We start from the raw sequence: 72,089 nt of genomic DNA, 5'->3' as shown, positions 1-72,089 counted from the left end.
GCAGCAGGGCGCCGTCGGTTGGCACCGCTCGCAGCCCTTGTAGGTACTGACATCTTCAACACGGATTGTAACATCCCATATGCCCCCCCCCCCCTACCATTCCTCCACCCCCGCTCCTGAATCCAGACAACCGTTCTCACCAGAGCCTGAAATAAGACTGGGGCTCATACATACTGCGCTCTATCTCCTCTCAACATCTCATTATGCTCCCTGCTGCAGAGGAGAGGGCTTTTCACTGCTCCATATAAACCTTGGAAAATAATCAGGCAGCAGCTAAGGCACTTCTCAATCACACCAGTGCATAACAGCCACTCACTTGTGAATTAAATGTCACAGCAGAAGCACTTTTATTTTGCCTCCCCTCAGATTTCAAATCCCCCTTTCCTCCTCCTCTCCTTCTTCTGCATCGTCTTCATTATCAGTCGCTGTTGGGAGCGCTGCAGCTGCAGCAGCAGCAACAGCAGCAGCAGCTGCTGTGTTCATCATCGCCGCCATGAAGATCAGAAGCCTCCCAATCACTGTCTAGAACCTGTGCACAGATAAACATCAGGGTGTTATGAGCAACTTCACAGGAACTGACAGGTGAAATCCCTGTAAACCACAGCCGACGGTGTTCTCTGTGAGGTGATAACGTGGCACACTCCTCCTGACGTCAGGTGTTTTAGGAAATGGTCTCCTCCCTGCTCCTTCAAACAGTCTTTGTCTTAGTTGGTACATAAAATGTCTCCTGGGTTATTCACTCTTTCACAATAAAGAGGTCACCGAGTGTTTGCCGAGCGACTGCAAACACTGGAGTTGAATTGCAGTGACACTTTGTGAAGAGGAAGAGATGCAGATTGTGATGTGTTGTGAGGGTTTCATTTGACAGCCGCAAAAGCAGCAGCAACAGAGGTGTAGTTGCAAATGTACACTGGCAACACAGGATCCCCAGTCGGGGAAAAAAAGCGCTGAAAGTAATGCTTTCAGCACTTCATTATCTCATCTCTACGTCAAACACTGAATGGCAAAAGCTGTCAAACTGTGTTCTTTAGGGCTAAGTAATCTTGTTGATGTGACAGAGTACATTTCAGAGAAATGCTTCGACCTCGGAGTGGATTCCTTCTCCTCTGCTGCGGTATTTGGATTCTGGGGGGAAAGGGGGGGGGGGGGGGGGGGTTCTCCTGAAGCCCAGGGTCATCCAAGTGAATGAGTTCACGTTAGCCCACCTCCCCGTTTCCCTGGATCGCTCATTAGGAGCTTGGCTGAGCTCTCCAGGTTTTGTTTGGACGGCTTTCAAATGGAAACACACGTTTGGAGCCGTGCCAAGCTGTCAGCCTCGTGCATGATTTGCAGCGTGAATGATGGCCGGCTGCTTGGATGGAGCGATTCGTCCGGGGGCCTGTCAGTGGAACAAACTTTGCGTCCAAATGTGTAAAGCACTAATCACTCAGAGCAGCCAGCTCCTGCTCACATTCTCCCTGCTTGACACAAAACAACAGCGGAACACGAGGGTTTTCTGATACTTTGTTAAATATCTGCCTTCCCGCTTTCAAATACAAATGTATTCTACTAGTCTGACTCACAGGATGTAGGCTGCTGGGATAAGTCTGCCATTGGCCGAGTATTTCAGTCGGCACTCTCCTCCTCCTCCGCTATCTGTGTGTTACTGATTTGCAAGGGCCAGACCTTTCTGCGTGGAGATCTGGTCTGGCTATGCGAGACTAACGTTCAACAGGCTGGTTTCCCGTTTTTCAACTGAGGATGCACGCGCAGCGGGGGGTGGGGGTGGGGGGGTAGAAAACGACAATGTCATGATCAGTTATATATGTGTGTTTTTTGATAGACATCTGTTGGTTATTGCTAGCTAACATGACACATGGTGAGAGAGAAACCTTTTGGCCATTTCTATTGTTAACATGTGGACAAGGTCTGCGCTCCACCAAACGCCATCTGATTTTTCCATACTTTTATTTCAGTATTCAGAGTTTTGCATCGGAAAGTGCGTTGCTGCCTATCACATGTTAGAAGTCTACTTGGATCAGCTCCGGCTTTCCTTCCTTCATCCTGCCTCCACCCCCCCCCCCCTCTGACTTCACCGGGCTGCGCAACCGCAAGTTATTAGGAGCGTAGATTAAACGGGGGTGGCGCATCCCACGCAGTTAGGTCCTATTAATAATAAAGCAGGGAGAACATTATACAGTTCACATACTTAAAACATGGAGTTCAGTGAGTGGGTCAAGAATGATTACAAACTGCAGGCTGACAGGCAGCGAGAAACCATTTATTCTGCAGTAATTAGCCTAAATGATAAAGCAATGCACCCCCCATTAAGGGAGAGAAGACGGAGCATTCAGGAGGAGACTACAACTGCTGATTAGCCACAACAACACAGGCGGCAGCGCAGATCAAGGATTTATTTGCGCGAGGACAACATCATCTCCTCAGTTCTGTGTTTGCTCTCGAGGCTGAAAAACAACGCTGATTCGTATATATATGTAAGAAAAGAAAAAGCTGCACATAAAAACCTGCGGCCGTCATGTTTAATGCATCTATCATCTGAGCGTGATGTCTAAACGGTGTCAGAAAGCGGCGAGCGGGCCCTGAGGGCGAGCTGTGACAGAAATCACGGGCCGAGTCTCTGACCCCCAGGTGAAGCTGCTTTGCAAGCCCCTCAAGGCTCCCAGGTTCATCAATAATTTACTGCACCGCCGGTCATGTTAACACTATCCTTAAGCGCACTCATTATGCACCACACACACACACATTCAACATGCATGCACAGACTCCAACACGTGTTGGTTCACTCCCTCCTCCACACACACACACACACACACACACACACAGATTGTGGATTGAGGTTATAAAATGATCCTCATTATCTTGCATTATCTTGACCAGCTGCAGATGACAACAAAGAGGGCCATAGCTCTGGCAGCGCGGCCCATTCACAGCGAAGGGGATTTAATATCAAATATTCCGGGATGCACCGGATCGTTTGAAATGTTTCTTTTTCTGTACAGCTCTTGGCACGAAAATAGGAAGAAAATACGCAGCAGCTGTAAAAGAAAAAGAAAGTCCTCCCACAGACAGGCTGGAGAGAAAGAAAGAAAAAAAAATAAGAGGTTAAGTTCTTCAACAGAGATTTACTGTTCCACTTTATGAGCGGTGAGGTTGCTGCTCAATAAATCCTTTATCATTGTGCTTTTATTGGGAGATTTGATCTCAGCAGACAGATGGGCGGCAGCGTTAAAAATCCATCTGACTTCGCCCTGGTTGTGTGCTCGTGTGAGCGGACAGGGGCAGGAGTGCACGCAGAGAACTGGTTCACGAGGACCCCGCATTGATTGTTGTGGTGTGACACGGAGACTGATCGAGGCATCTTTGATATAATCGCGTCGATAGAAACACAGCACCGAGCTCTTCAGTCAGACGTGTGGCCATAAATACGCATACTCTGAAATAAGCTATCACCACCGTCCAGCCACAATTACACAGCACTGTTGGTAAAGAGAAATTCATTCCCTCAGAGCAGAGGTCGATGTCATATTGATTGATAGGCACCAAATAAGAGGCTCTCTCAATTCTTTACAGCTGTAAAGGTTAAATAAGGACTGCCGAGGTTCATGTTTGTTTATGTTTGCACAGTATGCTTTTCATGTGAAGTGTTCCCTGCTCTCCTGAGCCTGATAATAAGTTTGTACAGTTTGACCAGATGAATGTCAAATCTTGTTCAACTTCTGAGACAGCCTTGTAGCGGGTTATAATTAATTGTTAAATAATAGAATAATAACAATATAACAACAACAAAATAGAATGGGACTTGATCTCCATGACTTTTGAAAGGATTCTTGGGCGCGCTGGCTCATTAGATCACTGCTGGTTCATATTGGCTCTCAGGATGTGGACTTGGTTAGTGGTTCTCTGTTGCCAGTGTAGTCTGCAGAAGGTCTGATTTCCGAGGTGTAAACATACAGGAACAGAACACAATGTACAGTACAAGGCTTGGTTTTTACCATTTTGTAAAAAAAAAAAAAAAGAAGTAAAAAAAGAGTGTCTGTGGGCAGGTTTTGATGGGCCAACCTGTGTTAAATAACCAGGACCACCCACCACTGCCTGGAGCCAGTTGCACGAGCAGTTCTTTAAGTTCAAACGTTGGCTTGCTAATATATGACCATTGAAGAGTGAAGGGTAAAAGAGATACGGAATAAGGTCAACACATCTGACCTGACAATTAATAACATGCTGTTTGATTATGGTACGATTTTAAATTACATTTCACAAAAATAACAATCTGACGTTCTCCGATTCTCATTCTTAACTGCGTGAATGCTACAAACATATTTCTCTATGAACGTGTATAATATGTTAAAAAATCATACCTGTAATAGATTTGCGAAGAGCTGGCGCAGGCCAGACCAATCCTGTGAAGGAGCAATTGTGTTTCCTGGAAGAACACCAATCCCAATCCCTGCAAAGACAGACGTCGGGCATTTGGAAGAACAAATGTATTCTAATTAAATGAAGGTTCAATATCCTTCAAACTCATCCAAGACTGGCACCACCCAAAAGGGCCAGTCGTGGGGTCGGCCTCACCCATAGAGGCCGAAGGGTAGAACTGTCTTGTCCGCTCAACACAAATGTCACTGTTTAATGTTATTTTGAAACTTGTGAGGACTATGGCCACATGGTCTCATTAAGCTAAACTTAATTTGATCCAGGAAGAAATGATCCCCCACCTCGCCTTCACCAGCACGCAAGCTCTTTTTAGGACAGGAGTAGGCAACAGAAAAACACTAACAGCTTTGGCAACCGACATCACCACTATTGGGGAGTCTTGCTTCACTGATGGGGGGGGGGGTGTAAGATGCATTGCTGATGGAGACCCTCTTCGCCTTTGGAAAAATGACCCAGCCTTCCAGGCAGTCTGGAAGCTGGCGGCAGCAATCAGGGAAGCAGGGCCGAGTCTGGATGTGATGGCATGCTGAGTTGCTTTAGAAAGTGTTTGAGGAATCGGGGTCAGCGCTGCCCTTTCACAAGGTCACCCCCACCCCCCCGCACAGTTAAATGGGCTGACTCTGATTGGCTGAGCATGTGCATACAAATATTCAGCGTGCAGATCCACGGTGATGTGCCCACAGAGCCCCGTTAGAGAGCTGTTCGTGTGTGAAATAGAACATCATTTTTACCATCACTAGTTGCCAAGGTTTCCATAACCTCCATCTATAAATGTCACATCTTGGCCAATTCGCCAACAAACGCAGACTGGACCGCTATGAAGACTGTGTGATGTCTTCTGAAGCCTCGGAGTGAGTGAGCAAGTAGACCTGAAGCTGAGATTTTCAAGAACACAACGATCAAGCTAAACTTTTAAACCAACATAGAGACGAGAAGCGCCAGAGGTGCGGAAATGGAAAGCTTGGACGTGTGCAGCTCAAACTTTCCATGACAACAGAGCGCGCTCCGTCGGCTGATGATGTGTGATATGGTCGAAAGCTCTGGAACAATCGAGGGGCAGAGGAACTTGAGTGTTTTGTCAACTGTACCTCATATTTCATTCGTATGTATCCACATATTGCACATGTATTTGTTAAGTCAGCTTGGTTGGAGTTTAGGAACTACAGATTCATGAAGCCCCACATCATGTTCCTGGAAATGATGTATAATTGTGAGCGTGTGATTATTCACAGTTTTACGTCCTTTATTTCCTTTTACTAGTGAGATTTTCCTCTGTAAAGCACAAATATGAACATGTGAAACAAGATTTTTCTTTTTTTGTTTGCCATTTTCTGCAAGATCAGTTTGATACTGTACAGATGGGGGAGTGTAGTGACTAAGAGCTGGAGTTAATGACTCACTTGAATTTGCCTCTTGATGACTACATCTCAATGGTAAAAATAAATAAATAAATAAAAAAAGAAACACCAGGGAGCTGAAGTTGGTGATGATGATACAAGGCTATTTAAACCGCACATCTTCCTCAGTGCTTCCGGACCACGAGCTCAGGCTCCACTGTAAACATCACAGAGTTTGTGGTTTGAAAGGAAATATGGCTCGCTTCACCTTCTGTTTCACACATTGCCAGAGTTCTGCATCGTGCACTCTTGGCTTCCTTTTCACATAAAATGCGGTGGTTTCTTATCTGCAGATGTTCAACCCTTCCGCAACACATGGATCTGGTCATGGTATGGCGGTCTGGGCTGGCAGAGGGGTCGACTCTGATGGAAAGGCACTCATTTGGTTGGACCTTGACCTGAATGGAAATGATCCCAGAGAGGCTTTTGTCTGCCTCTCTCTTTGAATTGAGGCAGAGATAAACAGGAGGAGGGTTCAGTTGTGCTGTTTGATGAGCTATCAAAATTAAGGCCTACATCTCACCCTCCTCCTCCTCGTCGCTCTTCCAGGGCATTCCAAAGAACACACTAACGGATTACTAATATCCAGCCTGCTCTGTCTGGATTCACGTTCACAATATTTGAGGACGGACTTTGCGAAACCTTACGAACAAACATCATAACGGCACCTTCAAAGCAAACGCCAACTTGTTCAATTTTTACTCCATCACATCGAACTGCAATTATATTTTATGACTTGAAAGCCACCTTACGTGTTAGGTTTTTGCCCTCGCTACTTGGGTAGTGACCTGAAAGCACTTTTCTTTTTATGATATTCCTCATTCATCCCTCAAGGGGGAGATTGACTGCGCTCCCTCCTCAGCAGCTCTGGAGCAGGTACAGGTTAAGTATCAGGGCTCAAGGATACCTGGGGGTATATAGCCAGGGGTGGAAAGAATACCAAAACATCCTGCCTGGGCTGCGGAACTGCTACTTTGATGATATTTTACTCAAGTAAATGTATTGGCACGAAAGTTGAGTAAAATCAATGAGAAGCTTCTCCACACATGATCTTTATCTTGCAATGCAGAAAGGGCACAGCTGTACATAAAAGAGTGCATAAACAGTACAAGTACATCATCTTTGCTCGCTCGGTGGTAATGATTCCATGATTGTTGAATGTATTCCCCAGTTGCCCCCCTCTAAGCTCAGAGTGCATAATTAGCATTTAGCGGTCTGGTCACAGCCCTGGATGTTGATGAGGTGGTGAATAGCTTTGCACAGAAACTGGCGAGAAACAATCATCTGTTTGAGCACGCAAGTTCAGACACGCTAACACTACTTTTTTTCCCCCCTTTTCTTTTCTTTTAGTGTTAACGTTATTTGTGCAGGGGGGTGGGGGCTTCTGCTAGAGCTACCTTTGTCTTGGCTGGGTTAGCATAATTACTGCTACTAGCCGCTGCGTCTCACTGGAATTCCATGTCTCATGTGTCAAGTAATTTTACAGCACGCTTTCATTTCTCCTGCTGTGCGCGCATCCTCAAAATATTAATAGTGGGGCTCCATATTGCACTTCCATAAAATCGGGGGACTCATGCAGCACAAGTGTTAAGATGGTCAAAGTGAATGCAGTGGTGGCCGAGATATCCCGACTTTTAGTCCCTAATAAGAACAACAATAACAAGAGACTTTCCAATGCTAATGTATGCACGCACCAAGTTTGTATTGCAGGATATTTAGTTACTGCAAAGGTCAACATGTACAATTAACTACAAAACGAGCGTAAGACCTCTCATCTGATTCATTGTTTATTTAAAGGAAGATAAGATTTATTATTCATCAAGATCTCTTATTTTGAAATAACGATTGAGGAAATTCAAGAGGGAAAAAGAAATTGTAAACCTTTAAAAAATGTTAAGCCACGGAACAGCTTTTCAACACCAGAGTAAAAGGGATGTTTGCACAAAGCCAATCAATGAATGGACCAGAGGGAAGTGGAATAGCCACACTCCCTTTGAGAATAAACACAATTAAACCAAATGTGAGCATCCACTCTTCTCTTCTGTGGACTTGGATATCTGTATAGATCGGGCCAGTGGCGACAGAGGAATGCACTCATTGGTTGGAGCTTTTAGACGGCGCATTAGTGGGCTGCTAAGCAGCCTCTGGAGGGAGACGTGATTGAAAGCGGTTGTCAATATGAGGGCTCCGACATGTCATGTGTCCCTGCACTGTGGAGGCTGCCTCTGCTATGAACACGCACTCCCCAGGACATCTCAACCAATAGTCTGCCGTCTCAGATCCATACACACTTCCTTTAATCTGACCATCACATCTGCAACTGAAGATCTGAACTCCTCTGTACGTACATGTGTATATGGGAATAATAAATACCAGCAATAAAGGACACAAAGCAGCCAGAAAATAGATAACTTTAACAATTTTATTTGTGAAAAACTACAAGCAAAATTCATAAATAGACATTTCTATTTGAAGCGGAGGAAAATGATCAGGTTAGCCTATAAGCGCAAAGTCGTGCACATGCCAGAAACATGTATTATTTTAACATTATAAGCTAGACGAGGAGCCGTGATCCGCTGAAAATGCTGCGTACATTTCCACACCAGGAACATGTGACCATTTCACAAGGGGAAACAATGACACATCAGCTATAAGTTAAACAAAAAAAAAGAAAGAAAGAAAGAAAGAAAAGAAAAGAAAAACTAAAACTGGATTAAACAAAGAATGGATTATTGTACTGTCCCTAAAACGTTTTTTTTTTTCCATTTTCTTTTTAAACCGAGCAATAACTTTAAAAGCATTGTACAAGACATTGTTATAGGAAGAAATGAGTTTGTATAATACACTTAATTGGAAATTCACGGTTAAGGTTATACAGTCAGTAAACAAGCCTTCTATATTTGGGTCTCTGACAAACAAAGCTAAAAAATGTAACCATCTTTACACAGTAAATTAAGGTTACTGGTCGCACACAAGAACAGAACTGCTTGCGCGGAAAGGAAACAGGAAACAAAAGACTTCAGCTCCAATGCCATTATTCATAGTGTTTGCTTTTGCACCTTTTTAAAATTCTATATACAAGCAATAATTCATATACTCAGCAAATGGCCATTTGTCAATAATTTAACAATGAATCCTTTCTGTTGGAGTACTCAGTCAAGTGAATGTGGTTGCAGATAAGGCAGGTGAAAAGATGGCTTTTTTTTAGGCCCATTTCTAATAGATTGCATTACAAAGCAGGCTTTTATTTATTCTCAGTAAAAATTGGACAAAACATTTCCCCCCCCTCTGACCCAAGAGTCCAACTTTTTAGTTCTATTCACATTGCTTTTCCTCACTTCGAACACTGATTCCATATTTGTATGCAATAAAGTACATAATTACATATTAACCATAGCTTAAGAGCAGAAAACAACAACAAAAAAAACTTAGGAACACATATCTCTTGGGCTTCAAAACATTGCTTACGACACACATATGATTATCACACCGTACGTGTGAAAATGCAAAGCTTTTAGTCAACACAGATCAAATCCTGCCCCTCAGATCCTAGTAGGACATGGGTTTTTTTGGGGACTTGTTAACCTCACCTAAACTGGCTTTAGTTGCTCTGGGAGTGGCTCAATTGGTGAGTTGGGCCCGCTGTTGAGGGAGCTACATGCACTGTGGTAGTCCAGCAGAGTGAAGAGGGGGCTTACGAAGGCCTAAGGCCTCGACCCAGCGGACCCAGAGCTCTCCTCAGCCACCCACCCCACACCCAGTCTGCTTCTCGCCGCCTTGCACAATGAGGCGAGATCCGCCACTGGGCGCAGCACTGACAGTTCTCTGCCCCAGCTGAGCCGTGCACAGAGACAAGTGGACAATAAGAACACCATTTACATGGATTATATTAGTCTTTATTTAAACTGTTATTCATCTCACACATTAGATAATTGCATTTCAAATTGTTATTTATCTGTCTATTTATCATGTCATTATGAAATTCCTTTGGTCCTTCAATAAATAAAACTAAGATATCATATACACATTTATTCTTTATACAATTTCATACAGTTATAAGGAAATTATGTTGGTCTAGTATCAGCTAAGGTGAAAGTGAATTAAAACCCTTAAATAAGCCTTGCTGTTCTAAAAATTGAAAGAGCAATTGTGTTCTATTAACTACTGCAATAGTTTTTGCCTTCAATGACAGGAGTCTTAAATTAATTAAAAGAAAAAAAACTGAATTGTCGATTTTTGAAAATTGTTCATGTCTTTGCACTTGTTTTCTGGGACATCAGGTTGAGAGAATGACGATTCAAAGTTGTCTTCAGGACCACAACAAAATAAAAAGGAGATTGATTCACAACAGCTTGACACGACGAGTCTATTTCACAGTTCGATATGGTTTTACCAAGTGGAACTGCGTGTAACCATCCTTCAGTCACGAGAAAAAAAACCCCACTCTGGCTTGAGAGCTGCGAGGACAGCTCTGCCTTCAGCCAGAAAACTCAATATCTAAGTACGGAATGCAGAAAATATCAACAGCTTTTAGTGTTTTACACAACAGCCTACACTGTACAGTTAAGGACATAAGATACTGTATAAGAGATCTGCTATAGCATACTAAATCATAGACAATCTAGTTGAAAAAGTCAGGTGTCTGAACCTCCGGTGACCTTTCTTCTGATGCACATTGACCTGTACAGAACAAGCAGAGCGGACCTGATGGAGGTCCTGACAGTGTTCAGCGTGAAACAGTGTTGTTGAGAAAAGTGAATGAGAATTTGATTCATCAGCACTTTGTCACATTGAGTGAATGGGCAATCCCAGATCTGCAAAACTGCTTCACAGTGTATCTAGCACCAGTGTGTGTGTGTGTGTGTGTGTGTGTGTGTGTGAGTGTGAGTGTGAGTGTCTGTGTGACTCGAGTCTTGTCTGTTTTTCAAATTGTAATAAAAACACTGAAGGAATAATCGATCGGCAGAGCTACACAGCAAAGCTTCAACATAAAAAAGGAGAACATCAAAGTATACAGGTGCAACAGGTAATAAATAAGGGTAATAATAGTTTAACGTTATTGAAATTATGGTGGTTATTGTGCCCAGCGGAGAATTCTTCTTTACAAAAACAAACAAAAAAATGTAGACTTGGCCTCACATCCACATACGAATATAAAACAATACATACAAGTGTCTGGATGCTACCGCGGGGGAGTTTGGGGATGGGGGGGGGGGGGGGGGTGCGCGTAATTCCTTGTAGCCCAGCTCTCCTCGCCTGTGCCATGGGTGTAACCACGAGGGACGTTTCCCCCCAGCAGGGCGTTTGTTTCCCCCGGCAGGCGCACTGCACTGTTCCTCTCAGCCAGCCAGCTCCTCTCTGCATACAGGGGTGGTCATGGAATGGAGGCAGGGCAGCAATGGGAAACCTCTCCCCCTATGGGATCCATAGTGTCCAGAAACGTGGGGGGGAAGGGGGGGAGTGGAGCAGGGTGAAGACAGGGAGGGGCAGGGGGAGGGGCGGGACCTCAGAACGACTCGTCGTGCCCCACAGAGAGATCCCCTTTAGGTGTGGAGGCGCGCGACGAGCCCTTGTCCATGCTCTCGGAGCCGGAGCTCTGGTGCTGCTGTTCGGAGCCCGCGCTGGATGTGATGGTGGACGAGGACGTGGAGGAGGAGCGGGTCTTCTCCTTAAAGTCTGTTATGATCACTGTCACGTTCCCTACGGTGATGGCCAACTGCTGGGCGGTGCTCCGGTCAATGTTCTTCAGTTTGGGCCTGAGGGGCATAGACAGAGGGGGGGAACAAAAAAACTAAAACATTAATAACCAGAAATGGCAACCACAGTATGTATGTCTCAGCGACAACAAGGAGGAGGCTGCCAGCACTGCGTGGGCGGTTACACTAAATTGCTCAATTCGTCGGGTGACAAACGAAAACAGTCAGAACAAGTGTATATAAAGTGAGAGTGGGTGTTTAGTGTAAAAGATCATTTGTGAATCATTTGAGGTTTCCCTACTAGCCTTGTGCCGCATGAGTTTCTCTCAAACAGAAGTGCTATGTAGTCAGAGATGTGAAACCATGTGTTCTGCCGAAGAGAAGCAGAGTATGCGAGGGTGCTACACACCTGGAAATGTGAGAGTTCTTGTTGGTCTTGGTTGCTGATTTGCCGGACTGTATGCTGTGTTTGTCACTGGGTGGGCTCTGATGGGTGTCTGATTTGGGTCTGGAGGAAAACAGATACACACCAGTGAGGATTAATACCAGCACAGATGACATCCAGACACAAGTGAGGCCTCGATGTGTACACTGACCTGGTCTTTTTGCTGCTGGGCTTCTTCGTGACGGCTGGGCTGATCTCCTTCTCTGTGTCGGGTTTGTCTTTGATTGGCTGTTCCTTGTCGCTCTTTTCCTTCTCGGGAGTGTCTCCCTCTGGCCTCACTCTCTCTGGACGCTCACCCTCTGGGCGTCCCTCCCCGTTGGCACGCTCGCCCTCGCCATCCGGGCGCTCCTTGTCTGTGCGCTCGCTCCTCTCCCTCCGTTCCTTCTTGGGCGGGGGAGGCATGGGGTACTGCTGAGCCACCTGCTGGGCAACCAGCTGGGAGTTGATCCTGGGTTTCCTGTGGAGGAGATCCAAGGCACAAACATGGATTAGCTTCGTAGTGGAGCTGTGAGCTGACTCTGGCTACACACCAACACACAGTCACACTACGGCAGACGAAGAGAGGCGACTGAGGCCGGCGAGGGAGAGGGGGCCGCTGCAGAGGTGGGTTTTACGCAGCCGCTTCCTAGTGGAGCAGCTCTGTTTTGAGGACTAATCTCATTAGCTCGCGGCTGTAATAAAATGAATGCACAGGATCACAAGGTGGGACATTTGCAGCACGTCACTTAGGTCCTCTAATCTGATTACTGCAGGGTTGGCCCCATTTGTCACAGACTGAGATTCAGTTGGACATGGTGGAGCTGCTCCGCTCACTGAGCTCACCAGCAACCATAGAGCTACCCTGTCCCTCTTTTCACTCATTTTCAAACACACACATAAGTTTGAGTTTGATCACACTTATCTCAGCAAAAACAATAAAGGCAAGGAAGATAAATGTCACGTGCAACTTTCAAAGAATCCCACTGATTTCCCAAAGAGGGGGCGGTTCACATAAAACCACCCTATTCTGAAAACATATTTTCTACTGTGGTGTATCACCACTGAACTGTTACAAACACGCATGCAGCAAGAGCAGCATCTTGCTCGGTCAGCTGTGCAGATGAACAGGGCCCGAAGTTGCGAGGCAAAAAGCTAACCCAAAGTCAGACTGCCTGAGCCAACACACACACCTGCAGCATAATGGACACCAGCTGGCAGCATCTGGGGGGGGAGAGGACCTTTTGGGGGGGGGGGCTCCGACTCAGCCGAGACCAAACTGCAGCCAACAACATGGATAATCACAGGCCAGCACTGGGCAAGCATGGTGAGGAGTAAACCACAAGTACACTCACACACACACAAACATGCACTTGAAAAGCTTAGCGTGCAAACAAACAGCCTGGCATGGCTCGATGGAAGCTCAGGAGGCCTTTCAACAGGAACACAACAAGTTATACTAGCTAGCTGTGTACACCCAACCCTTCCAAACCCAATTCTACTCTTGGCAGGAAGTTTCTGCGATATCCCAGCAGTGGTGAGGAGGTCCCTTGATCCTCACGACTGCTTTAGGAGAGCTGTGGTCAAGTAGGGAGTCTCTCTTTCAGTCAAAGCGTCAGGCAAATGAAGCTCTTACAGCGAAAACAAATGCTTTTGGTTTTGCCATGAGAATGGGCTGCAGTGAAACGGATCTAAGAGCAAATACATGTGGCAAAAAAACATCTCAATAGTGTGACAACGCTGATTTTCAGTGGCTTGCTGTGGAGAGTGGTTTTCAGACAGCTGCTTAAGTGGTTAGCCTCAGTGTTTCAATTTGGCAGCATCATATTGCCAGTCCAGTTACTCTCGTTTCTGCACTTCCATCCTCGAACATCTTCCACAAATGTCACTCCACTCCCTCTGTACCTCTAGCTTTTAGAAGCTGAGTACTTTTAAACTCCAACAGTCCAATTCTTCTGCAACTTTTTCCCTCTACTACTCCATCAAGCTCATTTAGTCTCCTCCTGCTGCGGCCTATTACAGACAGAGAGGGTCTCTCCTTGATGAGGGGGGTGTGGGGCATGCAGGCAGAAGAAGGCAATCAATCGGGGTATAATAGAGCATCATGTCGTAATGCTCACACTATACTCCAATCAATACACCAACTGTTGATTCAGTATCCACTGGCTAGATGCCTTGGTTCTCTGGAGCTTGGGGATTTCTACCTGCTGCACTTGTGTAAGCCACCCTTCGGGGGCCTCCAGTGGGTGAGAATTAAAAAGGGTGGGAGTGGAATTTTCTTCCCATCCCATCCTAGCTTCATAATTGCCAACCCCTGTCCTGTTCCCATCAAATTGATCCTCATTCCATTTCAATCTAGAGTAATTACTTCCCATATTGAGTATTAGAGCTCCTATTCATAGTACTTGGGTAAGTCTAAGTACGCTCTGCAATGCTTTTAACTGCTTAGGTGATTAAGTTGATAAGTAATTAATTAGGAAGTGATGATGTTGAGTTTACAGCACTAAACCTCCTCGCCCGTACTGACACAACACCAATTTGTCAAAGCAGGCCTGTAGTGTATATGACTGATTTTCTAAATTTATATTGAGCAAATAATACATGCCATTACCACATGCTGAATTGGCCGTGACATTTAAAAAAAAATGCAACATAAATTCCTCCAGTCTCCCGTGCACTTCTGAGCCTTGCTTTTCCCTGGCCTGTTCCTATTCTGATGACACAATGCAGCCCACCCCATGGGAATCTCAGGGGTCCCTCGAGTACCATCGGATTCCTGGTCCGATGTCAACATCTGGTGGGAAATCACTGACACGCCACTGAGAAAGTGTGACAAAGAATTCAAGTTTTGGGGCGGCAGCTTGAGCTACATGAGAAAACAGCAGTGAGCAAAGCTACAATGATGTAACATGATAAAAATAAATCTCTAACCCACAGCCATGAGTAAACAGATTGCGAACACAGACAGCATCCAACAGGAGCACAAATCATTTTGTTTGGCAGTGAGGGCTGTTAGCCAAGGAGGTTGTGAATGAGTGATTGATTGGCTGATAACATCCACGCCTCTTTTGCCTGTTGCAGGGTTGTAGCCCTGGCCAGAGCCTGAGATTTGTGTCAGCGGAGCAGTGGTGGCAGAAGCAGCCCCGGTAGTTAAGCAGTGATTCAGTGCCAGCTGTAAGTCAGCCATGAGTTGCTGCTGGCATGAGAGAGCCACTGCTCTCTTTGCCCCATTATTTATTTACTGACCACACATCATGGCTTTGCACAGCAATGCTCTGTGGCTCATTAACATGGCTGGAGATTCTGCATGACATTATATGTGTCGCTTGCATTTTATCAAATAGTGGTGGCCCTGAACAGCTGGAAAAAAATCTTCTGCTTATTAATATACTTCATATCTAAAACGAATTGCTGTTAATATTTAAAGAATCTGCCCAGGTTGTTGAGCACAGAATGTACTAATTAAACATTGCTGAGAATGATTGTACAACTGAACAGTATTATTTTGCAAATAAGAAACATCTATATTTCACAAGAGGTACTGGAAATGATCCTGGCAGCAGGACCAGGAGTGAACCCCAGGGTCCAATTTCAGAAATTGCTCCAAGCTCCCACAGCTGCCAATATATTCCTGGGGAATCAGTGTGAGTGTGTGAGTGAGTGTGTCAAGTGTGTAAAGCCTGCTGTCGAATCATTTCCCACTGTGAGGGCTCACAGCTTATTACCTCCCCTTCGCACAACAATGGGCCGTGATTGACAGCTCCTCCTATGCTTTCCCCTAAATTCCTCTGTCTGGGGGAGGAAGGAGTGGGGAGACTCCCTCCACGGGATGCCCTGAAATAACTATCATCATGCTTAAAAGCTCCTAATTCAGTCAGATTGACACCCATAGTTAGACCGCTCCGCTCAGCCTGAACCATCCCAGAGACAGACACACCTCTGCTCAGCTGGTGCTCTCGCTGGCCAGGAGCAGCCGACAGCACGAGGTAAGAGCAAGAGCTGAAGCTGCTGTTTCAGAGGGAACTCTTTCTTAGACAAACCAGGAAAACAATGAGCCCCAGCACTTCGTGGAGAGGCAGAGTAATGAAGAGAGTGAGCGAGTGATGGAGGGTTTGATAGAGAAAGAGAGAGGCGCAGGAAAGCCCTCATTAACACAGCTCTTTTATTTGAAGTGCCGTGTGGAGGACAAGCAATTATTTCCTGCCAGGCTGAGTGAATGCAGAGGCAGACAGCTGAGCGGAGAGGAGAGAGAGATTGAGACAGCCGAGAGACAACGGTATTCTTTGACCATGGACAGCCCACTGAAGAGCTCAGACTATTTAACATCACCCACTCTCTCATTCAGACTCTGTAAATAACCGCATCTACACAGTACGAACGTGGGCTCCTTGTCCTCAGTGACATACAAAGTTGTTCAGCAACATGAATCCTTGATTCATATGCATTCAGCAGTGACCTGGTTTCCCCCCACCACATTGGACAGAGAGACCATCACAGTCTCAGCCTGGAGCGCATCTCTCAGATCCAGCATGCGAGAATGCCACAGGGCCTTAGTTTGATCACAGCACCCCCCTATCACGTGCTGGCAACCATGTAATTGATGATCTACTTGTCTGTGTCAACACTTGCTGTATGCCTTGATCATTATGTAGACACACGTGATGCCCTCCCCTCCCCCCTACCAGTATGGAGGGTGATGAAGCAGAGCCCAGAGCTGCCTGCCTGTGCTGCTTCGAATTTGTTAACCAGTCAGCTGGTATATATATATATATATATGCTCTATTGTTCTATTGTTGAATGTTAGGCAATCTTTCCAGAGCGACTTAAAGTATGTCTGGGAGGAGCACTGCATGGCCCCCGCCTGACCCAATTCATGGGTCTGACAACTGGCAAAATTTTGCCTGAAACGGTGCAACAGTGCAAAAAAAGTGGTGTGCGCATGTGTTAGATGACTTGAGACAAGAGCAAAATGATCAGTATGGATTATTATCCATGCATCATTTTACAGTCAATTTACTGTTAATGTTTCACAGTAACTAGAGTGGAAACAATGTTTATTTAAATCAGCAGATATTCTGATAAACACATAATCAGTTAAGTCGCTTTTTACATGAAAGTGCCAAAAATTCACAGCTTCCAGTTTCCCAAAAGTGAATATTTGTTGGCTTCATTTGTCTCCTGTTATTTCACATTTTGGGTGGATTTGGACAGTCATTTAAATAGGTCAGTTTGGGCTTAATTATCAATTAGTCTGTCAATTATTTTTTCGGTTAATTGATTAGTCAGAAAATAGTGAAAATGTCCATCTAAAACAGAAAAGACGCAAATCTTCACATTTCTGAAGCTGGAACCAGCAGAGATTTTGATTTCTTCTTGATAAACGACTTGTTAATTCATTTTATGGTGATCAACTAATAAATTAATTGTTTCAGCGCTAATAGAAACGTGCAAATAATTTAGAACTGAATCTGATCCTCACGGTGTGAAGGTGAAACCAAATCCAGCCCTAAATTTGTCAGTGGCCTTCAGGCTCATCCTGAGTTGCAGACCTCTATCTCGGGGAACACTATGTTGAGATTACCGTCCAAAGATTCAAAGAAGACATCAATCTTAAAGAGAGTCTTTCATAAAGGCACCTTCGCCAGTGCACACGGACAAACCCATTCATTTATTTGCCCTTTTAATTACTTAACAGAATGTTAAATTGAAAAATGACCTTTACCACTGGACTGTGGGACTTCCAGTCCCTGTGAGGAAGTCCTTGACCAGTCTGACGTCTGGTTCAGACAGGAGGCTGGAGTGCAGCAATATGTCAATCTTCGTGTGAGCAGTAGTGTAACTGTCCACGCCAGAAGCACATTTCTTCGCGCAGGTCAACAAGCGATTCTGTTCCTCCGCTTTTTTCTAATCACACACAGAGCTGATCTCTCTGTGCGTCTGTTTAGACATAACTGACAAATATGTGGAATAAGTGCGTTATTTAAAAAACTCAATCAAAAACAGCAGCGATACTATTTCTAATAAATAGTAGATGGGCAGATTTTGAAATTTCATCATGTGTGTGTGTGTGTGGGGGGGGGTCTGGGGAATTGAAACTCCAGGAGAACAGCGGGGAGAGGGGCAGGAAAATCAAAAGGGTTGGCAAGCATGGGATGCATAATTTATCAGAATCAGATCATATATATCATTTATAATAGATTATCAGTATGTTTTCTTTCCAGATTGGCAAAGAAAATAGACCTGACGCCGAAACTATCCCTGCAGATCGCGAGCCGCCCGTGTCCTGTCTGAACAGCCCAATTGATTAACATGGGCGCTTCACGACTCCAGTCTGAACCTGGCGAGAGCCTGAAGTGACTGGAGCAGAGTACCTCCAGCCATCCATGTGTTAAGTAATCTCTGTGAGTGAGTGTGCTGTGGAGGTTGAATGAGGATAGTACCTGAAGAGCAGCCTGGGGCTATAGCACTTCTCAATTCATTCCCACTGCCCACCAGAGGCATTAAGCATTCATCCCTTCATGAGTCCGTTCCAGTCAGGACTTTGATGACTTAATGTTACTGTCACTTCTCCCCCTCTATCCCCTCCATGTTACACTCTATGTGGGGATCTGTGGATCACCAACAATGTTTCCATCAAATTTCTTGAGGTGCTCTGTATGCACAGCAGGCTCCCAGACAGCATCTACACCCCACACCTTTTCCTCAACCAGCAAAAGAGCTCAACAGTCAGGCATGACATTTAGTTCCCGCGGTACTGACTACTGACAATACTGGACAGAGCAAAGGAACTCAGGGAAATCTCTCAAAGATATCTCACCTTTTCTGCAATAACTGTAAACCTTATGCCCCATGCTGGCAGCCAGGAGTCTTGTTTTCCTGCTTCTCCTGACAGGCTAAAAGAGTCAGACAGTCTGAGCTTCTGTGCATTTGAGTGAGAGACATAAGCAAGGAGAAAAAGAGGTCTATCACAGAGGTATTAAAGGAGGAAATGTCTACGTTTGTGTCTGCTCATGTGTAAAAGAGACTTCATCTTCACATTGACAAGTCTCTCCTTTTCATGACTGACCTTTCAGGTCCAATGCCCTTTCTGGCATGGGGCAGACTGAGAGCGAGTCATTGCAAAGGCACTGAGCACGTATGAGCTCCTTCCATCAGCAGCACTGTGTCACATTGCTGAGTATCACTCATTTATTTTCCTCCTCTCCATTGCCTCTCCGTCATTCTTTCTTTGTTTTCTTCCCTGCTATCTCTCTCTTCACTTTCTCCCTGTGCATTACCCCCCCCCCACCCCCCCCCCCCCAAATCCTTGCCTGGCTTTAAATAGGTCTTCTTCACCTCTCTCCTGCCGTTTGCCTCTGGTGTGTGTGACTTATCTGTCAAGTAGACCCGGTCACACCGTCTTGCCGCTGTTTTGCCCATTTGTTTTAGTATAGACAGGGCCTGGTTTGAATTTGCTCAACAAATCATCAAGCAGCACTGCCTGAGGGGACATTGCACCTTCACAGCAGGCTCTTGTGCTCTACACAAGGGGCACAACATCAAACAGGCAAACAAAAAACATCAAGTGAGGAAACGTAACACCAAGAGGTCAAACACAAAGCCTCTGCTGACTGCTATAGCCATGATTCAAATCTACCAAACTGATTTGATTTTTGGTCTATAGCTTCTCGATAACGCTCACTTTAAAACCTTCAAGCTCCAAGAATTACCTCATACGTTTACCAAGAGAAAGTGGTCAATTCTGGTTCCAATCTTGAGCTCATCTGTAGCAAGCGACATGTCAAATGGTGCTGTTCTTTCCCCATGCATGGGTGGTGGTGCTGGTATAACAGAAGAGGCTGTTCAGTCTAGCTCTCTCCCTCCCTGGGTAATGATGTGCTTCGCTCTGCTTTAGCCCCTGGAGACTCTTGGTTGAGTGAGCACATCCCCCTTGCAGCCCCCCCCCTTCAACACACACACACATAAATGTCCAGACGCTACACTCCTCTCTGTCCCTTCGCCGCTCTGTTTCTCCGCTTGTCCTCTCTTGCCCTCTTCTTCTCCTTACTCCTCAGCTAGCTCGACACCACACTTAACAACTCCCTCACTCCCCTCTCTCCTTGTCCTCATATGCCTTTTTCTGTATTTTCCCAGAGACTCCTCACTGTCACACTCATTTGCGTGCCTCATCTTTTTGCAGAGTGGGAGGAGCCCCGATTCAACAGCTTTCTCAACATTTCTCTGTTTTGTCAGATTGCCAAATTGGCTACTGTATTTAATCACTCACACTCTGCCAAATCCCATGAAGTAATTAAGAACTTTTAAATCCGGCAATTAACATGTAAAGATTAGGGCTACCCGCTCGTGCTTAGGGTTTTAGTGCAGATGCTGATAATGCTGGATAAGCAAAAGCAGTTTCCTCTGAGCGGGGGCTGCTGTGGGGGCAGGGGGTGGGCGAGGAAGTGCAGATATAAATTGAGCGCCAGCATGTCCCTCTTATGTAATTCCATTATCCTAGACAATTTGCCTTAATGTGACAGTGGTAGAATCCACGGATTATGACTCTATTCCATCATTGAAGGCACACAAACCGAGACACACAAACACAGACACACACTGCAAATCATTTTCCAATAATTGTGCAGCCTCAACACTTACACAAAGAGTGAGATGCACTTTTACTTTTTTAGCCCCACTACTGACTCATTTTCTCTGAAATATCATACCGTAAATTCTGCAGACATATGATCTTCTTGCTGTAGATTAAACTACCCAATAGTTTAACCCACAATAGTTCAAATTAGCACAACCATAAACATCTACAGCAGTAAAATGCAACATACACAATAATGCAGCAGTAATATTAATCCAAAATAATAGAGTAAAAGACTGACAGGGACCATTTTACTGCACAATAACTACTTTAATACTTACTTCTACCTTAGTAAGGTTTACAATGCAGAACTTTCACTTGTAAAGTAACTGAAAAGTTGAATATGACGGTGTTTGCTATATCGCACATGAATTGATATTCAAATATATTGAACATATTTGATATATTGCCCAGCCCTATCTGACAACTATGTGAATAAACCTCTATACCTCTGCTGTATACATAGTGTATCAGTTGCAATGGTTCAGGTTCTGTGCCCTTTCAGCAGTCTGAGCTTCAAGATAAACTGGGGACCATGTAAGTTAGTTTATTCAATCCAGTCAGAGCACTGCATTTTGCTAAAAAGTGAGAGACATCCATTTGCTCTGTTTTATATAAAGCAGATGGAAGCTACTTGAAATGGCTGACAAGAGAGCAACAGCGCACAGATAACAGCACAGCAGTCAAAGACTGTGGTACCTTAAGATTTCCTATGATCCCCACCATCAATCAACTTTAGAGGGCTCCTAATGGTTTCTCCCTGGGCCCCGGGGCTGACAGAGGTGCATACCAAACACCACCACAAAGCAAACCGATGTACAGCAACATGGTGTCACATTCACACAGCGTTCAGGTTCAGATGCCAGAAACATTTAAATATGATAGCATGCACCTCACAGGGGATGCTAATGCAAGTCCTTCTCCAATTACCAAAGAAGCAGCCACTGAATGCAGAGGCTGAACACTCTGGCTACTTGGACTTGTAGATTAGCAGCGAGGTCAGGTGCAAAAAGCAGAGTGCCTTCTTGTTTAAGAGTCAGAGTGGTAGAGGCTACATTTAGCCTACTTGGGTATCGTGTTACATCACTGAGCTGGACTGGGTCAACAGGTTCGTTAGGCTGCGCTCAGATGGGGAGAACGGGGCCTCTCCCTGCATGCTGATGCCACAGCCAGAGTTTTGCTCTTGTTAACACACATTCTTGCCTCCATCTGCACAAATCAGAGCTGCGTGACCCACAGTTACCTGGCTTACCTACCGCTGGCAGGGGACAAAGTGCAATTCAAGCCTTGCCGGAGTGTAAGCTGCTATCTGTCAATCACCATGGATCACATTAATTGAGTATTCTCTATCAACACCTGTAGAAACAGCTGGTGTCTCAATGACTCGGTGCAGACTGTGAGGGATGGATGTATCAAGCTCAAGGGGATGGAAATATTCATCTGATCTTGAATTTCACTTTGGACAAGTAGGTGGACCCGCAATGACTCAGACTGCTACCTGTTGTATCAACAACTTTTGAGGAATGGATGAGGTAGGTGTGATTGGCTTTGATGCTGCTTAGAACTTCAGCTGCATCAACCTTCTCCTTACTACATTCAAATACAGTCAATACTGTCTGACCTTTGTCCCAGGACACAGGAAAAGAAAGCTGTATTTGGGGACTGTTTGGAAGGAGGTAGCTTACAGACATTCACACCACCCAAATCAAGCCATTTCAAACATAAATGCAATCGTGTCACACTGACTGCACAAAAAAACAATCGTTCACCTATCTTGTAGTAAACACAAATTGAAGATCCAAATCAAACTTCAACGTTGAGAAAAGAAGTGTTTGGACTCCTACCAGCAGTGAGGAACTCTAATTAGTGAACACACGTGTCCTTCTGCATGAAAGCGCATTCACAGAAGAGCCTCAGATAAAAGCAGCAAGACAAACAACCACACACATAGACTTAAGTGTGAGTGATTTAGCTAAGAGCATGTTGCTTCGTCCCATGCTTTGCTGGAATACATCAAACAGTGAAGAAAAGACAGCTAATTAGTGCTCATTAGAATAAGAGGCAGCCCCACAACTATACAATTGCATTAATCAAAGGTTAACTATTCAGATCAAACTGGAATGTGTGACAACCAATCCTGTGATGTCATGTGCTCCCATTTACCAAATAGAGGCAAATGGGCTGTTGCCAAAGCACAGTGGTAGGATGGCTATGACATGCTTGTCTCTGCTTCCTGCTTTCACGCAGCAGGCTCAGCCTGCATCATCAGCTGTGGTCTTAAGCTACACGCTGCTAGGAAAAGATCATAGTGGGGGAGGGGAGCCAGACAATTAAGATTGAGCTTTATCTTTTGGATTCTTTATCTTTTGGAACTGGCGTCAGTGTGTTCTCCTCGTTTGTGGTGTGGCAGGGGTGTCAGCCGAGCCACTCATTGTAAAACCACAGCTGGAAAGGTTAGAGTGCAGGGGACTTGTCAACAAACCCACAAATGACTCATCTTTCTCTCCATCTTATTGTGCAACTGACGACAAGAGTAAACAAATTCGCGCTGTGGCACACGCAACTTCTCATCATAAACATTCCCCAGAACAGAAAATGGGGGCGTCGGTATACACCAAACCGAAAGGGAATCCCGTCATGATAAGTTATACAGTGATTTCATCACAGTTTCCCATAAGACACTGTCTTCTGCCGACATCACAAAATGTACTCTGGTTCAGGGGAAATGTCTGGGACATACCAGCACGTTACTATAAATGCTGATATGATTAATCTGGAGAGCAAATGCAAGTGTTGTAAACAGCTTGAGGAAAACAAAGCAAGTTTGTTTTGAAAATGATTAATCATACACAAATGGACTGACATTTAAAAAACTAAAAGTTTGATTTTTGGAACATTGAAAAAAAAAAAACTGGTGAACACTCACAGTCACACCATATGTCTGTCTTATCTCTAATTCTGATTACAACCACCTTTATTAGCCTATAATCATGTCCTTACTGTACATCCACCTCATGCACAATAAATCTGACCTGTCAGACCATCAAAAGAATCCTACAGGTAGGTGAAATGCATGCACTTGTTTCACTCCATGGAAAAAGCAGCCCTTTTGCTGTTGCTCTGTTGATGCACTGTAGCTGTACAGCCATCACGAAGTACGCCTGCCCCCCCCCCCCCCCCCCCCCCCCCCAATCTGGCTATTGAAGCAGCCAGCCAGCCTACCTAGAGGAATGCATGGAAGCAATGCAATGTTCAGACGCATAAGATGAGAAACTACGGATAATCCAGACAACGGCAGGAGATGTTTGCAAGACTGTCCATCAACAAGTCCCCATTCGCTCACAGCCAAATACGCTGTCGATCAAAGTTGTCATTCCCATAAATTGCGATGCAATGATGCTGCAGCCAGCCAAGCAGGGGGAAAACGAGACGCTCAGACGAGAGGCAGAGAGGGAGAGAGAGAGAGAGAGAGCGCTACGTTACCTTGTGGATGTGCCCTTCCTCACATCGCAGATGCTGCATTTGAAAGCCTCGGCGGTGTTCCTGAAGGTGCAGACGCTACAGTCCCAGTAGCCGTCGTCAGCGGTCTGTTTGGCTTGTCTTTTTGGCCTTACAAATTAGACAAATGTTAAGGTCAAGTTAGTTCTTGAAATACCACATACCAGCATAATTCACGAATTAACAAGAAAGGGAATTGTGATAAACATAACACGCCGTGCAATACGCATGCTACTTAGTACGTCGCAATTATGGAGGTGTTGTCATTAAAATTGGGTTCGAGTCCCGGCAAGTAGAGCTCCTTGGTTAATAAATCCCCACAGTGGCGGAGCTCCACACCGTCCGATTGTATCGCCAGCTAGGCTAGCAGGCAGGCAAGCATTGCTAAAATTTTCGGCATCGAAGCGTAGCATGTCGGCTAACAAAACCAATATCAAACAATGTCCATTTCGACATTGACCCTCCAAAAGGTTTAATCGAGGCGGAAGAGCGTTTCAGGGAATGCCAGGCGTATCCTCTGAAAAATTTCCCTTTGTCTGTTAAGTGACTGGGTTATAGGGAGCGAGAAGCCGCCATAGTGACTGCACTATTCTAGCTAGCTGTGGCATACCAACTGAAAAAGGGAGAAACGATCCCTGTGTGAGGGAAACGCATCCAAATATCGAGCCCAAAACGCACGAAACAAGTATAAATCGACAGTGGGCGGTCGCATTACCTGGTAGGGCTCTTCTTGTCGCCCATGGTGAAGAATAGTCCTCGGAAATAAGAAGAAAAAGGGGCCTCCTTTAATTGTCAGTGAGTATAGTGGGTTCCAGATAGAGCCGCTGCTGAAGCTGTTGGCAGACAGGCTCCACTCAGCGCTGGCTCGAGGCACGGCACAGCGACTGACTGCACTACACCCCGTGACCGCCGCTCAGCCAATCAGAGCGCAAGTCGGTTTAAAAGTCTGGATGGATATTTAGCATCTAGTTATTTTGATAAGTACTCGAGAAATTTGACAGACCTCATGTCACCACACACGCATACATAAAGATTACAGTGTTGCAATATTGATACAATTGACAATGCCTGTAAGAAAACAGATGTGTGTAGAACTTTTAAAACGCATTAAAAGTGCTTTACATGATGGGAGAAGAAAAAAACAAAACAGTAAAAGAAATAGAAAAGGCAATTAAATTAAGATAACACAGAAAAGTAAAAGAAAAGAAACACCTCACTACAGGTTTGTCAAGAGTACTAATATGTCATTATATCAAAAAACAAAATCCCAAATGTACAGCACAAGGTTTTTACACAGGTGCTCTGATAACAAGCAACAAAAAAAATCCTGTTTTTAATTCTGATGTATGGAAAAACCATTAGGCAGCATTCATGCTCATTTGTGGTTAATTATAACAGATTATTAGTAATAAGAGAGTTATAGATGTATCCAAGATGGACCAAAACATTTTTACCATTTGCACACCAGCATCATAGGATGCATCATACATTGCTTGTTGAGCCTCTCCCAGCATGCACTGGATGAAAGAGAGGGGAAATCTCTGGACTGCTCTCCAGCCTATTACAGAGTTTAAACATGGCCAGACACATTTGCACCCAGTTTCACACATATGGGTAATTTAGTATTGAATATCTGGAGGAAACCCTGTGAACGTGCAAACTCCAGACAAAACACCAAGGCTGCGATGTAAACACATAATCCTTTTATTGTGAAGTAATGTTGCACATCATTTAGGTAATGGCCCCCACACTTTAACTCCATAAAAGAAAGGTTTTCATGTACAGCATGTACACAGACAGTTTTAATTTGTCCTGTCTAAAGTTGTCAGGAAAGTAATTGTCTGTACAGAATATCTGTTGTCTTTCATTGTGAACAGTCACATTCAAAAGCATTACCCATTAGAGTGCAAGCATTTTTTTTTCTCAAGAGCTTTCTGGAACATCAAGTTGAATGGGGAAGATCCAGCCTTACTGGACACATTGTCCTCCTGTATTTACTGAAATAAACATGTACCATTGTTTATTGATTGATTCAAGAGCCCAATAAGACACAGAACACCTTCATTCATCCAGCATTTGCAAGACAAAGGTTTAAAAACCCCTTTACCCTCCTGGCTCTGACAGGCTGCGTCATGGAATGTGTTGGAGCAAAACACGGCACCTCTTGCGCGCCTCCGCTCTGCCCAGGACAAGGCTCTCAGTGGGGGAGACCAAGAGTGAATCATGTAGGCTCATTAGCTGCTCTCCACGGCTCCAGGTCCTATTGTGAATCCCTCGCCTTTTCTGTTCAGAGTGAATATCCGTGCCTCCACATAAGTCTGCCCTCCGCCCAGTGATTACCTCTGCTTAGCTCATAGCATGCTGCTCTAATTGAGCTTCATCATGGTGGCCTACTGATAACTACAATTCAGTCAAAACAGCATTAAGTACTGCCTCGCTGGTTCCGTAATGAGTTGCTGGGAAAACAGCTTTTTTTTGTTTTGTTTGAACTTTTAACAAGTTGATATTCGTAGGTAGGATGAGTCCTTGCAGGTACATCTGGTTTTTCACAATAATTGTGCAGACTGGTTAATTCACTGATACAACAGGGATGAAGAACATACTAAAGGAGGCATTAACAAACATTTACTGAGAACAGCTGTTCCAAAGGTGAGAGAAGCGCACTTGTGGAGCAGATTCTTCCCTCCCGCATCAACTACACCCTTGAGCAAGGCGCTTACATTACTCACAGACAAACAGTTAGCGCTCATTCATTATTTATGAGAGGTGAGTAGCTGAGTTTGAACAGCATGACATTAAGGTGGTGAAACAAATCAGGGTGAGAGACACTGAAAGAACTCTGAATAATTCCATATGATGCAAAGGAGGATGACACTCATACTAATCATGTTTGTGCAAAACAGCAAACTTTCATTCCGGCAAGACTCGCAGAAAGTGGGAGTCACTGTCAGGTTGCTGGTTTACCTACAATGCAAAACTGCTCAGACTCAATCTGACTGCATCCCCTGTCTCAAACAGCACTTTGTTTGAAGCATGCAGCAGCCTTGAATTCCAATAACTCCAGAGGGCTGCTCAGTGTCTGACAGCAGAAGAGTGAGGTTGTACTGCTTCTGGGCATGAATGTGTAAAAACTGTGTAATGTTTAGTGTTTGGAGAAATCACAGGTTCAGTCTCTGCAGCAGCCAATATGCCCATCAAACATCATCATCATCACAGCGTGACAGGACGTACACAGATCAGTATCCTTGGAATTATGTCCATATTGGATACTTCCACACCTCCAACGTGTCCTTTATGTAGAGAGGGGGAATGTAAGGGTCGGGTTATGCTTGAAAAGAAGTCATACGTACAACGTGTTGTCCAAAGTGTTCTAAACAGCCACACTCGAAGGCAGAGCCTGGCCAATCACAGTGTGAGGTGGGTGTGAATGTTGGATTGTCGGTTTCAAAAAGTCACAGAAATGGTTGGACACAGCCCCTCCCTCTGAAGCTTTTTGACTATCCCACAAGCAGCCCTAATGAAGCAGCTTAAGGGTGTGAAGGGCGGGATGGTGATTGGGTGAGTAGCGGGTCAGACTTTCATGCAGAAGACCAGAGTTTGCATCCCGTCACAGATCTGCAGTTACCATTTTCCTTTTATTAACTGTAACCACGATCTCTCCCTAACCTCGACCACACCATAACCATAGTTTATTTATTAACCATAACCAGTTTTCCATAACCCTAAAGGTTTAAGAACGCTCAAAACAAGTTTGTACATGTCCTGTGAAAAAGTGTTTACAGTTGCTCCAAACAGCCACACTCAAAGGTGAGGTGAAAATAAAGAGGGGGGATAACAGCACACACTTTCAGACAAATTTTCCACCGCCTTAACTATACCGTACTTGCCATGTGCAGATATTTTATAAAGCGAGAATTATAATACCATTGGCTTTGGTCACACTGATCATAATCCAAGGCTTTGCGTAATGGGTAAGGTGTAGCGTTAGGGTTGGAGGGTGGGGGTGCTGTAATGCGGATCACAAACTGAGGCTGTAAGGTATCTACTGGTCTGGATTATCATGCCAGTCAAAGGCTGCACAGAATATCGGTATTTGAGAGTTTTCCAAACACTGAAATCAAAAAGACACATGTGAAAAGTCTGAAATGAAAGCCAGGCAAGTTCTCATTCTGTCTTTCATCTTGTAAAATGTAATATGATATCAGATACTGAGACAAATTCATTAAATCCTGACTTTCTGTACAGCGGTCAAAGTACATTTAAACTGAAGGATTAAACTGTTCATGAGCAGGATCCAATTCTTGCAGTTGATGACTCTCTTGCAGGACAAAAACAAATGCAATTTCCAACGGGGCCCTATTCAAAGCTTGAGCAGTAAAAGACAAGAGAGTCAAGTATGTGGCAATTAAACCTTGAGAAGAATTAATCTGTTCAACATTTTTAACACAAGTTCCTCTTGCCTCAAGTGCTTCAGTTCGTATTGAGCATCCAACGTTTGACCTGAATCACAAAACTCCTCGGCAATTTCACCAGAAGAGCCCACTCTGTAATTTCAATATGCCACTGAATCATTTATGTGGGCACACAAAGAGATGCTGTGCCACGTATATCTGCCTGGTGAGCGCAAACCACCCAAGGAAAGGAGGGAAGAAATCAGTTTCTCCAAATCTCTGCCTGGGCCACTCCGCTCTGTTGACTTGTTCCTCGAAAACATTCAGAAACTGAGGCATAGAGATAAGACGGAGAGAGAGAGAGAGAGAGAGAGAGAGAGAGCGCGGCAGAAATGGGAGAATTGGCTGCTAAAAAGGCAGCGGGACAGTAGATTGTGGACACACCGTCTCTCTCTCTCTCTCTCTCTCTCTCTCTGGCACTGATCCATACGCACAGAGGAGAAAAGTGACTTGTGATTAATCATCTATCGCCGAATTCCCCAATAACATTCCCCAATCGATACGCTTCGCATGCCAGCAGAGAAAACACAGAGCTCATGAATAAGATTTTAAATGATTTAAAGCCATCTTTTGCCTGTCTGTATCCCAATGTTTGTCTTTTATTTAGAATACGTCCCCTATGCCTGTGAGTTACACAGTTGCCCTCACAGTGGTCCTGCCCTCGTCGTTAAGAGGACAAGTTGTCTTTCAGGTTTTCCGTGACGACTGCTATTGAGTCTGTCCTGGTTCCCTTAACTTAGCATGATTAGACCTACTTGACCTTCCACTTGCAGATGATGCCCCCGACGGTCTGCTTCTGTGTTGTTCTGTCCCTCTGTATCTCGCCGCACTTATCAAAATGAACAGAGCTGCTTTGCCTCTTTTCGGTGGATTTATTGCTTTTACCCAGACCTGCCGTCTGGTTTCAAAGAGCCCCGCTGCAATGTTAAACAAATTTACTCTTCTAACAGGCACATAACAGCCCTCCAACTGCTCTCTCCGTACTCTTCACAGTGATGTTTGCGTTTCAACTGAAGCTTTCATGGATTTCCAATAAAAAAAAAAAAGAAAATGTACAGTAGAAGAACCTCTCCAACAACTTATGGACAAGTGAGGCGAACAAGCACACTAAAGAGGAGTTCTTCATTTCAGAGTCAGACTCCCGCTCCAAAACCTAAATTCTGATATGACGACACATGATGATAAATTATGTGGAATGAGCTGATGATAGATTTCTTTACTAAATTAATTTTCAATTCTTTTTTTTGTGGACTGTCGCTCATATGTACCCTTGCACATTAACACTGTCTTTCTCCTCATACATACACATACAGTCACGCGCACACTCTTTCCCTTTCTTTCAGTGTGTCTCTGTCTTTTCTCTCATGCACGCTCGCAGCCTCACAGCCATCTTCATTTCCATGTCCATGGCTGTGCTGAATGGCTGAAGTCTCTGCGCCGGGGGCCTTGTGTGTCTGTGCGTGTTTGTGCGTGTTTCTGTGTGTTTCTGTGCGACGATTGTCCAGTGGTCAAGCCCCGGCGGAGCTGTGTGGGATGTGTGGGAGCGTCAAGGGGGGATTGTAGAAGAGGGGGGAGGGCAGTTGAGGACACTGTTTCCTTCAGCGGTGGAATGTCTTCATGCGTGTTCCTGTTTGGAGAGGCTGCTCACGGCTCCCAGAAGTTGGCAGGAAACCGCATGCTGCTTACACTGGGGCAGATAAGGAGGAGTGGGACGCGAGAGGAGAGAGGAAAAAAGAGGAGAAGAGGTGGGGTTGTGGTGAGAAGGGAGGGAGGGAGGGGTGCTTTAGCAAACCTTCAGGAAGGTAGATTATCCCACGAAATGCTGGCAGAGCCTCAGCCTTTGTGCATGTGTGTGTGTGTGTGTGTGTGTCTGTGTGTGTGTGCTGAGTAGAGAATGAGGGTGTGTGACAAAAAGGCAGCTCCTTCAGCTCCCTCAGCAGAGTTTCAATGAATCCGGGGCAGCGTCCACAAAAGGCCGCAGAACAAAAGGCCCGCAAGCTGAGAATGTGCAGCCTGGAGGCACGGCCCAATCTCACGCTTTGTTAACTCTCAAACATAACACCGACTAAAGCCTAAGACAATCGTGCCTCACCTGTCGATTACCTGCCTGTTGATTACAAATCTGACAGCCGAACGCCTCAGACAAGCATGACTCCTGCTGAAGCCTCATGCAGGATGACGCGTCTTCTTGAAGCCGAGTCTCAGGGAATTATGTTTGTGTCTCAATTCTGAGCACGGCAGGGGACATTTAAGCACAGAAAGTGATTCGATTTTCATGTGCAAAAGTTGTATAGAAAATGCTGTATCAAGCAAAGACTAAATAAATCTGAGAAAACAACAAAAAAACGCATTCAATTCTAGGCTCAATAAATTTGGCTCCTACCCAATGGTTAGCAGTCTTATTGGTCAGTAGAGAAATAGTTTAGTATAGTATATTCTGTGCTAGCCAGAGAGCACAGAATAGATTTTAAATGATTCCTTGCCTGATAATAATTTCACGACCAAATATCATTTCTGCGCTTGCAACAAAAATGTTTTTCTATGCTCAGAATGTCCCGTCCTGTGCTCAGAATTAAGGCACAAATATAATTACACAGAGTTTAGCATCTTGACTTTATTACACAGTTTATTACAGTAGATCAAATGAGATAATGAACCTAATCTTCATAATAGTCACGCATGAAGAGACGTGACAAATGAGATTGGATGAAAGGGACGTCATGGGTCACCAATTTCCTCTGCGCCACGCTGCTTTGAAGAATGTGGATGGACCAAGAAAAATGGCAGAGACACACCATTTAGTCCACTCCTGGATCATGCTTTTCAACAGTGTATGAGCCTTTTTACCCCGACAATGCAATTGCATGGGCTGATCCCTACATGTCCAACCACACAGTCTATAGTAATTCCCACAAGTGCACGCACACAATCCAGGGGATTATAAATCACAGGCACTTGGGAAAGGTTTCAGATGACTACGGCTGGCTGTTTATGGTTTTCTATGACTGAATCCAGCTGTTTGGAGCAGCACAATGCTCTGAGAGGCGCAGTCAATTTGGCAGATTAGCGTATTGACAGATGGCGCACCATCCATCCAGCGATCAATATGTTTTATTTTAATCCCTTCAAATGTTTACTCAAGAATCTGGACTCAGAACGCCTCTCTCCCCAGGCTCCAGTGGGTATTATACAGTATCTCCGCCCTCCCATTACACCTCCTCCTCCTCCATCTTTTCTCTCTGGCTAGGAGTGACTTTCTGGCCAGCCACGCAAAAGCAACACTCTCCCCTCACTCAGAAAGTGCAATGGGATATGCTCCCCCTCCTCAAGTAGAGCAATCAGACAAGACATCCATCACTATCCTGTGGGGTGGAGTAAATGACCTTGATGCTGTCTTCACACTCAATTTCAGATACCCTTGGGCTCCATTATGGGGAGATTTAAGCAGCGAGAGGGCGGCCGGCCTTCACATTTGATTCTTACGATACTAGATGTGATAAGTGTGTGATGCAGCGCAAAGAAGGAGAGTAATACGGGAGGTGCAGGGGCGGAGAGGTGGGTGAGATGGAGAGGGTGAGTCAGCAGGTGATGAAAGCATGGAGGAAAATTAAGATGGAGTAAGAGAGCTCCAGGAGATGAGCAGCGGAGATGGTTGAAAATAGCTGGAAGAGCGAGCAGGTAGATAGTGGCTGTGGATGGAGGGGGATGAATTGCTTTTCAAGGACTTTCTCACCCCCCCCCCCCCCCCCTTCTGAAACAGAGCTCTACTTCAAAAACCAACAGTACTCTGGCTAGAGTAGACACAATATAAGGGTGGTTTTCAGGAAAACATTCTATCAAGAGTGATCCATCACAGCAGCAGCAGCACGAGTGAATTTAAGCATCTGTGAATGTAAAAGCTGGGTGCTCTCTGCCTCTTTTCTCTCCACTAGCTGGTGAAGAAGAAAGCCAGTCTCTGAACACCCCCCCCCCCCCCACCAACTGTGGGAGAAAATTTTTAAAAAGCATGCACAGATGAGCGCTCACAAATGAAAAACATGTCTGCATACCAACAACACGCACAGACATTTGGAGCAACAAAAAAGTGACTTGACAAAGGAACCAAAGCGAGCACCCTGCTGAGTTTTGATGTAAAGTGATTTGGACAATGGGTTCCTTTTATTTTCACTTTTCCCCTTTGATTGAGCGTGTGTTCTTCCTTTACGCTCCTACCAGCCAGGAGGAACGAGCCGCTTTAGCGCAGCAGCAGCAGCAGCAGCAGCAGCAGCAGCAGCAACGACGCATGCCGTTCCCCAGGGAGTTCATTTGAGAAACACCACCTGCAGCTTTGAGTGGCATCATTAACAAAGGTCAGATGTGCTCACTGTGAAATTATACACACATGAATTTCTCATTGACTTGTTAATACACCTGATTTCCTTGCCCAGGGTGACAGTTTGCCCTTTGCTGTCTACCAGGGGGAGAGTTGAAGACAAGAGTGCCCCACGTGGGCGCCATGCATTTGATTTAATTAAGAGGCTGCTGATAGCACTTTGCACTTGAGTTAAACAAGCATGTAAATAAAATCAACATCGTTAAGGAACCAACCGAAAACAAATCAATATGGGATATTCAGAGTGCACGGTGAATTGCGGCACCTTAATCCCAGTCTGAGGCTGCATGTTCTTATCTGTCCTTTAGGAATTGAAGAATCTAGGACAGTAACAGCAAGGTCAAGTGATGCAAATTATTTTTTTTTTACATGTGTATAGCCTAACCCAGGCTAACATGAAATTAGCCAGCTAAAATGACCCTGTTAAATCTTATCCACCTGATTTAACTGACGGCACAGTTATGAGGTTTGATTTGTTAGCCCAGTATCCAAAAGTCATGGCCAACAGCCTCACTTAATCTGTTTTTGTAATAAAGACAACATGAGTAGAGTGGAAACCATGATCAGTATCAGCACTTTGGCTAGTGGCTACATACAGGCGCAGGAGTGACAATCCAGTTTAAGTATATTATAACTTTCTATAAAACACTGCCAAGGTCTCCCTTGGAGTGGATAAACGTTAAAGAGATTAAATAATATTACATTATGACCTGTCCATGGCACTAGATGAAAAATTAACCCTGAGGGGGACATAAATGTTTGTACTAAATTTTGTGACAATCCACCCGTCAAAACCACAAATGTCAACCACGCTCAAAGAACAGGACTTTCCAAGTGGCAGTTCCTACTGATTTAAAACAGGGCAAACGCACCAATAAGCTATTCACACATTTCTTATCACCAGAGAGGTCAGAGGAGCTCTCTAATGGTCCTACACAGCATGAACAATTTGCGGTCACAACATTGTGAGAAGGGCTGTCATGTGAGGAGAGACACACCATTAAGAATCAAGCAGCTGTGTCAGATCAGACTTTTACACAGCCCGCTGCTTTGTCATGTCAGAGAAGGTTGCGGCTTGTCCTTGTCCACTGAAGCGAGTGTTTGCACAGTGGAAACAGGCCCAGGGCAGGTTATGTGTGCTGCACTCATCCATGTAACTGTAACATATAAAATACTGCACGGTGCTTCTACTTTTCTGCCTTGTGAGTAAGTGCCACATGTGGAGGCTCATGCGGCTGAGATGTAATCATGGTAACACAGTGGAACCGGGACAGATGCAACAACGCGTGTGTCGAGCACATGAAGTACGACTCGTCCTGCAGATGACGGAGAGAACACTGCCACAAGGAGAAAAACTGCTTAATTACAAGATGCCATAACACAAGAAAATGATGGGGGATCATTTGAGAGCAGTTTTACTAATTTGGGGATTAGAGTCGTCAAGGAAATCTCCTAGCAACTAGGCTTAAGGCATCGAGGAGTTGGGGTTCAGGTCAGGTTAGGGTTCACTAGGGTCAGGATTATGGTCTGTCCAATCAGGTTTGCCGGAGGGCGGGATGGCTGTCCTGTAATGGATCCACTTTCCTAAACAAGTTGGCGGCATGGCTCTCGGGATGGCAGTGTCTCAACAATTATTTGATGGATTGCCATTCAATTTTGTACAGATATGTCATGGTCCCCAGAGGATGAATACGACTGACTTTGGTGATCCCCTGACTTTTCTCCTTGTGCCACTATGAGGTTGACATTTTTGTTATCTTGTGAAATATCTCGACAACTATTGGACGGATTTCCTTGGAATTTGGTACAGCTATCCATGGTGCACAGAGGACGAATCCTTATGACTTTGCTGATTCCCTGACTTTTTTTCTCCACTGCCACCACGAGGTTCACATTTGTGGTTTTTAGTGTAATTTTTAACAACTGTTGGATGGATTGCCATTAAATTAGGTTCAGACCACCTCAGGATGACTTTACTCATTTAGGTGATCCCTTCACTTTTTCACTTTTTCCCATCAGCCTCAGCTGCACTTTGTGTTTAGTACCACCTCTGACGCTTTAACCAGTTCTCTTTATACATCCATGACATAATGGATCAGTGAATGATCCATTACAAGTCAACAGACGGCTTCCAACTTCCTGTAATGTTTTACTGCATACTTAGATGGCTGAGTTATAACTTTAAAATAGCATCATAAAGGCAAACAGCTTTTCTTGGTATTGTAGCTAAGCAATGGACCTCCAACTTGGTGACCAGATGATGTGTTAGGTCACTTTGAAGTCCTCGAGGTAGATTCCTAGTTAAGAACCAGCAAAGTAGCCTACCTAGTTACAGTATGTTACAAAGCTCATCCTGCGTCATCCTAACTCAACCTGTTATCACTTGTTCTGAGGAGCTGAATTAAAATCAATATGCTGAGAGAATCGAGCTGTGATTTCCATCATGATTACATTTCTCAAAGTAAAAAGTCCTCATTAATTTGATCACAAACTGCTAACAAACATGGAGATAAAATGTAATAATGACGCCAAACAGACAAAACAACAGATATAATACTTAGCTTACTTACTAAGTTCTAAATAGACATAATCTCACAGTTTGGAAGATGACAAGATGCTCGTTTTCTCTCGAAACTGGCGTCCAAAATCAAGGTCTGTTCTCGATTAAAGCCTGTCACGATGCCTTCTGTCATATCCCTGCATAGTCCAACAGGCTGGATGGGTGTGAGACTGCCAAGCTGTACATTTCCAAGAATGAGGCTGTTGGCACTAGACTCCTCTCTTTACCATTTTACTCTCTGCTATATGTTGTTCTCCATCCCTCTCTCTCTCTCTCTTTCCCTCTGAGATGAATACTGAGAATCTTTTTTGATTCGTTCGCTGCTGCTTTTCTGACCCCGAGCAGGGTGGAAGGGTGAACGCTGAGCACTTGAGGAGCTCCTTGACATTGCATACGCAGCATCAGAGTTAAATCAGTGAGGTCAACTTTTCAAAAGATCTCAGACTGTCTAAACTGGTGTTGCACCTTACACCTATAACCAGGGAAACATCTCTTACAAAAAATACTTGCTTCAGGTATTTCCCATGCTTTTTAAAAATGATTTTATGTTCCTTTGCTACGGTGTCATGTGGACAATACAACAAAAACATGTAATGACAGAAACTACTGATGACAAAAAAAAGATTTTCTTGAAATTGCTACTAGCTCTTAAAAGAAATAGAGATTTTGGGAAATATGCTTTCTTGCGAGTAAATTAGTAGATCAATACCACTCTCCTGTCTGTACGCAATATATGAGATTGGAAGCAGGGGCAACTGCTAGCCTGGCTCTATTCAAACTTCAGAAGTAAAAAAACAAAAATTTGCCTACCAGCATTTGAATAAAGTTACTACTATAAGTGGTTATTTTGTAGTGAGTGTGGTGGCACTGTTGGCAGCTCACTGTGTTTTAGGTCTTGTCAACAACAGAAAAGACCATCCCACTACACTAAATATCTAACTAAAACGGAAGGAGTCTCGCTCTGTACGCCTGTCCTTCGATTATCTCGACGACCATTCATCCGGTCGGCTCCACACTTGGCGGGTGTATTGCTGAGGACCCAAGGAAGTGCAGTGTCGAGTACAAGCACTTGAGCTCGACGGGAAATATTTATTAGTTGTGCGTTACCACTGCCAGAGGTACACACTGTGTAGTGTATTGAGAGGGGAACCCTATTAACTGTATGGCATGCTGGGTTCAGCTCGCTCTCCGTCATTCTCGACACTACATTCAAGAACAGGTGGAGAAAGAGAGACCTGAGAAGACACATTGCAGCAAAGCCTTGAAGCAATCGGCCCGTTCCAAACCACTAGTTCTAATAAAAGAGAGGAGTAGTTTGTTCTGAACAATAAGCATTTGTCCTCCACTTGACCCCTTGAGGCAAAGTGGCATATTATCTCATATTTCTGTACACTTGGAAAAGGTCCTGTTGTCTACTGATAAGACCCATAACAGGACATGCAGTGTGTCCTCATGTCACCCCCAAGCTGGGGGAGGTGTGTGAGCAAGCGTGCATGGTTTGTCGACACACCAGTAAATCCACGAGTGATGCTAACATCCCACAGATGTGTGAAGGCTGGAGTCTCCTGACTCAACCGCAGAGATCAATGCTGTGTGGGTGGGTGGGCGCCTCATTGATTTTTGTGTTGGAGAGATTAGTGCACGTTAGGGTTACGCACTCAGGGCGAGGATATATTAAAGAGGAACATACACTTTTAGCCTGAGCTTTAGACAGCTCTCCCATCCTCCTCTCTCTGTTCACTGAGATCAGAAGATGGACTGGATCAGGCTGCAAACAGATGTAGTACCAGAAATATGCGTCTCAAGTCTTTTGATCTAATAGTAAATCTGGGCTGAAATAAATTCACATGTTTCTAATTCAAATCAAGAGAGTTATTTGAGGATGGAAGTTCATTCTTGACCTTTGGGAACAGTATATGCAACAAAATACTCTAAGCTCAAACGTCTACCCTTACTACCCTTTGGAGCTTTCATCTCATGGTCTTCATTCAGCAAATGGAGCTGGCTATGTCGTCAAAGCATGTCATAAATGAGGAACTTTGGTTCCTCATTCATAACCTCTGTCTCTGTTCAAGGATGGCGTTTGGCGACGGATACGAATGGCCTCCTTGATGTTCTTGACTTTCTCAACAGCTGATGCACATGATTTCTTGAATCAAGCATACATTTCATTCAATCGAATGATACTCCATTTTCTGCTTTGTTTCAAGATGTTGGAAAAAAACATTTGGAAAGAGGTGGAGGTAGAGTATGTCATCCCACTGGCAGGGAACTCTTTTAGACAGACAATGCATTGGAAGTTGGATGGGCATTTTTGGCAATGTGTGCAATACTGACGGATGAGACTTAAGGGTTCAGTGTGCTTCACACACACACTAGTTCGTTCAAAGGACGTCATCAAAGGAAAAGTGTTTATATCTGTTCCAAATGTCCATAATTGAAGGTGGGGTGAAAAGCCTACCACCATAGAGAGGGGCGAGATGCACAAAATCGTAGAAAGGAGGATAACGGCACACACTTCCAGACAATATCTCCTCAGAGGCATTTGTGGTGTTGCACATGGTTGTACATACAAAAAGTGACAGAAGAAGTTGTGTAAAGAATGATAAAAAGAGTACTTGTGAAAGCAGCTCAAATCCTGCCTACTTTCTCACCTCTTCTCAGCCCCCCCCCCTCCCCCCCGGCCCCATTCTGATGTTGTAAAGGTGTGAGAGGATTAGCACTTTGTTTGAAGCATACTTACATCTTAACAATATATGCTGGAAATTGTTCACATCTGCAGCCTTAGCTTTATTCACATGCTGGGAAATATGAACAATCACTGAAGTAAAGCAAATCCTCCATACAAGAAATTGTAAAAATCCACGTAAAAATATTTCTCCGTATTTCAAACTCCAAAAAACCTATGCAAACAACCTGTCAAATAATATCAGACTAAATCTTGTAGCACACCTTCAGAGAGATTAAAGTCCCCAGTCAACACACAGGTATTCCATAATTATCCTGTGCCATTTGGTCAGGCTAAATGTCAGTTAAAGCAGCCACTCTGCCAGGGTTCAGAGGTCAACAGCCTCCTTGTGTACAAGTAAAGGGATCCGGATCAACCTTATCAACACTTCTCCAAGTGCAAGCTGGTTATCTGATAGCTTCCTTTCTCTTTTAAAGTGCCGAGTCACTCAGCTCACAGCCAGCCTGCAGATACTTTTCTTCCACACATTATCAGTTCTTATCTGATCTGACACCGTTCCCACAGCTTGATACAGCATTAACATACAACATGCGTATTCCGTTGCTCCGATGTCAGGGAAGCCCACAGAGCTGCGAGTCACGTTACGGCAGATGTATAAGGCAGAGCTGAGGCCCCCACGTTCTGTAAACTCAATGACACTTTTTCTGCTTTTTACTCCGTGTTAACATGCCTGCTGGAATGTTTCATTAGCCTCGAGTCTGGTTCTTTCATGAGAAGCAGCAGAAGTCTTTCCAAGAAACTAGAAAGAGAGTGTAGGCAGGAAGTTCAGACAGCCACCTTTTTTAAAGGTGTTCTGCACTGACAATGATTTTCCTCTCCTCCTCCTCCTCTTTCACCCTCCTCTCTGCTCCCCCTAAGCCCCCATTTCTTACCTTCCCTGTTGATGCTGCGTGTCAGCTGGGAGGCACGGCACTGTACCATGCAGATGTAATCTACACCTCTCCGTGCCAGAGAACAGCGATTGAATCGCGGCAGGCAGCCGATCCGTGACATACTGACAGGATCGGCATAGTGACACATGTGTGGGTATCTGCTTTCATGCAACACATCCCGGGGGGGGTGGAGGAATATGGTAGGAGGCCAACTCTTGTGATGTGCGTAGGGGTGAATAGGAGAGGTGTTGGAAATGCTACACAGCTGGGTGGGACGTACACGGGATGGCTGACACCATGTTAAAGAGATCTGGAAAGAGAGTGAATTTAAGCCAGGCAGAGATAAGAAAGAAGACCACAAGGGAGAGGGGGTGAGAGGAGTGTGTGAGAGACAGAGCATGAAATAGAAAGAGCAGGTTAAAGCAAGTGCAGTGGACTAACTGTGAGGAGAGACGCAGAGGTGCCATGGAGAAAACATGGCAGGATGAAGTCGTGTTTTGCTCCAGCGGCTGCGATCTGGCTGGAAAGTCTCCCTGTTTGTTTGCTTAGCGCACGTCAACGGAAGCCCCAGAACTGACACTGCCGAGCAAATTTAGAGAAGCAGAGGAGTGTGTTTCTGTGTTTACGTGCAAGAAGAAGCTTTTATCTATGTCAAGATCCTGTGTCGGTAATGTCAGGGGAGCTTGTCTGCAGAGCGCTCGGGGAGTGCGAGCATGAGAAACCTTTGTTCGCTGTCTGGTTGCAACATACTAACATCCGTGAGGCATCATTAGTCTGAGGCTCAGCCTGCTCTGCTCAGAGCCAAGAGGGGCAGATACGTGGACTTCACATGAAGGCTAGAGGGCACCGTCCGGTGGACGTGAGGCAGAGCAAACGCAGGCGCCGCCTCTGAGGTTCCCCTCTTTCTCTTCTGACGAAGCTCTGATCTGCTTGCCTCTGAAAAGAAAATATCAAAAGGTCTGCGTGATGACTGTTCAAACTACAACAGCTTGGAATGAATTGATACGCCAACAGCTTGTTGACACCAACCAGGAGAGCTTCAACCATTTCGACTTCCATCCCGCGCTGCTTTGTTTCGGGAGTCATAAAAGAGCCACTCAGCTCCATGAAAGCAGAGCAGCGTAGACGCCAACGTACACACACAGCAGACGCAGTCGAAGAGGGAGAACGGCAGAAAGAAAGAGCAGCGTTGGTTTGTTGTTTCCAACTCCCACAGCACTTAGAGTTCCCCTCCAGCACAGTCTCTCGCTGCAATATTAATCGTGTTTGACAGCTGTTTTAGCTATGAAAACAAACACAAGACCGGAGCCTTTTTGGAAAGCGCAGAGGCATACGCTCGAGCGTGGACTGGCTCAGATAAGGAACAACTGTTGTGGACGAGAGGAGAGCAGGCTTGAGACAGCACTCTGTGGAAGCAGCCTCATTAGAAACGTGCTGTTGTTTACCAGTGTGAAATGTTGACGAGCTGTGCTGTTTCTCAGCTGTCATGTCCTCAGGGGGAGCATTGTAACGCACTAAGCGGAAGTGTATAGAGTTGAAAATGTACATTCAGACATCAGCAGGTCAGAATTTGACGAAGAAGAAGAAGTTTGAAGAGGTCTTTGAGGTGACTCTCCTCTACCTTAACACCAACATCCCTGCAACCCCAACGAACTTAACAAGGTGCTATCACAATGAGAGGCTGTCTCGCACACACACACACACACACACACACACGCAGCTCTAGCATGGCAGAGGCAATTTGCAGCATTAAGCTGCCTGATAGCACATGTCCACTGAGAGTTAGGGAGTGATTTAACGGACATTGCTCACACCAATTAGAGTGAATCAGCGAGGCAACGCTACAGACGACAAGTGGATGCCGGCGCTGTCAACACACACGCACAGCCACACACGTATACGCTCCCACACACTGCGGCAAGGGGGTATTTCACTGTTTCTTTTGTGATTAAGAGCATGAAAATAGCCCATTTAGATAATCCCTCCCTGTCAGCACCGTCATCCTGAGAGACACTGACACATCCCATGCACTCATTCCCTCATTACCATACGCCAGTCATTTCAAGAGGGCCGACTACAAAGCCCCCGAAGAATGAGCCGAAGGGAGCGGCCACCTGCTTCCCTCTCCGTGAGCGCCGGAGCCGCTCCGTGTCTCTTCGGTGGCCAAGTCTGGAGCGACATGACACAGTACGAAGGCCACAAAAGGGAAAAGCCGAGCCGCACCAGGCGACACGGCGGCGAGAGAAAGAGGGTGCACAAAAGGATTTTCTATTTGCACGCCCATTGGAGGGGTCAGGCCTTGGAGAGCACCTGATTCATTTCTTCTTGAGGGCTATTAATCTTTTCAAGCACCAGAATCACTTTGCCTCTCAGGAACGGGGAGAGGAGATTGAGTTTTCTATTACAATCAAGCCGGGGCGGCGTGTTTCGGGGCAGTGGGGGGGGGGGGGGGGCAGTGATGACACTGTCCTTGCTGCTGCCTTTGCCATTTAAAACAAAAACAAGGGAGGGAATACATTATCACATTAGTGAGATCATTTTGAAATTTCTATTCGCGGCGGGGCAAGCAAGGTCACAGTAAATGCACTACTGTTATTAGAGCTTCTTTATACCAAAGGGCCAAACGGTTCACTTAATCTTCACGGACATAAAACATGAATGACTTCAAATGAGTCCATGTGTTAGTTCATATGGTCGAATTCGACTATACGTACAACAGATGGCCTTTTAAGTCTTAAGCCTCTCACCTATGTGCAGAAAGGCTACCCATATTATCCTATGTTTCTTGTATTTGTCCCCGGAAATTAACACGACGTGTCCACAAGATGCTTAGCGGACGTTCCGTACTTGATATCATTCCATGCGTTGGAGATGAGGTTGAAAACTCGTAAGTGGTACTTTGAAAGAAAGCTTCAGTTGCTTTCTTCCTCGCTTTCTTGCAGAGAGTTAGACGGGAGGATCAATACCACTCTCGCATCTGCCCATTAAATATGAAGCCACAGCCAGGAGAGGGTTAGTGTAGCTTAGCATAAAGACAGGAAACGGGGTAACAGCTCGCCAGACTCTGTTCATTAGCTCACCAATAATGTTATACCTTGTTTGTTTGAGCCATAAACTGAAGTGTAAAAACGACACATTTCGGTTTTACGGGGGGGGGGGTTATGTGCCAGACTATTTCTTGGACGGGTGCAGTGACTTCCTGGAGTCTCACTCAATTTGTGCTTTAGAGATCCGAGAGTGGCCTCTCTCCTCTCATCTAACTCAGGAATAAGCATATACACCAAAATGCTGAATTTTTCCTTTTCCATTATCTAGTCAAGCTACTACTTCCAGGGTCGAGAATGAGCTCCCCATTCTCGACCCTGGTGGCGGCTGGAGATGATATGGCCCTGAGCTGTCCGCTAATGATTTTTATTTTTTCACTTTCCAGGTACACATCAAGTCTGCAGGTAAAAGTGTGAACTATGCAGCCACTTGTCTGCACATATACGTCGGTAAAAGGCAAATATATTACGAGCCTTAGAAGACTTCCCTTATTAGACGTGTGCTGTTAATGTGCAAATAACCGCGGTGGCCCACATGAGTCCTGAACACATTACTCCAGTTTCTTAGACCCTTGAGGGTCAAAGGGCACACTCACTACATGTGTAAGGGGCTGATTTATCAAATCGAAGTCGAAATAGAACATAGACATCACATTAATTACTGCCTTGTATAATTTATCAGCTACCTTCATTAAAGCATGGCCTAGTCTCTTGAAAAATGTCTGGCGAGGAGTATTAATTGCAGAAGAACCAACTGAAGTGCCGAGCTTGGCCGCGGATCCCCCGGTCAGGCTCTGAGACGGCTGCACTAATGGGGGAATATGGAGGCCACTTTAAAATGAAAAACGGCAACAGAGCCTGGTGTCACTTAATCAATGTGAAACCCCGGCAGGGAGAGGGAACCACCGCCTACAGGGGGGTGGGGGGTGGGACGCGCAGTCCCCAGGCTCATGTCCCCAGAATGAAGGGGGTTTTAAATGGCCCGACTTTCGTGGTGTAACTCATCTCCGTCACAGCAGTGACGGCGCTTGCTCCCAATGGGGAGCGTTGCAAGGAGGTTGCCTCTTCTTGGGAGGTGCTTAAAAACACCATCCATCTTGGTAACACAATACTACAGACACCGCCTACCTAAGGAGCCATCATCACCGGTGGCTCCCGAGCCGCCTTCATTCATGCAGGATGGAATTGGTCTAAAAAAGCCAGAGGCAACACCGCGGCTGGGCTTGATCTATCACTCCCTCAGCCGGTTATGACCCATTAGGATCACAGAACCTGACAAATTCTGCTAATTTAGGTAATTTCTTCCTTTTTTTCCTTCTTCCTCAATTACAGTAATCCACTCCGCTCAGTCTAAGTCCACTTAGGGGACGCAAATTAAAATGTATTTTATTGCAGGGTAGGTGGATATTGCTGCTGCCAATGTATGTGAACACCTCCATGCCTGAGCTGGCCAAAGTGTCAAGTTTGTCTCTGCTGGCCCTCTGCTCCTCTATCTCACGGCTGCCTCGGGGGCCCCAGGGCGCTCTTATCTCTCAAACAAACGGCTCCCGTGCCGCAGCCTCGCTCGCGGCCCTCATCTATCTGCCTGACATGTGCTTCCTTGTTTGTTTTCTCTCGCCTGCGAGACGCGCCTGCTGATATTGAGCCGTGTCGACGGCGTTCCTCCATTCGCGCCAGATGAATCAATCACTCCTGCGTGCTCCGCAGCCCTGTTTAGTGCCGGCCAGAGTCTTTTCCCGCTTCTGTCAATGCCGGGGCTTTTGGAAGATGTTAGTGCTTTTCCTTCTGTTTATTAGGAAAAGAATGGCTCCTTAAAAGTAGCTCAGCCAGGCACTTTGGCTGAGCGATTTACAACAATGAACAATGGTAAATGTTTGTCAGCTTCCTGGAATGACATTCCTGTTTTGTTTATTTGAGCCCAACATGGAAATTCAGCTATAATATTCAACATGGGTATGGAAATATACAGGAGTTCTACGCTATTAGCAGATGTGAACTAAACTATAACGCAGTATGTTCAGAGGGCAATAAGAGATATGTATAGCATGTAGGCAGCTTGGATATAAGGCAGTCAGATAACACATGAGGCAAGACAGAAGAAGAAGACTGGGCTGCCTCTAATTCTTCTTTCAAATAATAAAATGAGAATAACTACAAGCATACACATGCTCATTAAACCATAGAGATATGAAATATTTTAATGAGGCTTGGCGAGTTCATCAATTGAGAAAATAGAATTCTTTGTGGAAAATATGGTCCTTTAGAAGAGGGTTAAAGCACTACAAATCAAAACTTGGTATCACAAAAACAAAAAAAATAAGAGGTGAAATCATTAAAAACAAAAACAAATGCCAAACACATTTCCTCACAATCACTTACACGGAGTTAACAGTTCAAAATTCATCAAGTGGCTTTCAGGTTCCACAACATTGTCTATCAGCAGATGAAGTCACCCTCATCCAGATCTTCCTGTGTCCTCTGGACGATGAGCAGAGGGTTTCTGCGAGGACTCGGCTCTAAGAAAGTCCCACCGCTGCTCCTCCCAGATGTTGCCTCAGTTTTTGCTGCAGCGCTCTCCAGCTGTGAACCGTTTCGCTCCGCTTTGTAGCTGGAGTCTGGAGAGATTTTCAGCTCCTCCGCCACCCGTTCCCCCAGTTCCTGGATCAGCTGTCTGGAGCCTTGAGAGGCTGAGGGGAGGGCGCCCGCTTTGCTCTCTGCTGAGGGGAGTGTGCTCGTGGGCTCCTGGGGGATGGGAGAGGCAGCGGAGGTGGGCTGGGGCTGTAGAGGGTTGTCCTTAGACATCTCTCCTCCTCCTCCTCCTCCTCCTCCTCCTCCTCCCTCGTTGGATCCGGTGCAGCCTTGCCCTTCAGCCTCAGATTCCTCGCTCTCATCAGACGAGTCGCTGCTACTGCTGCTGCTGCTGCTGTCACCATGGGATATCTGCTCTTCTTCTTCTTCTTCTTCTTCTTCTGCCACCATTGTCGCTGCCTCCTCTAGCTCCTCGAGATCCAGCTCCAAGTCTTTTTTCCGCAGGGAGGCTTTGTGTAATGTCGCAGCCAAGGCTGTCATCTTCTTGGACCTGTGAAGATAAAGAGAGGGAAGATAGGAAAACAAAAAGTTGTTTCACTTTCCTCAATAAACCTGGTGTATGACTCCGCAAAGAGGGGAAAAAAAAGAGAGACATCCAACTACAACTTCATCAGTGGTACCCGAGAGAGAGAGAGAGAGAGAGAGAGAGAGAGAGAGGCACGAATGACTGATCGACTGGCTCTGCGTACTAAAGACATAGCCACAGGATAACCATCTACAAATCTAATACCCATTAACCATATCCCATTCTCATCTGAATGCTAAGTAGACCACGATTTGCAGAGGCGCAGGGGGCTCAATGAAATATGGAAATATGGATGCTTAATAATGTCGGGAGATGAGCGGCACTGATACACAGGGCTCGGGCTCTCCTCCTCCCCCACCGCTGCACTCCCTGCGAGAGGTGATAAGAGACTCAGAGGGATTACAGAGAGAGGCAGACCCCTCCTCCTCCTCCTCCTCCTCCTCCTCCTCCTCCACCACCTCGGTCCGCACATTGCAAACACGCTCTCACCTCCGCATTCTGAGAGGCTAAGCCAACAGTTTAGAGGCTGCAAACAGTGCGAGAGGAGAGGGAGCGGCGATTGGTAACAATCAGGCAAGCACTTGCGGAGGATGAAGGCGAGCGGAGGAACCTTTCACACCGCGCAAGATGTGATTTTAATATATTAAAGAAGCATTTCAACAGCGGCCAACAATTTCCTGAGAATCTGATTTTATGCATGCCAGGGGTGAAAGAGATCCTTACAGTCTGATTTGAATTCTAAACTGGATATTTTATCCAACAATCAGGCTGCAGAGGGAACTAACACAACAAACACAAGCACGCTGTGGGAAATAAATCCTGCACACTAGAAGCGGGGCAACACTGAATGGCCTGCAGAAGTCTGACTGCAATACAGTCAATAAAAGTCTGGACAGAGAATGGCTCCGAGCTGCAGCCCCACAGCTGAATGTCTCCGAAGATTAAGAGAACGCCCTCATAAAACAGTACATTAAACAATGCTCCCGTCCCGTGGCTTCGGTTTTATAGTTGTGCTACCACAGAAGACACAACAGACTCCTTGAAGAGAGAGAAGGTGTTTTATTGCTGATGAATGTCCTCCTACAAGGCCCCATTTGTGTAAAGCCATCAGATTGTTGAGAGGCCCCCGTCCCTGCACATTATTCACGCTGGGAATGCCCGCCATGCTGCCAGAAACTTAAGTGGTTGCTATTCGTCCCCCGGTGCGGTTAGGGCGTGTGTGCCGCCCCTATTGCCATGGTGATTATAAGGTTGACCTCCGCGGGTCACTGCCATTCAGACTACGTCCATTCGGGGTAGGGATAAAGTGTGTGAGCTGTGTGTGTGTGTGTGTGTGTGTGTGTGTGTGTGTGTGTGGAGGGCCTACTCTTCCGCTGCCATTCACATTTCCACACTCGGCTCCTGGTGCCCTCTCTGGCCCAATTAACCCATTGCTGAGCACCAGGATGGCTCCTCATTACCGTGCAGTCCTAATGAGCTCCCTATTCTGAGGAGGTGTGTGTTCATGGGAGCAGCGTGTAGAGGCTGTGTATTCATTTAAGACCTCAGGAGCGACTGTGTAAACAGATCTTAAAGCCGTGCTGCATCATATGGACGCACTGTACGCTGACAAAACAGAGAGGAATAATCTGGGGATGGGGGAGAGGTGGGAGGTGTGCCCCCCCCCAAAAAAAAATGTTTTCAGTCTTCTCTGTCACAACGTGGCAGAATTTAAACACAGTAGCCAAGGTCGATTTTCCTGCTAAGATGCTCGGGCAAGTTGCCAGCTCAGAAAGTAGAACAATTCTTGAAAAATCTCCCCCCGTGGTTTCGGTTGTGGAGCTGTGAGCGTGGCTGAGATGCACAAAATCTGTAAATCCTATCAAATAAAACCCACAAGGCACACAAAAGAGAAAAGAAAAAAGTCCAAAACCAACAATGAATTGATCTTACTGGCAAGTATTGTTTGCGTAGCCAGAGCCTGATATTTCTTATTTCTCTGTGCCATAGAGCTCCTATTAAAAACGCATCAGTGAGCCACACTGTTGCACTGGGTGACGTGTTCCCTCAGAGACACAGGATATCATTTAGCCTTTTTTAACAATGAAAATATGTGTTTCTTACCTGTTTTAAAGTTTTATGTCTTCAGTAGGAACCAATGGGCTTTGAGGCCACAGCACCAAAGACACATTGCTGGTGTTGGTCTTCTCATTGGATATGTTGACACTGAGAAAAATATAGAACAATGCCCGACTTATCCTTAACAGGACCAAGAGTCCTCTAACTAACGCAGCCCTCTCAGTCATTAGAATGAGGTCACTCTAGTGGTGCAGTGGGGGTGCCAATGCAGGGGAAAGGTTTTGCTGCAACGCAACGCGATGTCATCCAGCAAGGCGCTGTGTTGGCCTATCAAATACATGCAAGTGCACATCCACGGTGGATGAAACACAGAGAGTACCGCTGAGGCCGATGGGAGTGTCACTAGTTTTGGACAAATGATGACATGAGCGATCACCAAACGTTTATCAGTTCATCCTGAGGAGAGCATAAATGTCGGGAGCCAAATTTCACTGTAATCCATCCAACAGTTGTCAAGACATTACACTCAAAACCTCAAATGCCAACATTGTGGTGGCGCTGGAGGGAAAGATACATTCTCTGGGCAAGTGGTGGGACCAACCGGCCAACACTGCCATCCCTCGACCACGGAAATGAGTCTGCTTGATGTCCGAGGCAGGGGAAGCTGACTTTCCAAGTTATTTACAGTAGCACATAAATGCGCCACATTGGCAGAGTTTCCAAATCACTGGAGACACCATGTCTCGCGTGAGCAACGCTTAATCTCCACACACAATCATGTCAACACACACACAACTTGTCTGAAGAGGTGACTTGTGTGACAACAACAGAAACCACTGCATTCTTTGGATAACTGAGTCCAGCAATTTTGTGGTCTCCATGTGTGAGAGGCACTAACGACAGGCACAACTTGGGCTAAGATCCCCAAATCCTACACAACTGTTTGTAACAATGACAAACAGCCCCCCCCCCCACACACACACAATGACATCAAGACGTTAATGTAACCCCGACTGACGATGATGAGTGTGTGCAGGCTGTATGGAGCCTGTTTAGGTCCCGGGCTCTATAAAACCCATGTGAGAGCTTCCTGTAGCGAGTCTGGGGCAGAAGAGCCTCCTGCAGCACAGCCACTTCAAAGACGGCCCCGTATTCTCTTTCCCCCCCGTGGGAAGTCATTATTGAGTTAGTATTGGGGAAGCGCGCTTGTTTTCTCTCCCCTCCCTTGCTTTGTGGTGGGAGAAGCTCGGCTCTGCGGTGAACACAAAGGCTCTGTCCAGGAGGGGGAGGGATAATGTTGTACACAATCCAGCCATTACCGTACCGCTGTTGTGGCTTGCCTTCATTAAACTGAGGAGGGGTGGCTTTTCCAAGGTTGGAAAACTTCTACCCGCGAGACAAAGACGCCTTCATCGACGAAAGTCTTCGGATGGGAACGGGAAGGGTGCATGTGCGGTGTCTATGTCTGCGAAAGAGCCCAGCGAAATTACAATGTGACATTTCTTTCATCAGGCTCGTGTTCACTGAAAGGGCAACTCATTCAGCGCGCCCTTCAAAACATCTCAGATAAAGCTTGTCTTCAGATGCATAAATCTGTGTAATACGAGCACCAGATTTCCTCAGTGGAACTCGCGCAATGCATCATTCACTAGCTGAGGGGGATAAAAGGCGACAGTGGGAGATGTGATCCGTCAGTGTGACTGAATACTGGAACGGTCCGAGGCATTGGATGCCACCTCCATTCCAGAAATGAGAAACACAGATGTATTTATTCTACACCAGAATAATGATGGAGTTCAGACTTATAGCCGCCTATGAAAGACTTATTATGCTGTACAAATGCTGATAATATCTGTTGACTGTGACATTTTGTTTTTCACAACCTGGGTTTTTTTTTTTTTCCTCCATAGCTTTGGATGTCATTCCTATCAGTTATGATAAGCGTTAACTCGTTAACAGCCCTTAAACGCTGTACAGGAATCCCACAGTTTTACACATCAGAAAACATGGCAGGCAACTGTTCAAATTGTTAGCCAACGTGTCTGTAAATTTCCATTCGATTTGGCAAACTTCCTGGTTCAACTCTGACAGCAGTTGTACAAGCACACAGTTTTTTGGGATGGCAATCTCACGTGGACAGCCCACCACTTTGGTCCAGACTGGGATGAAACTGGAAAACAACATAAAACCTACCGCTGGGGCGAAGTGGAGACTCTCAACAGATACAAGTATCGGATGTTCCCCAGAGGATGAAGCCTACCGACTTTGGCGACGCCCCGACTTTACTTCTGGTGCCGCCAGCAGGTTGACAGGAATGAAATGTCTCGACAGCTATGAGATGGATTGCCATGACATTTGGTAATTTTGGTAACTTCCCTTTGTAACGATCCCTTAACTATTCCTCTAGCAAATGTTTAATTTGTCCCAATACCTTGGTTAGCATTGTCATCATGAGCATGTTAGCATTTAGCTCCTCTGCGCTTGCATGGCTGTAAACTTTTAATCTTGTTTTATACAATGAGGGATTATAATGAACTTTTAAGGTGCTTTCAGTTTTGGTTTTTACTTCGAAAGGAGTGGTTTAGATAATATATGGCTAAATTGGTGATTCGTCGTGTTCCCGACCCGTTGGACTGTTGAAGGGATGCCACCATATTCCCAGATCTCCACTACTACACCTTGGTGAGTAAAAATGTTATCATAACCAATAGAAGGAGTTCACGAATCTACAAAAATAAGACTCCGTTTGTATAAAAAATGTATATTCCTTTCAGGCTTTCGTGGGTTTGGTGGAGCACAAGAAGGAAAAGTGGGAAAATTCTTAAAAAGCCTCGACTGACAAGGTTGTGTTGTTTTTCCCAAATCATGATATAAGTTTAGAAGTAGAGTTCACATTTTTATGAACACACGGTATTTGGATTGTGGGATCTTTACTACAAACTATGTTCAGCTCTTTACTATGTGCTTTTACTGTCGACTCTCCCTCACCTTTTGATTTATGTAATCCCTCAGACATTGCCTTGAAACTGAATGAGTAGTTATTCAGTCTGCCTGCGTTATATCCATCAGAAAAAAATCCTTATCATTTTTTTTACTATACTATAATCTATTGTAATAACTGGAGTGGGCACTCCAAACATGAATTGAGGAAATTATGCAAACACAGTGTGCATGTCTGTGTTTAAGATGAGCTTGTGTACTCAAGACAAAAAGCTGGAGTGGCCTCATGCTGGGAGGAAATCTGTACTGCTTATCCCTGTTAGCTGAGAGACATTTGTGTCTTTGTTCTCCCCAGCGGGGGCCTCTAGGATCTCCTTCAGTGCTGAGGCTAACATCAGATAGATCAGCCCCATTATCAGTTTCAAAGCCTTCAAGACGGCCGTTTGACAGTTGGTGGGATGCTGCCTGGTGGCTCCAAGGAAGTCCTTTTCAGCAAACATCTGGCTGTCACATCAGCTGTGTGGCTGAGGAGGGGGACACCAGGAAGCTGCCAGGCTTGGCTACGGGACAATTCCTCATTTTCTTCCACCCAGGGAGCATCACATCCCACAAACAGCCTGCAACACCTAATCTTTATTCTCCAGGAAAAGCCCCCGAGCACAAGTAAAATGAAAACGGCTATCATGCCAAGAACCCGATGGGAGAGAACTGGGTAATAAGTGCCTTGTGCTTTACAATCACACAGAGAGGTGTACTGAGGTGAAATGACCAGGCGTACTCGATGGTGGGTGGGTGGGGGGGGGGGTGGTGATGTGTTAACACCACGCACAAGTGCATTTTCAAGCTGTGGGACCACAGGTCTTAGCTGACATGCTGACCTCATGGTTGACCTCTTTGCCCTGAGACATTCCCAGTTGTTGCCGCCCCAGATGCTTTTCCCTGCGGGGGAGCTGCAGTCACAGCTGACGACTCTCCCCAGTGGCCATTGTCATGCACGCAACGCCGAGACGAGGGAGGAAGGGAGTATGTAGAAATCCTGAGGGCTGCTTCATCCTCCAAGAATAAAAAGAACGGTCTTAGGAAAAAGAATGTCTCCTTCTCCCTTTCTCCAGTGAAAACAACACCTGCTCACTTTACACCTACCATTCAACACTTATGTGAGTCTGTCCGTTCAGCTGTTACAGCGCGAGGCTCGGTTTATCCCTAAAACTTTTCTTGACAATTTTCCAGTCTCTGGAGGAATGTGTGATTGTCCAATTCACACATCTTATAGACAAGTCACTAATTCGCTCCACAAGAGAACAAAAAAAACAACAACTTTTTCTTTTTTCCTTTCCACTAATGACTTCATACGCAAACATGGATCTCACCCTCACTTCCCCACTCTCAGTCGAACCCTGGAGCACATCACTTATAAGCTGCCATGTTTTTTTTTTCCTGCTGGAATCTAATTGACCCAATTAATAAGGGTGGGTGGGTTGTTGCGCGTGAAAAGGGGAAGCTGTAGCCCTTCTGATTGAACTGAGGTAACGTAACACTACACCAAGCTTATAAGCTTTGTCTGTGCTGGCTGCCGTGAATCTACGTTGGCCTCCCTCCAAGCTTTTTGATAAATGGAAGGACAACAAAGGGAGAGAAAGTGAGGCGACTCGCTTTTTCTTCGCAGGCCAGCAGCTCTGCGGGGGCTTTGGCGTCTCAGGACCTTCAAAAGCATACCCTGAAACTAATGGACTGGAGAGGCTGCTGCTCCATTTGGAATGATACTCTCTGCGAACAGTTAGGACATAATTAGGATTGGATGGGTGTGTGAGCGGTGAAGTTTAAACAGTTTCCACAAAGGAAGTGTGTGTTCAAATCTGGAATGGTGACCACTGCGGCACAAAAAAAAACCAAAAACCCCCCAGAAAAGTTCCACATCACTGAGACAATGGTTGCACTCTTGATTTCAACGCGCAGGGTTCTGCTCTGACTCTGTGTGAGAGAGGAAAGGGGAGTGCCTGCCCTGTGGCTTAAATCACGGTGAAGCCTTTACGAGGCTGTAAATTTGAGACCGATGTCTCGGCAGTCAGAGGAACTTTAGGAGTAGAAATCCGTGCGGGACAGCGAGGAGATTAAATAAATCAACCCCCCAAGCCAGCAAACGACCATTAATCGCCGTGTCCATCATGCGCAGCTGATCGCGTCTGCATCGTCGGCTGCGGGGAGTGACAAGATACAGGGATTGCACCGGGGGCGGGGGTGGGGGTGGGGGGGGTGGGTGTAGATTACATCTCATTTTACCGCTCAGCTCCCAGAGACGACTCACTTAGCGGAGGATGACAAATCCTGCGCGGGGGAATATCTTGCACTGAAGAAAACAATGCCTACACGATCTGTCATAAAACCTGTCAGACGCCACAAAGGGGGCTGCCACAACAAACCGCATGTGTGATAGCGGAGGTTGGTCTGTGGAAACCGTGATTGTTCCCAACCTCAGAGAGCGGGCCTAGCTCTCCTGTGCTGCTTCGCATCTCGACTGCAGGCTCCTTTTAATATTATACTCCAAACATGGGAGCATAGTTTCAGAAACCACAAGAGAGGATTGTATGGAATCTCTGTTGCGTGTGAGCCAGACGATTCAAACTCAAACAGCAAAAAAAAAGCAACACATGCTCGGTTGTTCTTTCAAGCGGTCGGAGGCGACAGAGGTAGTTTTACTAATCCGAATGTCTTTATTTTTTTAACGACACGACAGCTTATCTGAGAGGATACAAAAACCCCAGTAAACTTCACGTCCTTTATTGGCAGGAGAGAAAAAAAAAAAAAACAGAAAAAGGAAAGGTAACAATTCAATCGCAGGTCAGTGCTACGAGAGCGCGGGCTAATCCATTTAATGATCGATGCAAGGCGTAGTAGGAGTCAGCATGTTAGGTCAAGCTGACATTTAGTTCCAAAGCACAGCGGAGGAAAAGAGAGGAGGAGCGGGGAGGGGAGGCAGTGCTCTGGTGCCCCTCAGCTAAGAAGAGACTGATTGAGTTTTTCATGGAGCTGACAGAGCTTCAGATGCTTCATGTGTCTCCACAGTATGATAGAGAGGAGTCTCTCTGGCCTCTCAGAAAGAGATCCCAGCAACGCTAAACTGAAGCCATTGATTTTCCCCCCTCCCACCCATCCGTAGCATTTTTAAGAGCAGCATTCAAGACTTCTGCTGGAAAGAAATGTAGAAATGTGAATATGAGGACAAGGAAGGAGGGGAGAGGGGGGGAGGCACTAAATCCCTTCAGACCTTTTATCGTGTCTGCATCTGGGCGCCGAGCCTACAAGATCAGGCACACATTTTTCATCTGGGCTTTTTCCAGACGAGCACACCACTTGGCTGAACCCCGGCCAAGAGTAAAACAGAGCTCATTACTGAGTAATGTGCTCGCAGGCTCACATTTGAAATGTGTAAGCAATTGTAAAATATGTACGAAGAGGAGGAGAGAGCCGTCAAACTTCTATCATTCGGAGAAAAAGTGCAGATTTTGCATGTTTGGCTTGCGATGCTAGCGGAAGGTTACACCCATGGAGGATATGACAAGCCCCAGCACACACACACACACACACACACACACACACACACACACACACACACACACACACACACACACACACGCTCTTAAAAGTTTCATGCAGAGTGAATCTGCTGAGTGCTGCTGGCTCTTTTAAGACTCGCTGATGGTACTTTTGACACATGATAATGGAGACAAGGGAGATTGCATCTCTCGCTGGCTTGGTCATTCAATTGGCCCTGCTGTGACAAATGACTCGTCCGATCCTCTCCTCGAAAGCACTGATGCATCATGGGGGGCTGAGTGGCACTTCCCTCGGCTCAGAAAGTAATTCTCTGAAGGTGAAGGTCTCCGAGGTGTGCGCGCATGGGTTTACGAGTGTGTGCTGGTGAACTTACTTGACCCTCTGGATCCAGATGCAGTAGTCTGTGATGTACAGATCGTTCAGTATGTAGGCCGGGTCGTTCTCTCTGAAGACTCGGTGAATATCCAGCAGGCATTTGAGGACACAGGCTTTCCCTGGGCACAAAAACACACCGTGGCAGGCAAATGGAAAAACAGTGTTATTCGCGCTCAGTATTAAGGATGACAATGCACTCCAGCTGCTGGCAGACACAGCATGCATCTAAAGGCTCGCAGTCATTGTTCCATACATAAAAGCCAAGGTACAGGATCAGAGGCAAATCCCAGCAAGCTGCAGAGTAATTTGATCCATGCGGTTTAAGAAGAGTTCCTGGTTAAGAAGTGGCTCATCCGAGAGAAAAAAAAGAGCCAAAGAAGACATCTCTATTTTTGGTGTTCATTCTGTCAGTTTAACAGTGGCTCTGCTCAGACTTTCTGTCAGAAATGTGTTTGCCTTGATCTGTCAGAAATAGCACTGAATGTTTTTGATGATTTTCCACTTGACAGCCATTCAGTCTCCCCATTCAGCTATTGTTCAGCATCATTATGGTCCTAATCTGAATCCATTTAGCTCGTGATCTGACAAACCCTGAAGGCTTGATTTAAACATTTGACAGACATCAATAATTCAATGCAGCAAGGTAATGAACCGGAGTGTCTTTCCAACTGTGCATGGCACAGGGTCCAATGCAGGTCAATTAACTACTAGCTGGGAGCTTTAAAATGTCTCGCTTTTTTTTTTTTTGTCCAGTGAGAAATCACTTCCTAAAAATCATGTCTGGTCTTAAATGGAGTGTATCAAGTTGTCAAAGCTTTCCAGCCCAAACGTTTGTTTGCTTTTCTTGTTTGCTATACTCCCTTAGGAGGCGTTTTTTGCAATCTTATCATTAATGTATGGATTTCCCATCCGAGCTGAAGCCTTTGAACTATTTGTATATTTAATTTCACCACTTCTCTAGTGTGAACATACTACAGGCTCAAAACCTACTTCGAATTGGTATGTGATATGGAATATGGACACAGCTGCTGTGTCGGAGCCTGCTGTTTGAATCAGCCACTGTGAAACTTTTGGAAATGCTCCAGCCAGACAAATGTGATACTACTGGGCTTATGCTTGATTTGGATTTATAAGAATTAGGAGCCAAAAAAAAAACTACAGCAGCGCTAAATGACTTGTGATGCTGTAACGCTAATAATTACAGTTTAAAAAAACAAAACAATTTGAGCGATGTCTTTGTTCCCCCACGCTCAGGCTGAATGCATTCATTCAAGTTACTGTGGATTTTGTGCGTACAGGATTCCTTGCGGTATCTTTCAGCATGGGATGCAGTATGTAAACTTAATCATGATTTAAATAAATCATCTGCCAGCAAATGTAAGTAAACTATCAAACATGTTTATCCATCAAATGGTGGGAGCTTTCAGATGCATGTGACATGGTTTATGGTTGACAGCTGAACGTTTTGAGATCCCTTTAGCAAGCATGCTGCAGCTTTCAACGCCGCAAACGCATGACACAGTGTGTTATTCTGACAAATTACTTTTCCCTCAAGTATACGACAAGCCAAACTGCCACAGCACTTCTCCCTCCAATCAGACATATAAATAGCCATATGATGTGGCCAACAATCCACTGAGGGCAAGAGAAAATGCTCCTCTCCACCTCCGCAGAGCTGGTTGGCATTGTCCAGAGGCATTCCAGCCCAATCAAAATAAACAGTGCACTCGCAGTGAGGAAAACCTTAAACAAACATTTGGTTCTCATTTAAGCATGGGATCGTATGCAGGGAACTCAAATACAGGACTTTGTACATATAAAGCAAGATTTGATTTCTTTTTCACAGGGAAGATTCATGAGATGTTTGTAGAAAAGCAGAGGAAAGGTTGCTCTCTGCACCAGTTCAACATTGATGTTCTTGGTGAGATGCCTAAGAGAAGCGAGCAAGGCGTGTTAATTAGGCAAGAGCAAGTTATCCGATGGCTGGGGAAGAATGTGCAATCCAAATGTACACAACAGTCCATGTCCAACAGTAATTCCTTCATGGCAGCTGAATGTAGGGGTGGGTGGACCAAAAACAAAGCCTGCTGTGTTTTCAGGACAAAAACACAGAGATTCCAGATACTGCAGAGGTAGCAAAGTCAAAATGACAAAATGAACTTTTTTTTTGCCTCATTCCATGCATTATAGATTCATCCTCTCCGAACCTGCTTAATAAAAGGATGCAGATGTAAAGCGGAGCGTATAGTTTCATATCCAGACTGTTCCCCTTGCTGTAAAGTTTTCATGTTTGCATTTCCATACGAACTGAGAGATTATTTGATGTAAATGTTCCCAGTACTTGAGTCGAAGGGACAAAGATAACATGGAGCTGTAAAAATCTATTCTAGGTAGAACATTCATTTTAATTATTGAAATCCGTGCTGATAGGGATTTGGGTAGTCAGCACAATCTATCCATATCTCTTTGAACAGTGTTCATTATTTGAGTTGAATTCTTTGTCAGTTTTTTCTAAAGAGGAATATATGTTTTTTTCCAAGATATTTAAGATGAGAAACTATTGAAATATTGTGGTTCACACTAGAAACACGCAGATTTTGTCCAGTTGACTTTGGGACTATGCTAGGAAGCTAAACGTTTTGAAAATCTCAAGTATATCAAAAGTGCATCATCTGCAAAAAGAGAAACGCGATAATGAGTAGAATATTTTCTTATTGGTTTACTGACTGAAGGCTGCCTTACTGTCTGGGCTAGTGGTTCCATTGATTATATAAAAACATAGGGGATAGGGGATCTCCCTAATTGTATTTGAAATGTGAGAGCTAGGTTTTTTGACTCAGATGAACAACATTTATCCAATTTTTAAAGAGAAGAAGAGTATTATATTCTCACTTTTCAGTTTCTGAGATCAATAACGGAGGAACAGCATGAAGAGTTTTGTCTGACTTTCCCAGTGATGACGATGTGCTTGAAAGGCAGGAGAGGCACATCTTCATCCAGTTGTCAGGGCAATTCAGCCAGAACAGAACTGCCAACTGACATCACAATCTAGTTCAGGGCAGTTTAATTGTCTAGTTCGGTACATCTAGTTTAAATGAATGCACATTGTAGCATTCAGTATCAGCACCTTCTTTCATACTTTCCCCCTCATTCAGTCTTTTCCTTTTTTTCCTCTGTCACACATGAACACACACAATCCATGCATCTCATCCAATAAAAAGGCCGTCAGCGGCCTGAACCTAAAGTGTTCACACCAAACCCGGGTTGTAAAATTTCATTACTTTTCCTTGATTTTCCATAACTAGGTCAGAGTGCTTATTTGACCTAAAATTTAACTTCCACAGATTCCAATTCCTAAACTTTTCCTGCCGCCCCTCTGAGAATTCAAGAAGAAATTCCATGACCCGCGCAAATTTTCCCCCGAATCAATGACAGCAGAGCTGCATGGTGGATGGATCTGTAACGGAGGACCACATCTGACATTTCTTGTCTTGTCCTGTCAGTCCAGTTATGACAGCAGCAGGACCCAGAGGACCTCCTCCACACTCGCCAACTCCAGGTCCCTCCGCTCTTCTGTACCTGCCCAGTAGCTCTTTAGTTACAGCCACTTAGGGGGCAGGTGGCGGAGATCCTTGAGAATACTCGCCACGCTGCCAGAGGGCTGTTCAAATATTTACCCCCGGATAACATTTCCTCCGAGGCCTTAACCTGTGCACTGCCATTAATGGGTTTGTTTTGCTAATACCTATGAATGTTTGCTTTCATAGCCACTTAAATGAAGTGCCTCAAACGTGCGGCATGCATTTCCACTTGCTTTATCCTGACAAATTAATTAGTGTGTAAAGTAATGCTGGGAGGAAACACACCCTCAGACACACACCAGGCCGAATTACTGTAGTGTTACAGTTCATTAAGGAAAAGCCCTATTACTCATACTTCCCTAATACTTGCACATAATTAAGGCTATGAGTGAACATTATGAAAAATAAATAAATAAATACATAAAGTGAAATAATTTGCTTTTTTTCCTCCTTAATATACTGATACAAATAAACAGAGCCTCTTATCGGAGTGTGATGTTGCACGAGCTGTCAGAAAGCGCTGGAACTATTTCCAGGCTCGGGATGAACACGGGAAATCTCGTTATGGCAGAAAAAATAAATAAATAAGAGAAAGAAGGTGAGGGGGAAAGAGTGAGAAACTCCAACTGCTGTTTCCCTGGCACTCCTGATCAACCCATCTTCCTGCTTAATGAGGCACGGAAATGCTAATCTGGAGCTTAAAAGGCCTTTAATTTGCTGTCATTTACCAGCGTTAAAATCATCACAAACTGGATAATCTTAGCCCTCACACATCCTGAGTGTGTTTACACTGCCGAGTTTCATCTGTCCGCGGGGGCTTTTGATTTAAAGATTACTCTGGGCTTTGAGGTATCAAAGTCAACAGTCCGTTCTCGGCTAATCCACATTTCGCTCCCCGAGGAGGTGGGGGTTGGACCACTCTCTCGCTTAGCTGGAGGAATATTACTTTCAAACACACGCTGCAGTATGCTCACATACCCCTTTCTCCAAAATCGGTGTCTGTCCAGCAGGCTGCTTCTGCTCGACAATGTACCATGAAAGCATGCCGCCTCAATGTGTGTGTGTGTGGGGGGGGGGGACTACTAGGGGACTCACCTGACTGCAAAATCTTTGTTGTGTCACAAACAGCTGCAGAGACCATGGCAAAGTGTCTGTAGAGTGGGTAGCACAAAACCCTCCGTCCAAATGACACCAGGACGTCTTGTAAGGAGCTGTACGTCTGCAAAACAAAGAACACGAGACTCGGAAAGCTATCCAGCACAAAGACAGACCATGTTTTTATTTAACAAGAGCGGGGAAATGGAGACAAGACACGAAGATGCAACCTGTCAGTTGGTTTGGTTCACACAGGTATTTTGGCCCAGGAACTTTGGATCCTCTTTTTCTTATGCCGAAGTCTAGCTCCCATTGGTGTTCATTGCAGCCGCTGTTGTGCTAATTGCTCCTAACAACTCCTCATTTATAGAGCTGGCAAAAAAAGGGGCTCACAACTCTTAAACACCTCTGCAGCCCTGGCCTGTTAATTGCTGCTTCTCTTTAATCACTGCCTTCGCTCTCAGATTTTCTCCGCACTAATGGACACAGCCTGGAGACAGAATACTGAGATATTTATCTTGTGCTTCTTTGTCTTCTTTTCTCTGTGGCTTGTTAAGGACGTGTTGCGAGTTTGCGAGCGTGTGTCATCGGGGATCATGCTCTCCCTCGGGCTTGTTTAGCAGGAGTGTAAATAAGGTCTGCTGCTGCAGGGGTGGGGTGGGGGGGGGGGGGGGGGGACTCACAGTCACACCAGTGCAGTCGACTGAGGACAAGTAAACATGCAGCAGATGGAGGGAGGGATGGGGGTGGGATACGGTGGTAGGGGGAAGGAGAATGTTAGGCATAAGCGAGGCAGGAGAGATAGACAGTGAGAGAAAATAAAAAAGAGACAGCAGAGGGGGAGAATGGAGTGAGGAAGCAGGGCTGATATCAGCGGTGACACACAGACAGGCAGGCAGTCAAAGACAGAGAGAAATCTATTGTAGAGCACAGGGTGAAGGAAAGAGGAGGAGGAGGAGGAGGAGGAGGAGGGGGAGGCAGGGAGCGGGGTAGCCTGTCAGTAGGAGCTGACAGCTCTGCAGACTGACTGATGAGCAGTAAAGGGCTGCCAGGCAGGTGAAGACTGTTCTTTACTCCACTGTCACCACAGCAGGAAAACTACTAGCTCTCAAACTGTGGCCAAGGTCTAGGCAGCTGTACTCCTCCCAGCAGCCTCAGTGGCTTGTCTATGACTAGCAACGAAAAGAATTGTGGGTGATTTGAGCACAAGTGGCGACCGTGTGCGCAATGCCGCTAATGAGGACACTCTGGGATCCTATCAATCAAGAAATATTTGTAGGTGCTCTGGGACACACTTGTATGTGTTCATGCGTTGTTGTCAAAGGAAGCGTGAAACAACAGGCGACAACAACCCACAGCCCTCTTGAGCACATGCAATAGAATAAAACACAAAAGGAGTGGAATAGAGCACCACCCCTGGTCTACAGAAACAGTGGTGGTATAACCTTCATTGGCTGCTAACAAGTATCAGTCGGGATTTAAGCTTCATGCCTGTGTGTTAAGGTGTTACGGCGTAGCTGATGCGCACCTACTCCAGAACGTGACTACATTTCAGGGATACCTTGGCTCCAGAGACAGAGTTGCGACGTGGAAGGAGCTATTTTGGTAGACGTTAACCGCGACTCTCAAGACGCAACAAGGCTTTTTGAATTCGCAACAGCTCTGATTCGCACCTCTGACTGGTCTCTTTGCCATGGCAACAGTGGCCGAAGCTCAAAACATACACTGTAGGTATCTAAGGTGGGCCTCCCATTAACCCCTCGCATCAACTATAAATCCAGCTTTACATGAGATGCATTCTGAAGCCAGACGTGAACTGCAATTTATAGCATAACTATATCTACATCTGGATTCATGTGGACACGAGACACGGCTCTTTGCCCCAATGTGGTGATTAGAGGCTACCGCTTCCGAAGGCAATGTCCGCATTGCTGCCAATGCGTGGTTACCTCTCCTGTTTGGCCTCCATATCAAGCAGTGGAGAAATTTGAAACAACACTCCAGCGTTGCAGAGCGGACAGAAAAAACACACAATGTTTCACAAAACTACACCTGCCACATCACACCACATCACAGAACTGTTAAAAATGCAAATTCCTGTCGCCAACATCCCCGCGATCCATCACTTTGTACGTCAATATATAAGAACCATGTTTACAGAGTGATCTGGAGCTGGGACCTCCTCAAATCTGGAACAGGGTCTGACGTAAAAAAGACCCGTTCCAGGTCAGATTTTACTCAGCACCTATCCGGATTACTCAGTGAACCTGCTTCTTGGGAAAGACCCCAAGAGTGAAAATTGATTTGCATGCATGTTAACACTGAGGAATAAACCGTTGATTTGATTTTTAACTGATTAAATCACTATTTTACACTTGTGCAGTCATCTAAAAAACAAAAATGTCACCATGACAACACCTGAATTGTGTGTTCAAACACTAGCCTGAATGCAGCCATCATCAGCCAGGAGGAGGGAGGGATTTAACTATTTCCTGCTGTTTTGGCGCGTCAATGCGGAAAGCAGACTTAATTAAATGAAAACACCAATGTGAATGAAACCCAGGTTGCCACAAAAACAATTTTAAAAATATGTCCTCCTATTGTGACTAAAATATCATCTCCCATTTCTCTCTCACACACACACACACACACACACACACACAAACACACACACACACACACACACACACACACACACACACACACACACACACACTCTAGGACTCAGCTAATGTGCCTTCCCATGGAAGGCTCATGTTAGTGACATGGATCGAGCATGGACCTGGACTGAAAATCAGCCCGAGTCTCTAATGTGTCTTCACACATTGATGCGACTGTCAACATATTTACACAGCGAAGTGAGTGAAACCATGTGTGCGTGTGTGACACGTTCTCACACACACACACACACACACACACACACACACACACACACCAATATTCACCTCAAGAGCCTCTCTAATCGCTTTATAATACATCCAACCTGCCCACCAGTCAAAACAAGTTTGCTCAGTGGCTGCTGCTGAGCCATGATCAGAGGCAACCGCATGTCTAACAATTACAAGAGGGTAATAAAAGAGGAGCTGAACCTCTGGGTTTTGTTATATTCACGTTGTTGGCATTTTAAAAAAAAGGTTCACAGTTCAATGCACTCACAATGACTTTGCAAAGTTTGTCTGGAAGTCTGATGCAGACTGTAGAGAATAATGGCAGAAGAACGTAGACAACTCCTCGACCTTTGTTTCTTTTTTTTTTCTTTTGAAGTTCTAATAAAAAGAAGACGTACTTGCATTATTAAATAACCTTGTTTCAGCAGTTCCTTGCTGACACGAAGTTAACTTGAAGAATAAAAGAATTGCCTCAGTGAGAATGTTGAGGTAATTGAATTAAGATAAAAACCTGAACTCTGTTGGACTTGAAATCCTGGAGTAAACTAGGACAATTTCAATGGAAATCATTCCTTATTACTAAGATTCAGTGGACATCTGACCAGGGACTACGGATGAAAATGTGTCTCTTGGCTAGTCTTTGACTTGCACTCTGGCACGCTTACAGTCATAAACAAGGAAATAAATAATGTGAGAGTAAATCATTCACTGCAGCTCATCTTGGTTCTTGTGCGCTGACTGACTCACCTCCAGCCAGCAGAGAGTCCCGCTGACTTTTCTGATGGTCCACGCCGACTCTACCTGCAGGGAAGCAGAAGGGGACCACTCATCATCCCAACAATGACAGACAGGAAATACCACCAGAACATGAACTCCTTTGTCGAGGACTATAGGATGGTGGACGATTCAAAAGTGATAACAAAACCGTGGCACCTGGAGAAAGCTTCGCACAAAATCATCCATCCGGACCGAGCGGGTCCCGGTTTATATAAAAAGGTGAACGGTCCTCCGGTAACTCATCTCTTCCGATGCACACAAAGCATCCGACCGCATTGAATTTGACTATCTAATTCCAGCTCTGGGAACATTTGGCTTCAGCCCAGGCCTTCTCTCCTGGATAAGCAAACGTCCCTTTCAAACAGCCAATCAAACTTGCCGTCTAATTTCATAGGTGGAAGGAGAGGACTCCACCGTCACACGCCCCTTGGGTCAAGGATGTAACGGCACATTTAAAACGAGAAGAGCTGCGGTACGGTGGCCAAGACTTACCCCTCTCCCTTTATTAGCTTTGTGTTGTTGTTGTTGTTGTTGTTGTTGTCAGTATTATAGACTTTACTGCTAGTATTGTTGATTTGTATTTCTTACTTTACTTGAATTGTCTGTATCCCTTCATGTCTCTGCATACTCTTGGGCCTTCGTCCATTTGTTCAGTTTACATGCAAAATCCAATAAGAACAGCTGAAATAAGTGGGAAGTGGCTGCTCGGATCTCTGTTCACAGTAAATAGCAGGCTACAAGCTATTTGAAATGTACTAGTGGACTTGTTCTAGACTCTCTCCATATTATAATATCCCAAATGGAAATTTAAATGTTCACATTTGACAGATTCTTCTTTCATAGCTGGGCTTTAATTGAACATTCTGCTGTCTCATCATCTCTCGTATTTCATCCACGCATGCTATGAAGTGTCTTTAACGATGAAATCAGCCTCGCTCACCTTGCCTTCCTGCCGCTACCTTCGAGGAGTGACACAAAGAGGCCTGGACTGAGCTCTCGGATCTGCTGGTAATCTCTTAAGGCTCTGAATGAAATGGAAGGGGGTCTAAAGGATTTGAGGATAGAGGGCTTTGTCATCCAAGGCTAAGTGCTGCTCAGGAGGAGCTGCCTCTTCTCACACACACTCACACACACACACACACTCACATTGTGCTCTCCCTCCGTAGAGCGCACTTCATAGGAATAAGCCAGCAGGATGTCCACAAGTCCGAGCCACACTTGGTGCCGGGACGTCTTGTCCAGCAGGTAGGAGCGGTTGGTGAATTTTCTCAGCTGCTCCTTCTCGTCGTCGGTGAATGACACAGCTGCGTGGACATGGATTTTACAGTTTAGTGTTTTATTTAAGCCACCGCTCTTGGGATATATTTTAAAAAGGGATGAGACACTGAACTGCCCTGTGAGGAGCTGCATACAGTGACGGAGGGAGTGTATGAAGCTCTCCACAACACCAACACTTATCATCATTTAAGCACATGCAATTCAACCACTATTTGGAAACACAAAGCAACAATTTTCACATCAAATACATATTGAAACCATCATGTATCTAAATAAAAAAGGCACGACGTTTCATTTTGGCACCGCTGTGATAAAAGCAGCTTAATGAAGTGGGTTTAGAGTCCTAAATCTCAGATTACGTCCACACTAAGCCAGCGAAATCTGAAAATGCATCATTTTTATCTCAGTTTTGGGCTTCTGTCCACAACCAGCCAGCGGTTTCACACCCAAAACTGAACTTTTTGAAATCTGCGGGAAACCTGGACTTTTAGCGCGTATATAGGCATGTCTATCTGGGAGTGCCCGTGTGTGTTCACAAATTTAAATATACAGTGTGCAAAGAAACAGACGCCTTCTCCATATCTCATCAACGCTACCACGCTAGTGTCTTATATTGCCATCATTATGGCAATACAACTGGATCAACTGTGTAGATGCACGTTAATGCGTAAACTGTGTTGCCCTATGAACTGCCATTCTGCAGCAGTTGAGGCGTGACATGACAGGAGCTGATGAGCTGATGAGGAGCAGAAGCAAAATATAAATAGGCCTACATTAAATTAGTACAATTAGTCAAGCCAATCCCATTTAGATGTGTTTGACAGCTGAACGGCTTTGCATTAAGATAAATGGAAAGTTCCATCATGTGAAAAAAATCATGCCTCCCAGATCTCTGCAAATTCACTAACTGTTGCCTTTTGAAAGAGACATCTGCTTAATGGGGATCTGTGGCAAGGCTAATAGGGCGGCACAAACAGACTTCAATCCCATTTAAGCTATCTGCATCGTTCAGTATTGAAAGGCGCACCACTGCACGTCTGCAGGAACATGCCGTAACTCAACAGTTTGCTTTCTCTCTTTCTCCCAGCACCTTATAAAACAGCTGAAAGCAATTCCTCTCTCTGCATGAGGAGAGGAGAGTCCCCGCACTGAGCCCCTGATGTGCAAGAAGCACTGGTGTGTGTTGGCTGGAGCACGTACACAAGTACACAAACTCACACACACACACACACACACACACAAACACACACACACACACACACACACACACACACACACACACACACACACACACACACACACACACACACACAGAGCGTCAGAATGATCTCCCTGGCTGCAGTGGGAACTTGGCTCTGCTGGGAAGGAGATTCCTGCTGCATTACGTCAGGTTTTTAGCTCCCTGCAGACGCTACCTGAGTCCCTCGGCAGAGCAGCTGCAGCGGGAGAGCACAGCCGAGGGGAACACACGCAGGCAGACGCAAAGACCCACGTGCACGTCCACCCACATCTGCACACACTCTTCTTCAAAACACTTGCAGAGACACACGCGTTGAGGGAAGAGGAGAAAATACATATGTAAACTGATTTAACAGTCACAAGCAACACATATGCAAGCAAATGTGCACCCAGCGTCTCTCAAACACACACACACACACACACACACACACACACACACACACACACACACACACACACACACAGCAGACAAATGCCAGGATGCACAGGCACTTCAGAAATATACAAGCAAAGATGTATCTAGTATACAAATGTTAACGCAGTGTTTTTGTGGATCATCATTCACAAAAATGATCCTGGGAGATTCCAGCGGGCACGTGTCTGATATGAAGACTGATGTCGCACGACACACTCACACTTTAAGCAGCCAAACCCGTGAGGTGAGGTGGGCAGACCTGACAGATTTACCCAACACCACATTCATTCATCTCCGCTATGGAGCCAATCATTTCTAACGGGCATTAGCACGCAGCGTCTGAGGGCTGCAAATTGATTTCTGACCTAATTCCACCAGTTGGAACGGCAGCCTGGCTCTTCACTGCTCTCTACAGGTCCAGATGGCCTGATGGCATGGAGTAAATATGCTTTGTGGAAATACTGCTGAGGGCTGGAAAACACTCCCAGAATTTCACAAACGTAAGAGGTCAGCATATGACCGTGGATGGCAGATATAATTCATTTTGCGCCTACACACACTGTGATCGTGTCGAATCAAAAAAGGGGCATTCAATGACAGTCTGCTCAAACTGTAAACTTGGGTGGTGGAGGAGTACTATCTAACTTGGTCAAAGGTCAGCTTTCTAAACCCAGCCATAACAACGTGCAGCAGGTAGACAGAGGCCAAGCTGTCAGGACCATTTAGCACTGGTCCAGTGTGTGAATGCAGGCCTCCAGTGGACAGCTGTGGCCTGTCAGGGTGCTGGCCCTGACACCGGAGAGCACAAAGGGGCCAGCTTCTACTTCATTAGCACTTGTGTCCACATCCATCTGTCAGGTGACAGAAATATCAGACTTAACGGAAGTGAAGAAAAGTCTAAAAAAAAAAAAAAAAAAAAGGAGGAAGGAGGAAATGTAGTCGCTATTTGAAATATACGACAAACTGTTAAAATCACGAGCATGCTTTCAAGATTTGACGGCAAGCCGCTTAAATCTCCTGACTGACGCCATTCTTCACACTCAACTGAGGCTAATGATATTCGGCCTGTCAATCAAGCCATTAAGTTTAATTTGGCCCATTTATCTACGCCTGGGCTCCCGACTGAGGCACTCCGTCTTAGAATGCAGAATGAGACGAGGGAGCCGGCGGGGCTACGGGGAGCCATAATGTTCTATGGAGGCTAAACTAATGGCCTTTGCATTGCTGACTGATGGCTGCTCATCAGCGGTCGGGCCCTCGTCGATGGAGACGCGACCGGCAACACTCCCCTCCTGCGATAATGCTATCGGTTTAATCTAAATCCTCTCTCAAGAGTGCGACACCCATGCACCGCGCATAAGCTGTGGCTACGAGCCACGCGCCTGCTTAAAACAGTGGAAGTGCTGGAATTAGCAGGCTGTTAGAGGAGCTGGGTGGCACAATGAAATGGTCTCTCGCAGTGCCGAGGCTTCCCGAGCTATCACTCCCATGCAGAGAGGCTGAACAGAGGAACGAAGCTGGGAGTCAACAAGCAGCAGCAGGTTTGGGAGAAAAAAAAAAATTATGAAAATGCGAGAAGGTGGAAATACTTTCCTTTTTTCGCGCTGTAACATTCTAATTCAGCAGATGTCAACAGGCAGCAGAGAGATGTGGTGATTAGAGAAGATCCAAGTTCAGCCTCTCATAATGGAAAGTGTCTTTCCTGTTGAAGAGCCCCGAGGCTCTTTGGCAGGGAGCGCAGCTCTGGAGCTTTCTAGTCGACCTTCCACAAGCAGGGGGGGGGGGGGGGGGCAGTGAAAAGACTTGTGTCCTTTGGGGATTCATATATTGTCAGAGAACAATGTCAGAGCCTTGCGGGCATAAATCCCAGCCAACAGATTCCTGTTTGGAATTCTGCATATGCAGTATTTCAAGTCACAACACTATTAGTGGAGGTTTTTGGGAATAATTCGACTGGGGATAGTAAAAAAAAAAAGTTTAATTAAAAAAAGATGATTAAGAGTATTTTTATTTGGTTAAATAATGTTAACAAACAATGCATGATTGCCCTCTCAATTTTTGCCACTTCATGCCACCTTCTGGTAGCCTTCCGTCACTACGTCGTTACTTTTAATTGTGATATGTAATACGAATCCCACTACAAGGACAAAATAAAATGTGTTTTTGATTTAAAAAGAGTTATTTAATCATACCGGAGCAAATTGAGGGTGGCAAACCAAGAACTTCCATTTAAAAAGTGCAAATTTAAATGCAGTCCACCCACACACCACTCTACTCAGTTATTAGGCCCTACTCTTGAAGTCTTCTAGAAAAAGCATCTTTACTTTATTTTATAATTTAATAATTTAATAGTTTAATAATTTGTTTGTTCACCGGAAATGTTTAACCTCCTAAGACCCAAGCTCTATCTTAATTTCTCTTTGCTATTTGGGCTTATTCGGACCTGATAAGTATAAAAACTAAGCATCATCTTTTGACATGATGTGGTTCCACGTACGGGGACAATTTTGAATTTCCATATAAGCAGAATCAAGTATTATGGTATAACCACGTATGTCCACGCATGTGGATGCCAGGTCTTAGGAGGTTAAAAAAGGTCTATAGATGAGGTATTTAAAGATTAAGAAGGGATAACTTGAACTCACCAGCTTCTCCCTCCTGCTCTGTAGAAGGACTCAGCTTCTCCCACCATGACCTGAGCTTCAGCAACCCCTTTATCTCATCATCCTCAAACAAATCAGCCCTGCAACAACACATAGATGTTAGCAGATAGTACAAGGGGGGGGCGGGGCTATGTTTTAGGGTGTCAGCGGCTTTGACTCACAGATAGTGGTCAGGAGAAAAAGCGGACGCCTCTGCGTCCAGCCGTGCGCGCCTCCTCTCCGCCGCTGTAGTTCCTTCTGGGTCCTTGACATCAGTCACGTCGCTCAGCTCCTCCTGTCAGCACAGTCCCAACATGTGAAACCTTGCAGTGTCGTCTTAACTTCACTTATGTGCATCTTTGTCTAAATCATAGTCAAACACTCATTATATCTGTGACCTCACCTGTAATCTTGCAAACACTCCAGACCTCTGATTGCCAAAACCGTATTTCTGCAGGGCTCTCAGCTCCTCCTCAGAGCTCTCCTTGTAGACCTCCTGCTCCACCTGCCAGTCAAACTCTTCCTCATCTTCATCCTCCCCCGCGCTTTCACTGTATCCTTCTGAAATGTTAAGAAGTTACGGCTGTTTCACCATTCCATGTTATATTTCCTCTCTGATGACCGATTTTCAGTAGATAAACTTAAGTTAACCTCATGTTTAGATTTGACCGACCTGCGCTTACGTCTTCTACCAACGGTTTTGCCGAACGGGAGCCTTTTGGGGCGAGGAGACTTGTCAGCATCTGTAGTTCTTTAAAGTGCTCGCCAGCTGTTTCCTTCGGGACCCGCAGAGTGAAGAGACCTGCAGCAGGATAGGACATTTTAATAACACTCCACACAACCTGGTTGGCTATTATTTTATACACTGTATATATTATTACTTTCAACCCAGCAATACATTTTATGATTTCTTTATATATACTAAGTTGAGAAGTTGTTTAAATCCAAGAAAAGCTGCTCTCTAGAAACACATGTGATTTGACAGAAAAGAAATTCTCCCATTGATGACTCACTACACGTGGAAGTCAATAACTGATCACAGGCTACTAATTTGAATTGTAAAGAAGAAAAGAAAGATCAATCACATTTGTACAGTCATGGGTTTTAATTTGAAAGTAAGCACCTCTTTATTACCAACACTAGCTAATCAATCTGGCCACCTGTGCCTGCAACACTTCCACATTAAAGGAAGTTTCTTTACAAACTGCTCCTGAAGCTAAACAGGCAACGCATGATGGATGATTTCGACTGATTTGGCCACACCACATAGAGATAATCTGACGGTAGCCTGAAAACCCTTCAGGTTTCAAAAATTTCAAAGCACCCAAGTGTTAAAGCTTAGACGTGCTTTGCGGTGGAAGCGGACTAATTGCTCGAGATGCAGGCCTTGCAGAATGCGGAGCCCGGAAAGAGGGATCTTAATGATTGCTCATTATAAGTCTAAACAAGGACACTCATTAGCGCAGCTTTATTAGCAGATGTTACAGGCTTATTTGGACACAGCGTGTTAACTGGGGCCGTGCTGACAGACGGCCAACGAGGTGTCAGAGCCCATAAGGCAGACGCCTCCATAAAGACAACTTCATTAGAACTGATTACGTGCAACAGAAAGTGAAAGACAGACATCACAGTGATGGAGAGTAGTGTATACACACTGGTGAACGTCACTCCAATAGTCATCATAATGTTTAATTTGCTGGTTATATATCAGAAATAATAGAACGTCCTACATGAGCTCCCTGTCACTGTCACTGTGAAAAGAGATATCACAGGCAGCCTGCAGGCTGTAATCATTATGACATTACAGATGGTTCCAGTGGCCCTTTAAAGGGGATGAAATAGCATGAACAGTAGCTTAATTTACTCTGGCTGATTGACTGAAGTACTAACTAAAAAGGCACCCCGGGGATCAATCACTGACTGCTATTACTACCATGTTTCAGTCAGCGCCTTGTGTGACTGGTTACCAATAACATGCAAAGCAAGCAAATACGTGTCTTTATGAGGACCAGGATGTCGAAAGTCTCCAATAACAACGATTACTCTTTAATTTTCACCAAAAGTTTATGTGTCGTTGTCATAAAACACTGTCAACGCTGTTCTTATTACCACCTGCAAACCCAAAATAACATGCCACACACACCTGCACATCACCTGACAGGTCCCAGTTGCACACACATCAGTAACAACAAGAGAACAATATAACAATGTTTACTGAACCTTCAGCTATTTACAAGGTGACCGAATAAAGACAAGACTGTCAAGTTACACCAATTTGGAGCGTCCTGGTGGCCCAGCGGTGAAGACACATGCCATATCACTGCAGCATCCCTGGTTCAATTCCAGCCTTTGCCGCATGTCATACGCCTTCTCTTTCTCCCTACACTTCCTGACTGCATCTTCACTGTGAAACGATCCAATAAAAAAAAGGATTACACTGCTTTTTACGACCCCTGCTCAGCATACAGATTACAGGAGAGTCTGGTATGATTACACGGTTTAGTGTTTGTGCGTATGAAATGTAGTTTAATGTGTTGAGATAGCATTGGTACAACTTTGAGGGAAACGAGGGAAAACAGTTTTCCAGTATCTTTTTTTTTTTTTCCCAAAGAAAGGTCAGCCCATTCTGACAAACACCAGAGGATGCTCATTGCTCATAGAGTGCTGATATGTTATATTGCAGAGGGTGACAGACATCCAATCATGATGTAGTTTTAAAAGACAGAAGGGACTTCACAGCAACCTGAGAAACTCATTGAACCATATTTGATCAAATAAGGGAAAAGGTAGCTTGAGTGTGGGAAGTGCACATGGGAAACTGCTTGTTCCTCCAGGTTGGGTGCATGCTAAATTTGTATTGCTACTAATATGCAAAAAAATTGCGTTCCATTTAATGCAACAGCAGTATACCTCAACAGGCACTTTGTTAGGCAACATCACCATGCATACAACTGACTGCATGCGTTATCATCATATAATAATAACTTACCTTTGTCAATGTCAAATGTGGCCTTTTCTCTCCCATCCTCCACTATTCTTCCAGGGAGAGATAATCTGAAAACAACATACATAGACCCAGGTGGTTACAGTCACAAATAGCAAAAGACAAAACGCCCCATTTGTTGGATCCTGTCGATTTTCTATGGATACTGAGACCACTACCATGGTCAGAAAATAAATCATTGCAAATTCAAGTCTATGATAGACGGTGCTACTTGATAAGCCCATAAATGAACTGCTGTCATCGCCCCCTCTTTCATCCAAGCTAGGTTTCAACAGGAACTACAACGTTGCATCAGTTTCTGTGTGATGGCTAACTCACCTGAGAAAGTAGGGCTTAGCGTAGAACTTGAACTCTGTTCCATCGATGTAAAGGTCAAACTCTGATGTTCTGGTGTAGGGCACGCGGATGCTGAGGACCAAGTACTCAGGATCTTGGCTCAGGTCAAACGCAGGGGTTATCATCATGAACGCTGATGTATCACAGACCTGTAGTATCAATGACAGGAAGAATATTAAGCTGCAGTTACAGTGTACAGGACAGTCTGCCAGGCTGTTAGGATGAGTGACAGCCCCGCTGACTACAGCGTGCCACCTTGTGGTTGACTCTATTAACTGTTGTTACGGAAGCAGCAGCCCACGTGTGCCACGCTGACAGTGACAACTGTAAACAAAGCTTGTGTAAAACATAACGACTCCTTTACTACTGCAGCAAGTTACCAAAAGCTGTCTTTACTTTAGCTTAATATTGGCTTGTAACCCGCTCCTTCCGTTCCCTCTTCAGATCTTCATACCAAACTGCATTCGAAAATCTGGACATTTAAAAAAGATCGTCCTTAAAGACAAACGTGTGTATTTTTAAGACATTGCTTAACCCCTTTTACTAATTATAATGGTCTAGTATCGTGTCCGGCATAACCCTCGTCTACCAAGAAGCACATTTTTAAAAGATATTTGCTAACATAATCTTACAATCATTCCGATCAACGTTATTTCGGAGGTTGG

The 72,089-nt window shown here is 45.2% G+C and overlaps 2 protein-coding genes across 3 annotated transcripts; both read right to left on the bottom strand.

Moving 5' to 3' along the window:
* Positions 1-11,052: 11,052 nt before the first annotated feature.
* rybpb (RING1 and YY1 binding protein b) lies at positions 11,053-24,910 on the bottom strand. Of its 2 annotated transcripts, XM_070903006.1 has the most exons (6): positions 24,794-24,910; positions 24,064-24,189; positions 12,296-12,429; positions 12,124-12,175; positions 11,937-12,035; positions 11,053-11,587 (listed from the first exon to the last, which is right to left on the bottom strand). In XM_070903006.1, the coding sequence occupies exons 1-6, from the start codon at positions 24,817-24,819 to the stop codon at positions 11,338-11,340; spliced, it is 687 nt and encodes a 228-aa protein (XP_070759107.1). In that variant the 5' UTR covers positions 24,820-24,910; the 3' UTR covers positions 11,053-11,337. The 2 variants fall into 2 exon arrangements, with proteins under 2 accessions (XP_070759107.1, XP_070759106.1); XM_070903005.1 differs by having other exon boundaries at positions 12,124-12,429.
* A 19,396-nt stretch (positions 24,911-44,306) lies between these two features.
* On the bottom strand, positions 44,307-71,549 carry shq1 (SHQ1, H/ACA ribonucleoprotein assembly factor). The gene is made up of 11 exons (XM_070902400.1): positions 71,407-71,549; positions 71,074-71,138; positions 68,758-68,886; positions 68,488-68,645; positions 68,267-68,379; positions 68,088-68,185; positions 63,657-63,814; positions 62,481-62,534; positions 58,846-58,969; positions 54,168-54,288; positions 44,307-45,205 (listed from the first exon to the last, which is right to left on the bottom strand). Exons 1-11 carry the CDS (start codon positions 71,547-71,549, stop codon positions 44,563-44,565), a joined length of 1,806 nt encoding a protein of 601 aa, XP_070758501.1. The 3' UTR covers positions 44,307-44,562.
* Positions 71,550-72,089: the final 540 nt, after the last annotated feature.

The sequence above is a fragment of the Enoplosus armatus genome, chromosome 3 (genome assembly GCF_043641665.1).
Source record: "Enoplosus armatus isolate fEnoArm2 chromosome 3, fEnoArm2.hap1, whole genome shotgun sequence".
NCBI lineage: Eukaryota > Metazoa > Chordata > Actinopteri > Centrarchiformes > Enoplosidae > Enoplosus > Enoplosus armatus.
This window is presented reverse-complemented; position numbering and strand designations above follow the sequence as displayed.

Coding starts and splice junctions, on each gene's coding strand:
- rybpb (XM_070903005.1), bottom strand. CDS start 24,819: ATGGGCGACAAGAAGAGCCCTACCAG. Junction 12,036..12,123: donor CCCAGCAGCAAAAAGACCAG/GTCAGTGTACAC, acceptor GTTTTCCTCCAG/ACCCAAATCAGACACCCATC. Junction 11,588..11,936: donor AAGAACTCTCACATTTCCAG/GTGTGTAGCACC, acceptor TATGCCCCTCAG/GCCCAAACTGAAGAACATTG.
- shq1 (XM_070902400.1), bottom strand. CDS start 71,549: ATGATAACCCCTGCGTTTGACCTGAGCCAAGATCCTGAGTACTTGGTC. Junction 62,535..63,656: donor CTACGGAGGGAGAGCACAAT/GTGAGTGTGTGT, acceptor GCTTCCCTGCAG/GTAGAGTCGGCGTGGACCAT. Junction 45,206..54,167: donor ATCTGGATCCAGAGGGTCAA/GTAAGTTCACCA, acceptor TTATCTTCACAG/GTCCAAGAAGATGACAGCCT.